Source organism: Chiloscyllium punctatum, chromosome 13, assembly GCF_047496795.1.
Source record: "Chiloscyllium punctatum isolate Juve2018m chromosome 13, sChiPun1.3, whole genome shotgun sequence".
In the NCBI taxonomy this organism is placed as follows: Eukaryota; Metazoa; Chordata; class Chondrichthyes; order Orectolobiformes; family Hemiscylliidae; genus Chiloscyllium; species Chiloscyllium punctatum.
The window spans coordinates 86402524-86459722 of record NC_092751.1 but is presented as its reverse complement, the minus strand read 5'-3'; the positions used below and the strand labels follow the sequence as shown (position 1 = coordinate 86459722).

At 44.1% G+C, this 57199-nt stretch overlaps 1 protein-coding gene across 1 annotated transcript; it reads right to left on the bottom strand.

Moving 5' to 3' along the window:
* Positions 1–19848: 19848 nt before the first annotated feature.
* Positions 19849–50786, bottom strand: LOC140484475 (uncharacterized). Its single transcript, XM_072582884.1, has 3 exons — positions 50745–50786; positions 22521–27548; positions 19849–19863 (listed from the first exon to the last, which is right to left on the bottom strand). Exons 2-3 carry the CDS (start codon positions 24468–24470, stop codon positions 19849–19851), a joined length of 1965 nt encoding a protein of 654 aa, XP_072438985.1. The 5' UTR covers positions 24471–27548; positions 50745–50786.
* Between the last annotated feature and the right edge of the window lie 6413 nt (positions 50787–57199).

Genomic DNA, 57199 nt, shown 5'->3' with positions numbered 1-57199 from the left:
AATGTCTTTTAGGAGAGGTACTTATTCCAGGCTTCAATGCACCCTCATGTGTGTGGAAGGATTCCTTGGCAGTACTTCAAAGAAGAGCAGAAGAGTTTTTTTTCCCCATCATTGAGGAATATTCACCAGGACAATCAACAGCACTAAAGCAACCTACATTTGGTCGGAGAAGAGGCCCCCAGTTTTAGGGTTCTGTTCCCATGTTACAACCACTCTTTACAGCAATTTAAACACTAAAATGTTTTGGGACAGTGTGAAAGATTTTTTTAAAAATAAACTGTTCCTTCATGCTTTAGGAAAAGGCCATATTGGTGTACTGTTATACTTTGCTGATGTTTCCATTCTTGATACAGCCTGCCTTGTCCCTCTAACAGTACTTGCTGACTTAAGGGTAGGGTTCAGTCACATCTACTATGAGTAGACTTGGACTGTGCTAATGCACAGATCAACCAGATAAAGGAAAACTTCATACATGTACATAATTTTAAAGCATATGTTTTGAAAGTCTTTGGTGGCTCAGTGGTTAGCACTGCTGCCTCAGGGGCCCAGGTTTGATTCCAGCCTTGGGTAACTGGAGTTTGCACATTCTCCCTATGTCTGCGTGGGTTTCTGCCGAGTGCTCCAGTTTCTTCTCAGCTCAAGGTTAGGTGGATTGGCCATGCTAAATTGTGTGGTGTCCAGGGATGTGCAGGCTAGGTGGGTTAGCCATGGTTAATACAAGGGTGGGGGTCTGATCTGGGTGGGATGCTATTTGGTGGCTTGGTTCAGATGTGATGGATTGATTGACCTCTATCTGCACTGTAGGGATCCTGTGATTCATAGGCTGTAGGGTGATGGTGTCCCGCTTAAGGAGGTACCTTTCATGTGCACTGGCAAAAGTGATGGAAGTAGTAATAGGAAGAAACTATTCTCTAACTTATTCCACCCTTCAATTCAATCACAGTTGACCTCCATCTTAAGTCCAGTGGTTTGCTTTTCTTCTATTTTCCCTAATATCTTGAACTTCACAGTTATATTGCTCTTTGGCTCTAAAAGAGCTATTGGACCCACAGCCTTTTGATAGCAAGAGAGATTTTGAGATTTCCTCCACTCTTTGTAAATAGTGTATAGCCCAGTCAGTAAGGAGTGACCCCCTGCTGGCAGCTCTTGACATTGTCTCTTAACTCTCATGGCATTAGGTCAAACATAACCAAATACTATGGATACAAGAACAGTTCAGAAGCAGCAAATAACTCCTCTGCTTCCTCCCCAACAACATCATCATCATCATGGCAGAAGAGTATATTGGAATACTCACTTGTCTGGATAACTAGTTCCAATGGCACTTCAGAAGCTCAATACCATCCAGGACTGGCACCACACCCACCATTTCAGTATTCATTACCTCTACCACCAACACTCAGTAGTAGCAGCAGCACGTACCATCCATTACATATGCTGCAGCAACAGAGTTCCTCTGACAGCAACTTCCAATCCCAGAGCCTCTACCACATAGAAGGTAAGGGCAATAGCTGATAGGTATTGCATCATCAGGAAGCTCCCTCCACACCATGCTGACTTGGAAGTATATCATCATTCCTTCACTGCTGTTGGGTCAAACTGCTGTTGGGTCAAACTCCCGCAACACTTTTTTTTCCCCCAACAGCACTAAGTTTATCTACACTACATGGATTGCAGTGCGTTCAAGAAGGTGACTACCATCATCATTTCAAGAGCAATTACAGATGGACATAGCCAGGCATAGCCGTAGTTCCTGAAAGATTATTTTAAAGTTTAAACATGTCAACTTTAAACTGGACATTTTTCTTCATTCAATCAGGGAGAGCCTCCAGAGGGAATTATCTGGCTACTTCTACCAGTTAAAATAAATAAAACTGTTGACCCACTTTAATCAAATTAGAAATTACCGTTCCTGAGAGGATTCCTGTTTGTGTCCCCTTAAATTCATCCATAAGTTTTAAGCCCCTCAATTAGATAACTCCTCAGACATTAAGAAATAAAAAGCAATGTATTTAAATCTAGAAAGCTCTGATTCTAAGACAAAAGGGATGAAGTAAAGCAAACTCATTACTGTACATTGAATTATTTTTCAAAAAACTTCCCACACACTAAGGCTAATAAAAGTGATGTGAAAAAAAGTGCATACAAAAAATGTATTCATTTCCCTTTTGAAATTAGTCAAAAAGCTCTGTGCTATTACTAAGAGAGGGAGGCTGAGTCATCAGTGAGCAAACTGGATATTAGGATTAATTACAGTGTATTTACACCATAGAGACAGACCATTCTGCCCAAGTGGTCTGTGCTCTTATTTATTAAAATAAGCCTCCCACTCTGTCTTCCTCTAATTTTAATCAAAGCTTCCTCAGTTCTACCTACCAGAGGCATATTGAAAGGATTTATGGATTGATAACCAACCTGTTCAGCCGTATTACAATGTTATCTCCCCTTAATTATCAAGTCCTGGGGTAGGACACAACCCAGAGCCTTTGGCTCATTAAGTAGGAACATTAATGATTACAGCACAAAACCTATTTCATTATAAGTTTAATATATGACACAAGGTAAAAAAGGTTGTGATTGCAATATTTGTGGTTATTGAACAAACTCCTGCAACTGGAAAGCTGTAAACACAGTCGTTGAGACAGTCTGATAAGCACCATTTAAACATAGACATTGACTGTCCCCTGTCAAGACTTTAGTAAAGAGATAGCTTGCATTGTATAGTGCCTTTAATCTGAGGAAAGAAACCTGAGTAAAAAGGACAGAGTAAGAAGGTGATCAAAAAAATGGTAAAAGAGGGGGTTTTAATGAGTGACGTACTGGCGGAGATGGGGAATACTGGAAAAGTTAGTAGGAGGCAAAGCCACCAATGGAAAGGAACTATCCAAGATGCCAGTGAGACATGGGAAGGTTGGCAGAAGCAGCAGAAATCTGAACTAACAAGGGCCATGGAAATGGGCCAAATCTGAGCAGAGCATATGGAATCCCAGGATTGACTATAAATATGGCAATACATGTTTTAAATCAGTGACAAGATTTTCTTTATTTCCCTGGAGCAGTTTATGAGATTAGTTATATCATTAATCCGTTATATCACAGCACTGGTCTATACCAGACATCATTTCTCTATGAGTGTCTGAATCAACCAATGCAGCTTGTAGGAACAACAACTTTACTGATGTGTCATTTCTAGTCCAGCCTACTTTATGATGTTAATTCATATCAATCCTGTAATACTATGTTATCAGTGTGAGCTGCTCTCACTTTGGGTCTGGGTTTCTGGACTTGCACCTGAATCTTGATCTGGGAATAATTAAGCTCCCTTCTGGTGTGTTGGTGAGGTTCTGGATCTGGATCTACTTCTGGATGTGAGTCGAGTTCTGATTGTGGATTCAGAACTTTGCCATATTCTGCCTCTCCTGTGAGGGTCTTGCTCATGCTGAAGAATAGGACCATGAATGTCATTGGGTCACTTAGGCGGTAATTTTTCTGATACCATCCAAGGTGCCAGCATTGCTCAGTTCTGTCCTTAGGTAATCTGCAACACAGTGAGTTATTAACAAGCATTCTGGAGCAAGAACATAGGTTGGCTGCTTCTCCTCTGGTTAAGATTAACTACCCATCTGCATCAATAATGGATCACCGTTATCACCAGGTAATGTGTACATTATCAGAAGCATTAATAGGAATGCAGTCAATTTTGACAAATGGAACATTTTGATTGTATGGTTTTGTCACAGGTTGAACAATACAATGAATCAGAAACACAGAAAATAGAAGTAGGCCATTTGGGCCCTCAAGCCTGCTCTGCCATTTATTATGATCATGGCTGTTCCTCCAACTCAACAGTCTGTTTCCACATTACCCCATTTCCTTTGATCTCATTAGCCACAAGTGCTGTATTCAATTCCATGAAATCATCAAACGTCTTGGCCTCGACTGCTTTCTGTGATAGCAAATTCCACAGGCTTACCACTCTCTGGATGAAAAAAACTTCTCATCTCAGTTTTAAATGGTTTACCCTGTGTCCTTAAACTATGACCCCTGGTTCTGGGCTCTCTCGTTATCAGGAACATCCTTCCTGTATCAACTCTGTTTAGTCCTGTTAGAAATTTATAGATTTATATCATATACCTCCTCATTCTTCTGAACTCCAGTGAATATAATCCTTGCCAATTCAACCATTCCTCATACAACAGTTCTACCATCCCAGGAATCACTCTGTAAGCAATCCTTTGCTTCACTCTATAGCAAGAACATCCTTCCTCCGATAAGGATACTAAAATTGCACACACTATTCCAGATGTGGTCTCACCAAGGCCCTGTACAATTGCAGCAAAACATCCCCGGCTCCTGTACTCAAATCCTCACACTATGAAGGGTAACATATCATTTGCCTTCTTTACTGCCTGCTACACCTGCATGGTTACCTTCAGTGACTGATGTACAAAGACACCGAGGTATCATTAAACATTCCTCTCTCAGTTTATAGCCATTCTGATAATAATCTGCCTTCCTGTTTTTGCTACTAAGATGGATAACCTCACATTTATCTATATCATACTTCATAATTAGGGGACTAATATACTGGTAGGGAGATTTACTAGAGCTGCTTGGGAGGATTTAAACTAGTAAGGTGGGGGGTGGGACCCAAGGAAATAGTTAGGAAAAAGATCAATCTGAGACTGGAACAGCTGGTAAAAGAATGGAGTCAAACAGTCAGGGCAGGCAGAACAAATCAGAGAGCAAGTTAGGACTGATAAATTAAACTGCATTTACTGCAATGCAAGAGGCCTAACAGGAAGATAGATGAACTCAGGGCATGGTTCAGAACATGGGACTGGGATATCACAGCAATTACAGAGGCGTGTCTCATGAATGGACAGGACTGGCAGGATACAAACGTTCCAGGATACAAATGCTATAGGAAGGATAGAAAGAGGGCAAGAGAGGAGGCCGAGTGGCATTTTTGATAAAGGATATTATGGTTATATTTAGGGAAGATATTCCTGGGAATACATCCAGGGAAGGTATTTGGGTGGAACTGAGAATGGGATGATCACCTTATTAGGATTGTATTATAGACCCCCTAATAGAGGGAAATTGAGAAACAAATTTGTAAGGAAGTCTCAGTTATCTGTAAAAACTAATAGGCTGGTTATGGTGGGGGATTTTAACTTTGCAAACATAGACTGGGACTACTATAGTGTTAAGGGTTTAGATGAGAGGAATTTGTGAAGTGTGTACAAGAAAATTTTCTGATTCAGTGTGCGGATATTCCCACTAGAGAAGGTGCAAAACCTGACCTACTCTTGGGAAATAAGGCAGGGCAGGCGACTGAGGTGTTAGTGGGGGAGCGCTTTGGGGCCAACAACCATAATTCTACTAATTTTAAAATAGTGTTTGAAAAGGATAGACCAGATCTGAAAGTTGAAGTTCTAAATTGAACAAAGGCCAATTTTGATGGTATTAGGCAAGAACTTTCAAAAGTTGATTGGGGGCAGATATTCATAGGTAAAGGGTCAGCTGAAAATGGGAAGCCTTCAAAAATGAGATAACAAGTGTCCAGACACAGTATGTTCCTGTTAGGGTGAAAGGTAGGGCTGGTAGGTGTAGGGAATGCTGAATGACTAGAGAAATTGAGGTTTTGGTAAAGAAAATGAAGGAAGTATTTGTCAGATATAGACAGCAGAGATCGAGTGAATCCTTTGAAGTGTACAAAGGCAGTAGGAGTATACTTAAGGAGGAAATCAGGAGGGGAAAAAGGGGACATGAGATAGCTTTAGCAAATAGGGTTAAGGATAATTCAAAGGGATTCGATAAATATATTAAGAACAAAAGGCTAACTAGGGAGAGAATAGGGCTCCTCAAAGGTCAGCAAAGCAGCCCATGTGTGGAACTGCAGGAGATGGGGAGATACTAAACAAGTATTTTGCATCAGTGTTCACTGTGGAGAAGGACATGGAAGATATAGAATGTGGGGAAATAGATGGTAACATCTTGAAAAATGTCCATATTACAGAGGAGAGGTGCTGGATGTCTTAAAAAAGCATAAAGGTGGATAAATCCCCAGGACCTGATCAGGTGTACCCTCAAACTCTGTGGGATGCTGGGGAAGTGATTGCTGGGGCCTTAGCTGAGATGTTTGTATAATTGATTGTCACAGGTGGGGTACTGGAACACTTAAGGTTTGCTAAAGTGGTGCCACTATTTCAGAAAGATGGTAAGGAAAAGCCAGGGAACGATAGACCAGTGACATTGATGGTGGGCAAGTTGTTGTAGGGAAACCTGAGAGACAGATCTTTACATGTATTTGGAAAAGCAAGGACTAGGGATACTGGATTAGTGGTGCTGGAAGAGCACAGCAGTTCAGGCAGCATCTAACGAGCAGCAAAATCGACATTTCGGGCAAAAGCCCTTCATCAGGAATAAAGGCAGTGAGCCTGAAGCGTGGAGAGTTAAGCTAGAGGAGGGTGGGGGTGGGGAGGGAGTAGCATAGAGTACAATGGGTGAGTGGGGGAGGAGATGAAGGTGATAGGTCAAGGAGGAGAGGGTGGAGTGGATAGGTGGAAAAGAAGATAGGCAGGTCGGACAAGTCCGGACAAGTCAAGGAGACAGTTACTGAGCTGGAAGTTTGAAACTAGGATGAGGTGGGGGAAGGGGAAATGAGGAAGCTGTTGAAGTCCACATTGATGCCCTGGGGTTGAAGTGTTCCGAGGCGGAAGATGAGGCGTTCTTCCTCCAGGCGTCTGGTGGTGAGGGAGCGGCGGTGAAGGAGGCCCAGGACCTCCATGTCCTCGGCAGAGTGGGAGGGGGAGTTGAAATGTTGGGCCACGGGGCGGTTTGGTTAATTGGTGCGGGTGTCTCGGAGATGTTCCGTAAAGCGTTCTGCTAGGAGGCGCCCAGTCTCCCCAATGTAGAGGAGACCACATCGGGAGCAACGGATACAATAAATGATATTGGTGGATGTGCAGGTGAAACTTTGATGAATGTGGAAGGCTCTTTTAGGGCCTTGGATAGAGGTGAGGGAGGAGGTGTGGGCACAGGTTTTACAGTTCCTGCGGTGGCAGGGGAAAGTCCCAGAATGGGAGGGTGGGTCTTAGGGGGGTGTGGACCTGACCAGGTAGTCACGGAGGGAACGGTCTTTGCGGAAGGCGGAAAGGGGTGGGGAGGGAAATATATCCCTGGTGGTGGGGTCTTTTTCGAGGTGGCGGAAATGTCGGTGGATGATTTGGTTGATGCGAAGGTTTGTAGGGTGGAAGGTGAGCACCAGGGGCGTTCTGTCCTTGTTACGGTTGGAGGGGTGGGGTCTGAGGGCGGAGGTGCGGGATGTGGACGAGATGCGTTGGAGGGCATCTTTAACCACGTGGGAAGGGAAATTGCGGTCTCTAAAGAAGGAGGCCATCTGGTGTGTCCTATGGTGGAACTGGTCCTCCTGGGAGCAGATACGGCAGAGGCGGAGAAATTGGGAATACAGGATAGCATTTTTGCAAGAGACAGGGTGGGAAGAGGTGTAATCCAGGTAGCTATGGGAGTCGGTGGGTTTGTAAAAAATGTCAGTATCAAGTCGGTCGTCACTAATGGAGATGGAGAGGTCCAGGAAGGGGAACGAGGTGTCAGAGATAGTCCAGGTAAATTTAAGGTCAGGGTGGAATGTGTTGGTGAAGTTGATGAATTGCTCAACCTCCTCGCGGGAGCACGAGGTGGCGCCAATGCAGTCATCAATGTAGCGGAGGAAGAGGTGGGGAGTGGTGCCGGTGTAATTACGGAAGATCAACTGTTCTACATAGCCAACAGAGACAGGCATAGCTGGGGCCCATACGTGTGCCCATGGCTACGCCTTTGGTCTGGAGGAAGTGGGAGGATTCAAAGGAGAATTTGTTAAGGGTGAGGACCAGTTCGGCCAAATGAATGAGAGTGTCAGTGGAAGGGTACTGTTGGGGACGTCTGGAGAGGAAAAAACGGAGGGCTTGGAAGCCCTGGTCATGGCGAATGGAAGTGTAGAGGGATTGGATATCCATGGTGAAGATAAGGCGTTGGAGGCCGGGGAAACGGAAGTCTTGGAGGAGGTGGAGGGCGTGGGTGGTGTCTCGAACGTATGTGGGGAGTTCCTGGACTAGGGGGGATAGGACAGTGTCAAGGTAGGTAGAGATGAGTTCAGTGGGGCAGGAGCATGCTGAGACAATGGGTCGGCCAGGGTGGTCAGGCTTGTGGATCTTGGGAAGGAGGTAGAACCGGGCAGTGCGGGGTTCCCGGACTATGAGGTTGGAAGCTGTGGGTGGGATATCTCCTGAGGTGATGAGGTTCTGTATGGTCTGGGAGATGATGGTTTGGTGATGGGGGGTGGGGTCATGGTCGAGGGAGCAGTAGGAAGAGGTGTCCTCGAGTGGGCGTTTGGCTTCAGCGGTGTAGAGGTCAGTACGCCAGACTACCACTGCGCCCCCTTTATCCGCTGGCTTAATGGTGAGGTTGGGATTGGAGCAGAGGGATTGGAGGGCTGCGCGTTGTGAGGGTGAGAGGTTGGAGTGGGGGAGGGGGGATAACAGGTTGAGGCGGTTAATGTCCCGGCGAAGGACTAGGGATAGACAACATGTCTTTGTGTGTGGGAAATCATGTCTCACAAACTTGATAGAGTTTTTTGAAGAAGTAACAAAGAGGATTAATGAGGGCAGAGCAATGTACGTGATCTATATAGACTTCATTACGGTGTTCGACAAGGTTCTTCATGGTAGACTGGTGAGCAAGGTTAGTTCTCATGGAATACAGGGAAATCGAGCTATTTGGATATAGAACTGGCGCAAAGGTGGAAGGCAGAGGGTGGTGGTCTGGAGACTGGAGGCCTATGACCAGTGGTGCGCCACAAGGATAGGTGCTGGGTCCACTGCTTTTCGTCATTTATATAAAAAGATTTAGATGTGAACATAGGAGGTAGAGTTAGTGTGTTTGCAGGTGACACCAAAATTGGAGATGTAGTACACAGCGAAGGTTACCTCAGACAGGATCTTGATTAGGTGGGCCAATGTGCTGAAGAGTGGCAGATGGAGTTCAATTTAGATAAATGTCAGTTGCTGCATTTTGTAAATGCAAATCAGAGCAGGCCTGATGAGTGTTGCTGAGCAAGGATACCTTGGAGTGCAGATTCTTTTTTCCTTGAAAGTGGAGTCGCAGGTAAATAGGATAGTGAAGAAGGCATTTTATATGCTTTCCTTTATTGGTCAGAGCACTGAGTATAGGAGTTGGGAGGTCATGCAGCTGTACAGGACATTAGTTAGGCTATTTTGGAATACTGTGTGCAATTCTGGTCTCCCTCCTATTGGAAGAATATTGTGAAACTTGAAAGGGTTCAGAAAAGATTCACAAGGATGTTGCCAGGGTTGGAGGATATGAGCTATAGGGAGAGGCTGAATAGGCTGGGGTTGTTTTCCCTGGAGCGTCCAAGGCTGAGGGGTGACCTTATAGAGGTTTATAAAATCATAAGGAGCATGGATAGGGTAAATAGATAAGTCTTTAGGGTGAGAGGGGAAAAATTTTAAAAGGACCTAAGGGGCAACATTTTTACGTTGAGGGTGGTGCATGCATGGAATTAGCTGCCAGAAGAAGTGGTGGACACTGGAACAATTACAACATTTAAAAGGCTTCTGGATAAGTATATGAATGGGAAATGTTTAGAGGGATACGGGCAAAGTGCTGGCAAATGGGACTAGATTAGGTTAGGATATCCAGTTGGCTTAGAGTAGTTGGACCGAAGGGTCTGTATCCCTGCTGTACATCTCTATGACTCTATCTGCCATGCATTTGTCAACTCTTACAATTTGTCCAAATCACACTGAAGTAATTCTGCATCCTCCTTTCAGTGAACCTTCCCATGATGATTTGTGTCATCTAAAAACTTGGAGGTATTACACTTACAGGCAGTCCCCTGGTCGCAAATGGGTTCAATTCTGGAGTCAGTTTGCAAATTGATATGTATGCAAGTCGGAACACAATTCTGAACAATGTAAAGTAGCCATTTGTAAATACAGGAAATGTTTGTATGTCAGGTCTTTAAAATTACACCCCTGTTTAGGATCACATTTGTAAGTACAAGCGTTCATAAGTCAGCCATTCATAAATCAGGGACTCCATGTAGTTCCCTAAACCAAATCACTAGAATTATAGAATCCCTACAGTATGAAAGAAGGCCATTCAGCCCAACAAATCCACACTGACCTCTGCAAAGCATGCCATCCAGACCCAAAACCCCTACCAATCTGTGTAACCTTGCATTTTCCATGGCTATTTCATCTAACCTACACACTCCTAAACACTATAGGCAATTTAGCATCACCAATCCACCTGATCTGCACATCTTTGTGACTGTGGGAGGAAATCAGAGCATCCAGAGGAAACCCATGCAGACATGGGGAGAATGTGCAAACTCCACAATCACCAGGAGCTGGAATCGAACCCAAGTCCCTGGCACTGTGAGGCAACAGTGCTAACCACTGAGCCAACATGAATAGCTGGTGTCCTAGCACTGATCCCTGAGGTATCCCACTAGTCACTGCCTGCCATTTAGAAAAATACTTCTTCATTCCTACACTTTTTTTTCAGTCTGCCAATCAGATTTCTATCTATTTCAATACACTACCCCCACTCCCATGTACTTTAATTTTACACGCTACGTCTTATAAGTGAGATTGTGTCAAAACCTTCCTGAAAGCATTCACTGGCTCCCCTTCTTCAGCTCAACTTGTTACATCTTCAAAGAATTCCAGTAGATTTGTCAAGCATGATTTCCCATGCTGACTTTGTCATCCTGTCATCATTTTTTAAATGATCAACTATTTATAATTTATAACTGTTACAATGGACTCTATTATTTTCCACGTCTCCATTTTTGTTGCAGAATTGCCATACAAACATATTAGCCACAAATTCTTTAATGCTTAACTGTTTGATTGTTTTCTGTTTTCACATTCAGATTCCTCATTTGTGTATTGGTTCAATTCCTATTGGGCAGTGTCTGTATTGTGATTATTTAAATGGGGCAAGACTGCAGAAAACTGCAGCAGCGAGGGATCTGGGAGGGTCCTGGAGCATGAACCACACAAAATTACAATATAAGTTGTGCAAGTGATAGGTAAATCAAACAGATGTTGGCATTTATTTCAAAGGGGATGGAGTATTAACAATAGCTAAGTCTTGCTGCCAGATTGACTTAATAGCTAAGTCTTGCCAACACTTTACCAACACTTTACAAGGAACTAGTCCGACCACACCTAGAAAACTGAATAACCTTGTCTAAAGAACAATATACTGGTTATGAAAACAGTCAGAAAAGGCTGAGAAGGATGAAGCATGTAAGATTCTTAGGGAGATTAGATGAGATTCTCTACTAGTGGAAACAGGCCCTTCGGTCTCTGAAGAGTAACCAACCCAGACCCATTTCCCTCTGACTAATGCACCTAACACTATGGGCAATTTTGCATGGTCAATTCACCTGACCACATGTTTAGACTGTGGAAGGAAACCCATGCAGACACAGGGAGAATGTACAAACTCCACACAGACAGTCGCATGAGGCTAGAATCGAACCTGGAACCCTAGTGCTGTGAGGCAGCAGTACTAATCAATGAGTCACCATGCTGCCAGATTGACAGTATAGATGCAAAAGTTTATTTCCCCTGTGAGAGAGTCTAGGACCAGAGGCCATACTATCAGAGTGAAGAGTTGTCCATTTTTGACAGAAATGAGGAGGAATGTCTTCTTTCAGATGGTAATAAATCTGTGGATTTCTTTACTACAGAGAGCAGACAGGGCTGTGGTGTTAAGTATATTGAAGGCTGAAACGGACATTTCTAAACATTTAGGGAAGCAAAGGTTATAGGGAAAAGGCAGAAAGGTGGAGTTGAGGATTATTAGATCAGCCATGACCTCACTAAATAGTAAATCAAACTCGATGGGTTGAATGGCTGAACTATGCTCTTACTTTTCATGGTCTTATGGTGCTGTGGCTGTCGAAATGGATTGGAAATGGGTTGGAGTTAGGGACAACAGATGGGAGTTTGCACCAGTCTATCTCTCCAACATATTACTACGCTACTGAGTCTTTTGGGGGTTATTGCTATGGCATTGAGTCGATAGGGGATTGTTGCTATGGTAGTGAGTCCCGAACGTAAAGTCACAGTGTGTCTGTATTTGTTGTGTTGCCAAATCCCTTGTTTGTTTGACTGTGCAGCTGAGTGCATGGAGCTAAACCTGTGCTTCTTCCAAATCAAGGGACAGACCCCTTTGGAAAAACAAAAATTTTCTTCAATAATATTTAAAGCTTTCACTCCAGTAAGGATGGGTCTGACATGTCACCTCTGCGGCACCTTGTCTGAAGATTGAGTTTTAGATATAAGCTCAGGAACACAAGTGGCTGATGAAGAGTACCCAAGTCAAAAGTGGGGGCTCTTGTAGCAGAGTGCTAGTGTTCCTGTGAACCAGGATGTCAGGGATCAACTTCCACTTGCTTCAGAGGTATGTAATTATATCAATAAACAGGTAGATTAAACATGTCAAAGTCAAACTTAAGGTTATCTTGATCCGATACAAACCAACACTTGCATAAATCCCAATTAAAGCTGATAAAACTCTCTCAATAAAATCTTTGGAGAGTGTATTTATGATTGTCCCAATCAGTTACTAGGCTGTCACACATATTTGTTCTGTTTAAACCAATCTGTTCAGAGATGTTAATGACCCATCTCTGGGGGAGATTAAACTTAAACCCGGGCCTCCTGGCTCAGAGATAAGAACACTACCACTGCACCATAAGAACCCTCCCCAAACATTACCAGAGGTTAGTTAGTTCAGTTGGCTGGATAGCTGGTTTATGCTGCGGAATGATACCCACAGAATCGGGTCAATTTCTGCACTGCCTGAAGTTACCACAACCTCGTGGACGTGTCTTCTCAACCACTGCCCTCACCTTGAGGCGTGTAAACCTCAGGGTTAAACTCACCATCAGTCATTTCTCTCCAGTGTAGACTTTGGTGACTTTACCTTTTACCTAGAATATTGAACCATCACCAAACATTAGCAACTGCACCATGTTTCAGTTGGGCCCACAAAGGTAACAGGAGAAAGGGAGGTAGGTGGAAAACACCAGCTTTTTGTTGTTGAAAATCAGATAGTGGAAACCTGAAATAATCTTCTCAAAACTCACTAACCTGAAATAAAAACAGAAAATGTTTTTTGGACATACCCAGCAACACTGGAGATGGAAATGGAATCAACATTTCAGGTGAATTTCAGAACAAGGAAAGTTATGAATGTAAATGTAGCTATGTTCTTGTATTTGAGGTGTGGACAAGATGTGAATGATAGTAATTATAGCCCATCCCTCTTTGCCTTGGGGACATTAAGCATCAGCATGGAGTTGGATTTACACGTTGGATTGGTTAAAATTGGGGGAGAAATTTGATCTCCATGGTAATTTGTAATACCTTATCAATCACAGACTACCAAATTAATTTTCTAACTTGTTCCTAGAGAGATTTGGTCACCATTTGATTAGTAGGACCATAACTGCTTGTCACCATGGTACAAAATAACAGTTACTCTAACAGGCTTATAAAAAGACCATGCAGTTACTGGTGTGACCCTGTTCAAATAACTGCTGCATTTGATGGCCTATCTGATGACTTCTGTAACTGCAAAGTGAAACTCACTGAGGTCCAGTTGAACCCCAAGATCCAGCTTGGTGTTGCATCATACAGTTGAATAGGTACCAACGCTCCAGATCCAGACCCATACATTGGAAGAGCCACATAGGTGTGACACCATCAATTGGCAGTTGACATCCATGAAACTTGAACCACCAGTGTGACCACACATTCAAACAATGCCCGAATACAGATATGACTTTAAGGTGCTTTGTAAATCCAGCTTGTTATCACTTGCTTATGGAGAGTATGCTCCTCCTGACCATGTCTCTTTTTTTCACAGTCAGTCTCTGCAAACTGAAACCAACATCACAGAGGTGTAAAAACATGCATGAGATTCATATGCTGGCAATGATTCAGGAGGTAGCATTCTGGCCTTGGGGTCAGATTGTTAAGGGATCAAGCCCTACTCCAGGGACCTAAATCTAAGTCTGGGATGGCACACTGGAATGCTGCAGTGTCAGAGACATCATCCATAAAGCAAAGCCACATCTTCCTTCTTGTATGAACTAAAGAGTCACATGACATTGTGAAGAAAACCAAAATAGACCTCCTCAGTCTCCTGACCAATATTTAGTCCTTTGAGAATGATCACAAACTGGTGTTTTCTACTTTACAACAAAGATTGTACTTCAAAAAAATCACTTTGTTAACTGTAGAGTACTTTTGGATACAGCAAGGTTGTGAAAGTGCCAATACTGAGATGCAGGGCCTAGTATAGGGCTGGGGGCTCTAGGTGACTTGCCATGTTCAGGTCAAGAATAGGGGAATAGGATCTACAGCAGCACATGGGTATATACTTTCCACCCACGTCAAAATCCAGGTTCACTGTTTCTCGCTGGCACGTCTCCCAGAGGAAGGCCTTGCCTTTAACTAATTGACAAACAGTGATGCTGTACTAATGTCTCTGCACTTATTAGAGGCTGATATATTGAGTGGTGGAAAATTAAAGCTGGTTTAAAAATAATAACTAAATGTTTAAAGCATTCTGTTTTTTTTCTTAAAAAGCCTCAGGTTCTATAGAGAAGGAAATCTGCTGTCCTTACACGGCCTGTCTTCCACGTGACTCCAGACCCGTGGCAAGGTGGTCACCACTTTAATGGCTAAGCAAACCATACAGTTCAAGGGGCAGTCAGGGATGGACAACAAATGCTGGTCTGGCCAGCAATGCCCATTGCCCCTAAACGAATGAAGAGGGAAATAAGCTGTCCATGACTTTCTTCCACGTCAAAGCTGAAACTCATCAACTTGTGGCCTGGGGATACACCGCAACTTGGATTTATATAGCACCTTATGTGGCAAATGTCCCAATTAGGTGTTTTACAAACTTTGACACCAAAGTCATATTGAAATAGGTGACCAAAAGAAAATACAATCATCCATTTTGACAGGGATGGAAAATATAGAGCTCTGTGCTGCTGCAGGTCCCATTCCCTGATCCAAACACAGCAAGTCTTGTAGAGGCTCCAGTCCCTGCATTTTGATATGTCACCTTTCACAACCTTAGGGTTCCAAATGTACTCACAATAAACAAAAGGAAGAAAGAGGCATAGTGGTTTAGGGAAGGGAGATCCAGAATTTACAGCCAGGCAACTGGAGGTTCGGCCATCAGTTGTGCAGGGAAGGGAGTTGTGGACTGACAAGTGAAATCGCTGTATGTTCTGAGGAGGTTACAAAGAAAGGGAGGGGATTTAGGCACAAGGATGAGAATACAGGTTCACACTGCACAAGACTCTGAAAGTATCTGACAACACAACGGTTAAAAGTTAGGAAAAAGTTAAAATCTTAAACACTGGCCAAAAAGGCTTGTTCAGCAGGTATTGTGTCATAGAGATATCACTATGTAGAGTTAACAGTAGTGTCAAGGAAGGAGCCAAATTTGCTTGCAGCTTTCATTAATGCAGACTTTGCTCAGGACAGATCTGCGCAGACGAGTGTTGTCATTTATCTTGGCCCTGAGTTAATCACTTCACAATCAGTGACTCCTCCCAGTGAGAGGGGCCTTCCCGCTGTGTTGCTTTCACCAAAGGTTACTCAAAGTCGTTGCACCTCGGCTCAGTACAGTAATTGCTCGGGAATGAAGAGCGGGCCCCTGTCGAGGCAGGAGTTGGGGAGGAGGACGATTGACAAACCGGCTGGATTAACCGCCTGATGTTTCAGAGAACACCACGCCCTACACTGGTGAGCTGCCTGTCCTCTCCAGTTATTCACTTAGAACACTGAAACAGGCCATTCAGCCCACTGGATCCATGTTTACTCACATGGGCACCTCATCATTTTAACTTTTTTGTTTTATTCCTTTGTCCCTCGTGAAGTTTCACCGCTTGAATGCTATTTGCTTCAATCATCAATGAATGGTCATTGACCTGAGATGCTGCTTGATCTTTTAAGATTAAAAAAAAATGATCTGCTGTGTCTCACCAGCATTCTCTGTATTTGATATTTATGACCCCATGCTCTTCCCCCAGTTCGGATCAAATGGCCAAATTGTGCTCTGTGTAACCTACCTTTTTTTTCTTTCGGGGCAGCTTTGGGCTTGTAAACGGATGGTGTATGTGTCCGCAGCCCCCAGGTGTGGAATCATGGCCTCGCTGGATGTGGTCAGACTCAGGAGAAAATGGACGTGGCTGAGTCGTGGGGGGGGGGAGGGTCCTGTGGTGGGTTCATAGCATCAGCTGCAGGTCCTAACTTGTGAATTAATCCCTCCGGGCCCACCCCAAACATAGCCAGCTCGTCCAGGGGCCAGAGATTCTCATCAAAGGGTCAAAAATAATGATCATCTTTGTCAGGAAGGTGGCGGGCAGGGGCTGACTCTCAGTGACGTTTCTCGCTGCACCTCTCATCAACAAGGCTGCCATTTTGTCAGCTTCCCCTCGCCGGTAACCATGGCGACGCCGTGGCTTCCCTTCATTACTTCACTGTTAAAATGTTCACTTCTTGTTATTTAAAAATAAAGGACCCGGCTACAGGGAGAGGCTGATTAGGCCGGGGCTGCTTTCCCTGGAGTGTTGGAGGCTGAGGGGTGACCTTATAAAATCATGAGGGGCATGGATAGTGTAAATAGACAAAGTCTTTTCCCTGGGGTGGGGGAGTCCAGAACTGGAGGGCATAGGTTTAGGGTGAGAGGGGGGAAAAAAATTTAAAGGGACCTAAGGGGCAACATTTTCACACACAGGATGGTGCGTGTATGGAATGAGAGGAAATGGTGGAGGCTGGTACAATTACAACATTTAAACCACATCTGGATGGGTATATGAATAGGAAGGGTTTAGAGGGGTTTGGGCCAAGTGCTGGCAAATGGGACTAGATTAGGTTAGGACATCTGGTCAGCATAGACGTGTCGGACCAAAGGGTTCCTTTCAGTGCTGACTCTATGACTCTAAACACGTCAGGGGACTTTCTGAGGCATCCGGGGGTGCCTCAGCCAACGCTCCAATGGTGAAATTCTCTCAAGGCCTGACTGAAAAGGTAAATGTGTTGTTTCCCTCTCACAGGGGTAAGGGGGGGGGGTTTGTTTGATCACAGGTTGTGCTTCTCGATGGAGACCAGGAGACAGGAGGACAGGAGATTCACCAGGATGTTGTTTAGGGATGGAATGTTTCAGCAAAGAGAGGCTGGATACATTTGGTTGTTCTCTTAAGAGCAAAGACAATTGAGGGAGGACCTGGTAGAGGTTTATAAGATTATGAGAGCATGGACAGGGTGGATAGAAAGCAGCTGTTCCCCTTAGTTGAAGAGTCAATAACAAACATATCATTTTAAAGTGAAAGGTTTAGAGGGGATTCACGGAAAAACTGAGGTGCACAGTTGGGGAGGAGATAGTCAAGGCAAGAAACTTCACAATCTGTAAAAAGTACTTGGAATACTTGAAGTGTTATAACAATGGGTCCAGTGCTGGAAAGTGGGACTAGAGTAGGTATTTGAGTGTCTTTGGCAGTTGAGAATTGATGGTCGAAGGTCCTCTTCAGTATGGTATGATTCTAAGATTCTATCAGCTTCAGCATCTCCAAACAAATTGTACTAAGGCAGTCACCTATTAGAACCAAAATTGCAAAGTAAAAGCAGATTTTCAACAATGTTGATGCCTAAGCACCTTGCCAGTGATGGGCAAAGTGCCAAGCAGCCCTCCCACTCAAAGACTAATTGTGCCACTTAAGTGGTTAAATGCCAATTGAGGTTCTCCTCCTTATACCATCGGTACTTTACCAGGGGTTGGTGGGCCCTCTGCCATACGAACAGACTACCAGGTAAACACTGGCAGCCTGTCAGTGGGCTTGTTTGGGGGCAGGGTCTTCTTTCAGGATTCTCCTTGGCCAATGGAAGTGGCTGAATGTCTATTACTGCACCAGGCTGTAAACTCTAAACTTCCATCCTCCTTTCACTTGCTGACAACTTTTGTCTCACAACATTCGTATGGAACCCCTGAGGTCCTTTTCTCAACCTAAAACAGATGATATAAATGCAAGGTGCTGTCAAAGATCAGCACAATTAATGATATGACACATCACTCATCAAGAAATGTCGGAAGCTAAACCAATCCATTTAGAAAAATGATTCATAGGTTTGCTTTTCAAATAGAATTGGGTGGAGGACAACACTGTGACTTATTTAACAGGTAGTCAGTATAGCATGGAGATCGATCACTGCTACACAACATTCATCTTCGACACATCCATACAATTATCTCATATCCAAATGCATGTTCCACCTTGTACCCCACACAGATACATACCACTCTCACACCCATACACAGACTCATATGTGCAGAAATACTGATTCACATCATAAACACATATCAAGTCACACCCCACATACACATGCCAACTCACACCCATATGCACCAGTTCTCATTCACATGCATGTGTTTGTATATGTGTGCATGTGTTTGTGTGTATATATGTATGTATATGTGTACGGGTGTATGTTGTGTATTGGTGTGTTTTGATATATGTGTGTAGCTGTATGTCAGGAATAAGTGGGGATAGACACCAACATAAATATGAAAACATGCACATATACACTCATCCCCACACACATATAGAATCTCACTCACAAACAGACTGGCATGCTCACAAAAATGTACTAGACACATGTGCAAATAAGCTGACACACAAATACAAACATATTTGGCTTCTATTGTTCAGTATCATTATTGACTGCTTTTCTGTGTCTAAGCCAGGAATGATGATGAGTGTTAAACTTATCACTGTTCTGCCCCAGAAGGCAGAGGAGGCCAAGTCTCTGGATATTTTCAAGAAAGAGATGGATAGAGATCTTAGAAATAGTGGAATCAAGGATTATGGGGATAAGGCAGGAACAGGAGACTGATTGTGGATGATCAACCATGATCATAATGAATGATGGTGCTGGCTCGAAGGGCTGAATGGCCTCCTCCTGCACCTATTGTCTATCACCACTACATGTGGAAGCTGGAAACTCCCACCAAGTATAAAAACAAAACCTTTCATTTTCATTTCCCCTTCATGCACACCCACTTTGAATGAGTTTGGGGTTTTTAAATGAATAATTCGCAGCTGTGGCTTCACGCTCCCAGGTTCTGACTATAAATTCACCAAATCTTGTAAATATGCTTAATCAACCTGTTCAGAGATTTTATGACACACTAAAATGAAAAAGAATGCAGATGATGGAAATCTGAAGTTAAAAACATAAGTTGCTAGATAAACTCAGGTTTGGCAGCAACTGTGGAGAGAGAGAGAGAGAGAGAACGGAGTTAACATTTTGAATCCAATGACCTTTCTTCAGAATAGCTGGATAAAAGGGAGTAGGTGGGCGGGGAGTGAGCAGATCAGTGGAGTTAGAGGCCAGAGAGAGAGAGAGAGAACAACAGTCAGGAAGCTTAAGGAATGGATGATAGTGTGCATGGGAGAAAGAAAAGCTGATAATGGGGACCCATTAGTAGGTGAAAATGGGTTGGCTGTGCTGAAAGCAGCCCATGTTATGATGGGGCATAGAGTGAGGAGGTGGGAACTCCTAGGTTCAAAACAGTAGGCTAGCCCCAGCAGGACAGAAGAAGCACTTCAGTGATACCTTCAAGGTTTCACTGGTGAACTGCAGCATTCCTGCAGTACCTGGGAATCACTGGTCTGAGACAATCCAATGTGGAGGAGAAGCATCCAGACAGGCTTCGAGTGCTTCAAGACTTTGCCATCTATAAAAAATGGAAACCAGGCAAAAACAGTAAAAGAAGTGCGCCACTACACCAACACCCCACTACCCCTTCCCCTGACCTCCATCTGTACCAGGTGTAACAGAGCCTGAGGTAGCCCCATCGGTCTGTACAGCCACCTATGGTCTCACCCTGAGAGTGGAAGAGTCTTCCTCGACTGTGAGGGACATGAAAGGATACAGAGGAATGTGTTCAGGTTCTAAAATTATTAAACTCATTGTCTCTTTAGGCTCCATCTCTGTCTGCTCACTTTCCCATGTCCCCACCCAGTCTTCAGCACATATACCTTTTTTTTTCTAATTACTATCCGTTCTGAACAAGGGTCACTGGACTTACTCTCCACAATTCCAGTAATTTATCTTCACATTATATTACCTCTGGAGCAGGACCAGAGGAAGGGTCACTGGATCCAAAAATATTAACTTCACAGATGCTGCCAGACCTGCTGAGCTTTTCCAGCAACTTCTGTTTTTGTTTCTGATTTACAGTATCCACAGTTCTTTTGATTTTTCTTCTAGCCAAGAGGCTACACTCTGTCACAAGAGCCCTCTTCTGTGGGAGTACAAAGTTAAAAACCAGGTAGCTGATGAAGAAGCAGCGCTCCGAAAGCTAATGCTTCCAGATAAATCTGTTGGACCATAACCTGGTGTTGTGTGATTTTTAACTTTGTCCATCTGAGTCCTACACCGGCTCCTCAACTTCTACGGGAGTGGGATAGGTAGGTTGTGTGGAAAACGCCTTGCATGAAGAGCTGTGACAGGCTAAGTCGGCTTCTGTTTCTCTCACGGTTTTGGGTGGGACAGATTTGAGTTGAAGTGCAGCAGGGGTTGCAGAGTCTGTGCCCCCTCTCCTTGGTTTGCCAGATTGCCCTGGCGCTTTCGGTGGAAGTGTTGCATCAGCCAGTGAGGTTACTCGAGGTCACTGACATTCACCACTCTGACAGAAAGCATGAGAGCTCCTGATGGAACTATATCCAATAAGATAGAGACAGGGCTTGTCTGATTCAGAGTGAACCAATTGGAAGGAGCTGGCACACACCGACAGGAACTTATTCATTTCACTCGCTGATGGTAATATGGTCGGGTGTTACTGGGGTGATAAAGGGTCGGCCTGATTTGGTCGAGAGCAACAGCCGACGTCTGGCCAGAGGTGACTGTTTCACGAGAAACGATCAATCTCGCACGTAGAGGGTGAACTAAACGTTAACTAATGCTTTCGGAGGGAGCTGCTGTCAGCTTACATTTCACAAGAATCAGCGTCCTTGCAGATCTTTCCGCGTGGATATGCAAAACTATTTTAAAACACGGTGGTGTTGGTTATTTTCAGGACTGCATACTTTTTTTTCAATAAACACCCACGCTCTGTGAGCCTTACAACAGCAACCACATTTATTTCTTTAACGTTTTACATAAGACTGAAATTGCATTTCGCGATTTTTTTGTTTAAGCCTCACCCCCACCTTTTCACTGCTGTGTCTGTCAATGACTCGCCTCATGCAATATTGACAAATCGAGCTTCTTACCGCTGGACTCTCAGCGTATGTGAGCACACCCTGTGGGTCCACCCAGTGTGTATAGGCAATCGCTGTGGACCTGCTCTGTATACAGACACAGACACTAGAACCCCAGAGACAGACTCTGGACCCCTATATTTGCACAGACACAGACCTAGGAACCCCAGTGTATACTAACATGGTTTCTAGACCCCCAGTGTATGCTAACATAAATTCTCGACCCCTGGTATATGCAGAGACAGACCCCCACGATACGTAGATTAGACTAGATTCCCTACAGTATGGAAACAGGTCCTTCGGCCCAACAAGTCCATAAGGTAAAAACAATGACTGCAGATGCTGAAAATCAAATACTGGATTAGTGGTGCTGGAAGAGCACAGCAGTTCAGGCAGCATCCAACGAGCAGCGAAATCAACGTTTCGGGCAAAAGCCCTTCATCAGGAATAAAGGCAGTGAGCCTGAAGCATGGAGAGATAAGCTAGAGGAGGGTGGGGGTGGGGAGAGAGTAGCATAGAGTATAATGGGTGAGTGGGGGAGGGGATGAAGGTGATAGGCCAAGGAGGAGAGGGTGGAGTGGATAGGTGGAAAAGAAGATAGGCAGGTCGGACAAGTCAAGGAGACAGTAACTGAGCTGGAAGTTTGAAACTAGGATGAGGTGGGGGAAGGGGAAATGAGGAAGCTGTTGAAGTCCACATTGATGCCCTGGGGTTGAAGTGTTCCGAGGCGGAAGATGAGGCGTTCTTCCTCCAGGCATCTGGTGGTGAGGGAGCGGCGGTGAAGGAGGCCCAGGACCTCCATGTCCTCGGCAGAGTGGGAGGGGGAGTTGAAATGTTGGGCCACAGGGCGGTTTGGTTGATTGGTGCGGGTGTCTCGGAGATATTCCCTAAAGCGCTCTGCTAGGAGGCGCCCAGTCTCCCCAATGTAGAGGAGACCACATCGGGAGCAACGGATACAATAAATGATATTGGTGGATGTGCAGGTGAAACTTTGATGGATGTGGAAGGCTCCTTTAGGGCCTTGGATAGAGGTGAGGGAGGAGGTGTGGGCACAGGTTTTACAGTTCCTGCGGTGGCAGGGGAAAGTGCCAGAATGGGAGGGTGGGTCGTAGGGGGGTGTGGACCTGACCAGGTAGTCACAGAGGGAACGGTCTTTGCGGAAGGCGGAAAGGGGTGGGGAGGGAAATATATCCCTGGTGGTGGGGTCTTTTTGGAGGTGGCGGAAATGTCGGTGGATGATTTGGTTGATGCAAAGGTTTGTAGGGTGGAAGGTGAGCACCAGGGGCGTTCTGTCCTTGTTACGGTTGGAGGGGTGGGGTCTGAGGGTGGAGGTGCGGGATGTGGACGAGATGCGTTGGAGGGCATCTTTAACCACGTGGGAAGGGAAATTGCGGTCTCTAAAGAAGGAGGCCAGCTGGTGTGTCCTATGGTGGAACTGGTCCTCCTGGGAGCAGATACGGCGGAGGCGGAGAAATTGGGAATACGGGATGGCATTTTTGCAAGAGATAGGGTGGGAAGAGGTGTAATCCAGGTAGCTATGGGAGTCAGTGGGTTTGTAAAAAATGTCAGTGTTAAGTCGGTCGTCACTAATGGAGATGGAGAGGTCCAGGAAGGGGAGCGAGGTGTCAGAGATAGTCCAGGTAAATTTAAGGTCAGGGTGGAATATGTTGGTGAAGTTGATGAATTGCTCAACCTCCTCGCGGGAGCACGAGGTGGCGCCAATGCAGTCATCAATGTAGCGGAGGAAGAGGTGGGGAGTGGTGCCAGTGTAATTACGGAAGATCAACTGTTCTACGTAGCCAACAAAGAGACAGGCATAGCTGGGGCCCATACGTGTGCCCATGGCTACGCCTTTGGTCTGGAGGAAGTGGGAGGATTCAAAGGAGAAATTGTTAAGGGTGAGGACCAGTTCGGCCAAACGAATGAGAGTGTCAGTGGAAGGGTACTGTTGGGGACGTCTAGAGAGGAAAAAACGGAGGGCTTGGAGGCCCTGGTCATGGCGAATGGAGGTGTAGAGGGATTGGATATCCATGGTGAAGATAAGGCGTTGGGGGCCGGGGAAACGGAAGTCTTGGAGGAGGTGGAGGGCGTGGGTGGTGTCTCTAACATATGTGGGGAGTTCCTGGACTAGGGGGGATAGGACAGTGTCAAGGTAGGTAGAGATGAGTTCAGTGGGGCAGGAGCATGCTGAGACAATGGGTCGGCCAGGGTGGTCAGGCTTGTGGATCTTGGGAAGGAGGTAGAACCGGGCAGTGCGGGGTTCCCGGACTATGAGGTTGGAAGCTGTGGGTGGGAGATCTCCTGAGGTGATGAGGTTCTGTATGGTCTGGGAGATGATGGTTTGGTGATGGGGGGTGGGGTCATGGTCGAGGGAGCAGTAGGAAGAGGTGTCTTCGAGTTGGCGTTTGGCTTCAGCGGTGTAGAGGTCAGTGCGCCAGACTACCACTGCGCCCCCTTTATCCGCTGGCTTGATGGTGAGGTTGGGATTGGAGCAGAGGGATTGGAGGGCTGCGCGTTGTGAGGGTGAGAGGTTGGAGTGGGGGAGGGGGGACGACAGGTTGAGGCGGTTAATGTCCCGGCGGCAGTTGTAAATGAAGAGGTCGAGGGCAGGTAATAGGCCAGCGCGGGGTGTCCAGGTGGATGCAGTGTGTTGGAGGTGGGCGAAGGGGTCCTCGGAAGGTGGGCGGGAGTCCTGATTGTGAAAGTAAGCTCGGAGGCGGAGGCGACGGAAGAATTGTTCGATGTCACGTCGTGTATTAAATTCATTGATGCGTGGACGGAGGGGGATGAAGGTGAGTCCTTTGCTGAGGACTGATCGTTCATCCTCAGTGAGTGGGAGGTCTGGAGGGATGGTGAAAACTCGGCAGGGCCGGGAGCTGGGATCTGGTGTGGGTGTTGAGCTGGAAGTGGGGTCGGAGCCAGTACCTGGAGTGGGTGTGATGGTGGGGGGAATGGGGGTGGAGGCATGAGCAGGGGTAATGTTGCCCTCGGGGTTCTGGGGTGTGGGTATAGTGACAGTGGGGTCTGTGGGGGAACAAGTCCATACCGATCCTCCAAAGAGCAACTCACCCAGACCCATTCTCCTACCGTATATTTACCCCTTACTAATGCACCTAACACAAGGGCAATTTAGCATGGCCGGTTCACCTGACCTGCACATCTTTGGATTGTGGAAGGAAACCAGAGCACCCAGAGGAAATCCTGAGGCTGGAATCAAATCCGGACCCCTGGCGCTGTGAGGCAGCAGTGCTAACCACTGAGCCACCGTGCTGCCCCAGATGCACACCCAGGACCCCCATTGTATACTAACAGATTCTAGATCCCCAGCGTGCACAGAGATAGATCCATGACACCCACTACATACAAATGCACACCCTGGATTCACAGTGTATACTGACACAGACCCAAGACACAATGTATATAGAGACAGACCCAGGACCCCCAGTGATAACATAAACTTCTTTAACATAGGCTGGGACTGCCATACAGTTCAGGGCTTTGTTAAGTGTGCACAAGAAAATTTTCTTATTCAGTATGTGGATGTACCCACTAGACAAGGAGCAAAACCTGACCTTCTCTTAGGAAATAAAGCAGGGCAAATGACTGAGATGTCAGAGGGGGAACACTTTGGGGCCAGTGATCATAATTCTATTAGTTTTAAAATAGTTATGGAAAGGGATAGACCTGATCTAAAAGTTGAAATTCTGAATTGGAGTTAGGCCAATTTTGACAATATTAGGCAAGAACTTTCAAAAGCTGATTGGGGAGGCTATTCACAATAAAGGGATGGCTGGAATGTGGGAGGTTTTTAAAAATTAGATAACAAGAGTCTAGAGACAATATGTTCCTGTTAGTGTGAAAGGCAAAGTTGGTTGGTATAGGGAATGCTGGGTGACTACAGAAACTGAGTCTCTGGTCAAGAAAAAGAAGGGATCAATAATTCCCTAGAAGAGTATAAGGGCAATAGGAGTATACTCAAGAGGGAAATCAGGAGGGCAAAAAGAGGACATAAGATAGCTTTGACAAATAGAATTATGGATTCTACAAATTAAGGACGAAAAAGTAACTAGGGAGAGAATAGGGCCTGTTAAAGATCAACAAGGCCATCTATGTGTAGAACCACAGGAGATGGTGAGATACTAAATGAGTATTTCGCGATAGTTTTTACTATGGAGAAAGATATGGAAGCTAGAGAACTTGGAGAAATGAAAAGTGATATCTTGAAAAGTGTCCATATTGCAGAGAAGGGGGTGCTGGACATCTTAAAACTCTATGACTCTAAAACACATAAAGGTGGATAAATCCCCAGGATCTGATCAGATATATCCCAGAACTTTGTGGGAAGCTAGGGAAGTGGTTACTGGACTCCTTGCTGAGATATCCATATCATCAACAGCCATGGGTTAGGAGCCAGAAGACTAGAGGTTGGCTAATGTGGTGCCATTATTTAGGAAAGGTAGTAAGGAAAAGCCAGGGAGCTATAGACCATTGAGCCTGATGTCAGTGGAGCGTAAGTTGTTGGAGGGAATTTACATGTATTTGGAAAGGCAAGGACTGATTAGGGATAGTTAACATGGCTTTGTGCATGAGAAATTGTGTCTCCCTAACTTGACTGAGGTATTGAAGAAGTGACAAAGAAGATTGACGAAGGCAGAGAAGTGGATATTGGCTGAATGGACTTCAGCAAGCTGTTTGACAAGATTGCACATGGTCGGCTGGTTAGCTAGGTTAAATCCCATGGAATACAGTGTGAGACATATAATAAAAGTTATTTACATTGAGTTCACATTTAACGATAAGTCCTCCCCTTTTGGTGTAGGGGATTAGCAAGTCACTAATAAACAAACACTCAAAATACACGTAGTTAGTAATACAATCAACTTCCCCATCTTGGGCTATTGTAACAATTCTTATCAAGCATCAAGTTCAGTCACTGGTTGCTTGTTAGCAACATACATGGACTCAAGATTCCACAGTTCTCTTCATTTGTATCCATCTTGAGGATACTTCTTTAATACTTTTCCTTCTTTGTCAATTTTATGAATGATTGTGTCATTGAATCACCTCCATGTGAAAGTGCCTCCTCAGGTCTGCAATGTACATGTTATCAAACAATTCAGCTCTAACAAATTGCAGTGTGCTCATCAGGCTTTAGCTTCAGCTTATGCTTCCCCTCTTTTTTCAAGGTATCTGTTTGTCATTATTTTTGGGCCCTTTCACTTCAGCTCACTGTCACTGTTTTAAAGTCAGTTTTTCTGTGGATTATGTGACAGTGTCTTATAGTTTAAACTTTGCTTTTATGCTCTTCTGAGCTACACTAATCCATTTGTCAAGTAGGTATACATGTCTAAGGGCCCGTGCTTCAGTCCAGTTTTTTTTACCATGCATTCCCTCATGTTTGTTACTTCCAAGGTAACAATTACTTTTGCATACTTACATCACTATCTCAAGACCATGTCTTGACTCCCGTATGATCTTATCAAAAGATCTATGAGATTTTACTTATCTCTCCACTTACAGTCCCGATGCCTCGGGAATTCTCTTAAAAGGAAAGACAAGAGCACAAACATCCCCATGCAAAGGCTATCAGTTTAGTACACTCACCAAAATTTCCTTTTCACTAAAATTCATGTTAACTTCAATTACCATTCCAACTGATTATTCTGATTTGTTTCCTTCTACCACTACTCTCCAATCCTAATTAATTCATCTCATCCAATTTTACAATTTAACTATTTCCACCAACTAATTCCAGAGGTCTAGAGTGATTCGTAGTCTGTGGTAAATCATCATATAATATTTTAAAACAGAAGTCCAACATTTCTGTTTGATTCAGGCAAAACATACTTTGTTGATTCCTTTTCAAAGATGACCCACGTTTTTTAAAGTTACTTTCTAACTCGTTATTGATAATTGATATATCTCTGCAAATTTGTCCAAATTCAAAATGCTGTCAACTCCCTCAGAGGGAATAAATTCCTGATGCCCAAAACATTTAATGTTTTTACAGTGGTTCTCCAATGCTGAGATGTGTTGTTAACGAATGGCTTGATGGTTGGAGGATGCCTCATCCATCACTGTGTTGCGACAGTGAAAGTCTGCGTTCCTGTTCAGAAGTCCGTAACTATCGGTAAAAGCCTTCAGTATCTTCAATTTTCTGAAAAACAAAACAGCATTTATCCATTCCACTTCAAGCAGAATGAGTTGACTAGTAGTGATTTAAGGGGTGGGATGAAAGCTTCTGGACTAAATGATACCAACGATCTCTCTTCATCGCGTACAAAAATAACTGTGTTATAATTGACAAAGGAAAAGCCCACCTCCCTTTTCAGATTGTAGTCTTTTTTTTAAAAAAAAGACTCCTTGATATAAGTTTCATCAGAATTTTATTTAAAGAGAATTGCATTTCTAAAATTCCAATTTTCTTACTACTTGGACACTTTCACACCAAAGTACATTCACAATGAGAAAATGTTATCATCCGGAATTAAAGATTCACTCATGTTAAAACATTTTTTGAATATTCACTCTGGCCAGAAAATGAAATTTCAAATGTGACAATTTCCAATTCCAAGAGATAAATTTTTACCAAGCTTTATGACTCAAGTCATGATGGTGGTATAGTAGTGAGCATAGCTGCCTTCCAAGCAGTCCACCTAGGTTCAAATTCCCAGCCATTGCAAGCTGTGACTTTATTTTACAGAATGAGCTTCCAGAGGAAGTGGTGAAGGTTGGTACAATTGCAACATTTAAAAGGCATTTGGATGGGTATATGAATAGGAAAGGTTTGGAGGGATATGGGCCGGGTGCTGGCAGGTGGGACTAGATTGGGTTGGGATATCTGGTCGGCATGGACGGGTTGGACCGAAGGGTCTGTTTCCATGCTGTGCATCTCTATGGCTCTAATTTTTAAAGCAACATTTCATCACAGATGTTTGCTTTACACAACCACTGATAGTTCCTTAAAAGGGCATTACATTAACCAACAATGTTCCACACTGACACAGACACACATTACCCTTTCAAATCACCATACATAGTTTGAATTTTGAAAAAGTTCAAATCATTCCCAGATCTCTAGCTCCAGGGAATGAAAATACAAATGTTACACAACATTTAGCAATGAACGAACAAAGGTTTTTTCAAACCAAACCACAAAGAGTTAACGCTTAGTTCAGGAATGCAGCACCGAAAACTCTCCCTGACCCCCTCTGTTTCTTTTTCGTTCGCAGCTGCTGCAGTTGCTCCCTGGTCTTTTTTAAGCCTTTTGGACAATTTGTCTATCATTTTTGGCAGCGCGTGGTCATGTCGTGCCAGTTGGTCCATTCATATTTATGATCAATCCTCCCCCATTTTTCAGGTTTTTTTTGCTTGGACTGGGTTTTGTGTTGCTTGGTCTGTAAGGGGGCTAAACGGGGCTCCTTGGCATCGCTGGACTCAGGGGAGGTCTGACTCTCTTTCATATTTTGCTTTCCAATTGACCTAGTGAGGGGTAGAGTGGCCTTCTACCAGTCAATGGAATAATAGACTTAGGAGGGACTGGTTGGGGGTTTGGATTCTTTGTCAGGTAGTTTCATTCCATTCTTCTTGGCTCTTTTTGATGCATTTCAATTTCTCACAGACTGCCTTTAATTGGCTTTTCAGTTCTGTTTTTTATCCCCTGTCATGAATTGACTTCTGTATTATCTCATTCCGTTGTCAGGTCAGTCCCATTAGGACTGGGGACTACCTTACTCATTCTAATTGCTTAATAACAGGCAAGATACCAGCAATAAAGCCTGGTTTAATGGGATATTGTTCAGCACATGGTGGGGCAACTCCAGTAAAAGTGACCAGTGTCATTTGCAACAGGCCAGTCATTTTGTCCTGTGCTCAAAGTGGATGGTCTTGCCATTTCTCCTGTGTCAGATGTCGTATTGACCATGTAACATGACTGTCTCAAAGTGCCAGTTTATTGAGGTTAAGACAGCCACCTGCAATAAAGGTTTTTGAATGGGTCCAATAGATACCAGAATTTCATGTGGTCCTAATGGTATTGGCAATAGTTTTGTTTTCTTAAGGATTAAGTTCTTTCCCCCTACTCAGATTGCAGTCGTCCGCTCATCATCAAAGGGCAGATTATGTCCATCAATCAAAGATAAGCATGTCAAATCAGCACTAGTGTCCAAAAGACAATATATCCAGGAACGCCTTCTGATGTTCAGGGAACTTGCCCTTGATGTGTTCCAGTAACAGCGATTCAGACACAGAGTCCCCAGACAGGTAAAATTTCCTGTCTCAGAGCAGGCTCAGGACCACCTGCAGCTTTCTTCTTAACCCTACAGGTCTTTGCCCTATGTCCCTCTCTCTCCCACAGTTGTGACATTTACCTTACAAGACTCCTGGTGTTGATTCTATGGTTGCATGGTTCCAAGTTTAGATTCTATATTCTGCTCGAAGCGGTTAGCCTCTTCTATGATTTCACTATACGTTTTGCAACTGGTCTCCCAATCGGGGACCATAACCTTCAACATTTTTGCTAGTTCAGGTTTTAATCCTGCGACAAAGGCAGATTTCATGGGCGCTAGATTACTGTTGTCAATTTCTTTGGTGTCTGTGCCCCCTGCCAGACTGGAATGTTCCATCCCATTGACCACAAACCTTTCTGCGTGGTCCCATAATTCCTCATTGCCTTTTTACTGAAATGCTGTAATCTTAATATAGCCTGTTTCAGCAGAGCCATAGTCCTTCAGCCAATTTCTGACTGCAGCCCAACCTGGTTCAATAAGAGCGACACGATGGCTCAATGGTTAACACTGCTGCCTCACAGCACCAGGGACCCAGGTTTGATACCAGCCTCGGGAAACTGTCTGTCTGGAGTTTGCACATTCTCCCCATGTCTGTGAAAGTTTCCTCTGAGTGCTCTGGTTTCCTCCCACAGTCCAAAGATTAACAGGTTAGGTGAATTGGCCATGCGAAATTGCCCATAGTGTTCAGTGATGTGTAGGTTAGGTACATTGGTCAGGAGTAAATATAGGATAATACTTAGGGGAATGGGTAAGGGTGAGTTACTCTTCGGAGGGTTGGTGTGGAAGATCAATATATTGGCCATCACCTAACTCTGCTTTAACTTTCCTAGTCCGTTTCCTTCTTACCATGACATTCCTGATGAAGAGCCAGTGCCCGAAACGTCAACTCTCCTGCTGTGCTGCCTGACCTGCTGTGCTTTTCCAGAGCCACACTTTCCGACTCCTATCATGACAGACAACACCTGAACTCCATCCATAGGGTGCAGACTGTATACATTTTGAAACTTTTCTAGCTCATCCCGTGTTTTCATGCCTCCCTTTATTAGGTGAGGCAGTTCTTTGGACCATGTTCCCACCAGTTTGGGACTGACAAGCTTCTAAGCTGCCTATTATGTATATTTGCATTTAACTGCTTGCCTCTCATGCTTTGCTTTTTGCCTCCTTATGGCTCCTTGTCTGTACTGGCAGTAACCTAAATGGCTGGTCCTTTTCTTCAGACTCACTAGAGCTGGGACTATATTGTCCCTTCTCAGAATCCGCACTTTACTCAGGTCTTGGGAGGTCCCTTGGCTGATTGTGTGTATGTATAGGCAGCACTTAGATATAGTTGGGATGGAAAATTTTTCATTACTGGAACTTTTTTCTTCTCAGCCAATTCTTGTTTTGTTGTTTTAAGTTCTTCACAAAGAGCTTTCAATTGTTCTTTTAGATTATTACGTTCCCGGTTATGGTTAGTTCTTTTGTCATTGTTTAATTTGTGGCATTATACATAGACACCAGCAAATTCATTCTTTACCTTTTAATCGGGTGATTTTACCCCAAACACATTTAATATCCAAGGACCATTGTCCCGTGGAGGTTCCATATTTCTGATGGATTTCTGTCAAAGTTTTCGAGGGGTCAAATTGTTGCTCAGTGTATTCCTTTAATTTTTGGAGAATTTCACCTTCATAGGTATCAGGTGGGACCTGTCCTCCATTCATCGTTGTAGCTAATTCTTGTTTCTTTTTTCCTGTCATTATTTCTTAAGACTACCAGTTTCAATAGGTCTCTCAAGTCATAGGCTAGTAGTATAGCAAAGTGCCAGAGGTATTATTTCTTCTGCCGAATTAGGCGTCTATTAGGGAACCTTGAGATGTATACCACTCGGAGAATTTCAAAATCACATGGAGAATTGTTTCTGGATATTTATTTGAACTCAGAATCGGTGGGACTCAATGAGCCATAGGCCAGAAATCCCACTCTCTCTCTGTCGAGTACTGACATCTGTAAATAATATGAGCTCAAGTTGGAGATCACAGATAGGTTACAGATCACGTTAGACAATGTGGGTCTGATTTTCCACTATCACCCGAAGACGTTTAGAATCAAGGAGTCCTTACTTCACTGATAGAGTGAAAGGAGTCTTCAGTGTTCCAACATTCGTGTTGGAAGGACATATTGGCACTGGAGCGTGTCCAGCAGAGATTCACATGGATGAGCGGCTAAGGATCCTGGGATTATATTCATTAGCATTTAGAAGGTTGTGTGGAGATCTAATAGAAACTTACAAAATAATGCATGGTTTGGAAAGGGTGGACACTGAGTAGTTGTTTCCATTGGGTGGGGAGACTAGGACCTGCGGGCACAATCTTAGAATTAGAGGGGGTCAATTTAGAACGGAAATGAGGAGACACTTCTGTGGAATTCATTGCCATGGCGCGCAGTGGAGGCTGGGACATTAAATGTCTTCAAGGCAGAGATTGATAAATTCTTGATCTCGCAAGGAATTAAGGGCTATGGGGAGAGTGTGGGTAAGTGAAGTTGAAATGCCCATCAGCCATGATTAAATGGCGGAGTGACTCGATGGGCCGAATGGCCTTACTTCTACTCCTATGGCTTATGGTCTTCGCGATCCTGCCGACTACACCAAGTTGTTGGGTTCCAAAGAAATAAGGAACAAATCCGCGGTCTTTTCAAATATCCAGCTTTATTTCTTCTTATATGTTGATTACATGGTTGCAAGTTGAGAACTTTGCAGTAACAGCTTTTTTTCATGCTTCTCATGCATTTTTCTCTATCCTCCCAGAAAGTGCACACAACTGTCAGTACCTTCTGTTAATATATTCCACTATATCTTCCCAATACATACTCCAATAAGTTCATGCAAACTATTCCACACATTCTAACCACAAGGCCAAGGCAACAATTTATTGATCATTACTCTCATAACGGCTTCAAACCGATCTCCTAAGTCTCGATCACACCCACAAGTCAGCTCTTTGCAATAGCATTTGTAAACCTGACACTTGTTATGCATCACCCAATTTTCAATATACTCCACACCTAATGTGCATAGAAATACAAACAACACCCACCGTGAGTATAGTCATACACCCTGGACCCCTAGTGCATATTGGCATACTCCCTGGACTCCAGTGCATACAGAGATACACCCAGTACCCACAATCTATTGTGAAACACAGGCAATACCCCAGTGAATACAGACAGTGTTACAACATCAAGACAGACAACCAAACCAAATTAGCTTTTCTACCTCTGTATTTGCAACACGGTAAAATGAAACAATCGAAGACCCTAGTATTTATTCCAATGGTTCCCAACTAGACTTTTGAATAACCAGTCTCAGACTTGTGAATAATTAATTCCTGATACTGTTTTGTATCTCACCCAAAAGGCTTATATGTTTATTAAGTACATAATTGCTATAGCAGTGGAAAATTTAAACAAGGTAGGCTGATTAAAGTCTGTGCTTTAAACCCGAAATGTTTGTTTTCAGCTCCCCCCCCATCACACAAAAGACAAACAAATATAGTATGGATAAATAAAAGAAAATAACAGAATTGGACAGGTGAAATGTCCAATGGGTTTCACAATGCAATGCTTCACAAGTGTAGATGTTGGCTCCTTGGTTGCTTTTGTGAAATATTAATCATGGTCACCATCTCAGTTCATTCAGAGAAAAACTGCAATATGTCTAACTCGGCTTTCCTCTCTTTGTTAAAAATCACACAACATCAGGTTATAGTCCATCAGGTTTATTTGAAAGCACTAGCTTTCGGAGTATAAGATTGTAAGACACAGAATTTATAGCAAAAGTTTACAGTGTGATGCAACTGAAATCACATACTGAAATAGATCTGGATTGTTTATAAAATCTGTCATCTGTTAGAATGACCATGTTGGTTTCAGTTCCTTCATCTCTAACTCAGAACTTTTTTTTTTAAAAGTTACATTCTCAAGTGAACTTTAACAATAGATGTCATGGTGGCCCAGATAATGCACTGAAGGTGTGAGGTGCCCTGTGTGAGGCTGTTTGTGCCCCAATGTTCAGACTGATTCTAATCTAAAAAAGGGATTTACAAAATCTTAAATGGACTCATGCAGTTTTTGAGCAAAATAATATGTAATTCTGCAAGTAAGATTAATGACTAAAATGAGGTAAGTGAATGGACTGCAGCCAAGCTTGCAGATGACATGAAAATAGGTGGGAAGGTAAGTGGATGATGCAAAGCTTCTACAGCGAAATATAGGCAGGTTAAATGAGTGGGCAAAAACTCGGCAGATGGAATATAATGTGGGAAAATACAAGGTTATGCACATTGGCAGGAAGAATAGCAGGGCTGAATATTATTTAAATGGAAAAAGACTTTAGAAAGCTACAGAACAGAGGATTTGTGAGACCTCATCTTTGAATAACAACAAGCAAGCAATACAAATATGGAGAGCAAATGGAGTGTTGGCCTTCATTTTAAATGGAATGTGGTATAAAAGTAGGGAGATTTTGCTAAAACTGTACAAAGCGCTAGTCAGACTACAGCTGGGATACCGTGAATAGTTTGGACTCCTTATCTAAGGAAAGGTAAACTGATATTGGAGGCAATCCAGAGAAGGTTCACTCGGTTGATATCAGGTATGGATGGAAGGTCTAAGGAGGACAGGTTGAGTAGGGCCTGTACAGACTGGAATTTAAAAGAATGAGTAGCAACCTCATTGGATAATACAAGATTCTTAGGGAACTTGACATGGTAGATGCAAAAAAGGTCATTTCCTCTTGTGGGAGAGTCTAGGACCAGAGGGCATAAATTCAGAATAAGAGGCCAACCACTTAAGACAGAGATGAGGAGGAATGTCTTCTCTCAGAGGGTACTGAGTCTGTAGAATTTTTTGCCACAGAGGATGGTCAAAGTTAGGTCATTAAGAATATTCATGGCTGAAATAGAGATTTTCAATCAGTAAAGAAACCAAGGGTTATGGCAGGAAAGTGAAGTTGGGGGTTATCAGATTAGCCATAATCACTTTGAATAGCACAGTAGACTCAAAGGGCTGAATAGCCTGCTTCTACTCCTGTTGCCAGATCTCATCCCAGGGCCCCCATTGCATAGAAACTGGAGCATTGGTTGTGCGTCTGAATACACTGGACTCCAGGGTATATAGACACACTTCCAGATCCCCCTTGTTAACGCACAGAGCAGGACCGCAGTGTATTTTGTGATAAATGTGTATAGTATTTTCTTACTTTTTCTGTAATTTAAATTTAAAATAGACATAGATGGATTTGGTTATTCTGCGGAGATTTTTTTAAAAAAGTGGTCTTAAAGTCATTTTGACAGTGACATATCATTTCTAAGAAGGCCTATAACTAATGTTAAGTGCCTGGGAGACCCCTTAGTATAATGGATAAGATTGCTATTAAGTTTATGACAGAGGTTTGTTTTGATTTTATTTTAGTACAGAAGGTTCAAGGCTTGAGTTCCAAAGAACACAGAGTTCAGTGCAGAAGAGAACATTTATTTTCTCACAGGAAAAAAAGCCAAGCTTTTATAGTTCAGTTCAGAGGGACCTGTCACCTCAACAGGAGTGGTTTCTAGTCTCTGGTGCATTTGAGCCTGAAGAGTTTGTGGAGGAGTTTTCAAGTTATCAGAACTGAAAAAGTTTAGACCATCAGAATTACGAGAGGGTCATGCTAGCTGAGCCAGAAAGGAGTTTTAAAATAAAGGTTTATGCAGTCCTGGGAAACTGGAAAGTTTCAGTTAAATAAAGAGTTAAAAAACTGAGACAGGAGTGATATTTCTCTGGGATTAACAGAAAGTGTTGGGAAATAGCTTGAAACTTTCTTTTAATGTTTGTATTAAGATCTTTCTGTCTTCTATAAATATAGCTTTGTTCTCACTTCTTTTCTTCTATGCTTAAGAAACTTATGTCCTGCTGTTAAAGAATAGCCACAGCCTCTTTTCAGTGACTAACTACCATGGCAACCAACTACAATAATTGAACATATGATCTAGCAAGTCAAGTTTCAATCTGGGATCTGACTTGACCAGTATTACCATCAACAGTTGTCATAACAAAGTGAGGCTCCTGGCTGGGATTTGAATTAATTCAAGACAAGAGGAATCTGTGTCTCTTTTAAAGAAATAAGTACGTGAAGGTATTGGGCACAAAACAATGTGTTGTAGTGAAGTTTATTGCATGGATTTGATTTGCAAGATAGCTTTGCAAGTTGCTAAGAGTTTTCTGGGAGTGGACTGTGTAACTATGGATTATTTGCAATCTTTGACTAAACTGTGAAAGTTAGCAGTTACATTGAAGGTAGAAATAAAAGTAGGCACTTAGAAGAATGTGACACTTAAAACAAACATTTAGAAACATAGTTGTCACAGCCAGAATTAGGCCAAGGTATGGTTAGAAAGGAAAGAAAACAGACGGGAAGAAAAATGGAAAGGGAAATAGAATTAAGAAAGCTTGATCATCAAAGAGAGAAAGAAATCAGACATGACTAGAGAGAGAAAAGTTTAGAATAAAGGAAGAAAAGGAGGTAGGCACTCAGGATGATTCTGGTTCCAGTGAAGGATTTGCAAATTCTGTGCTTAACTGCCACAATTTGCCAAGGATGGAGTCAAAAGACATTTGATCTCATTTGAAAAGGTGAAGTGGCCAAAATATGTGTATACATTAATGTGTTTTGACATGTCCAGCTATGAATGTGTATGTCAACTTGTCAGAAGAACAATCTTCAAATGATGAAACCATTAAAAAAAACTCAATAGATTAGATTACTCACAGTGTGGAAACAGGCCCTTCGACCCTCTGAAAAGCAACCCACCCAGACCCATTCCCCTACACCTAACACTACGGGCAATTTAGCATGGCCAATTCACCTAACCTGCACATTTTCTGGACTGTGGGAGGAAACCGGAGCACCCGGAGGAAACCCACGCAGACATGGAGAGAATGAGCAAACTCCACACAGAGGCGGGAATTGAACATGGGTCTCTGGTGCTGTGAGGCAGCAGTGCTAACCACTGTGCCACCATGCCACCCAATATTTCTGAACTTGTTCCTGAAGCATATGAATTAAAACTTAGAACTTCAAGGAAGAAACTAAAGCATACATTTTTAGAATTTGCACTAGAAAAAAAAAGGATGTTACAGGATTAGTGGTTTCAACCACTGAAGTCATAGAAAAACTCACAGCAAGTGTTCAATGCCAAGAGATGCTCATTTTGGAATCAACAAGAAAATCAGAGGGATAGGAAACCTGGGGTCGTAAAATACCTTTGTTTTAGGGAACAAACAAAAGGCTGCCAAAATAGCAAAGGAGAAAGGTTAGAATGTAAAAATGATATAACCAAGATAATATTATTTTAATTATAATAAGATTGGGAATATGAAAGCCAAGTACTGTAAGTTAAATGGGACACCAATTACAGTGGTAGGAACACTTAGGTATCCTCAGAAAAGGACACATTATGGAAACAAAGTGCACATTATGAAAGAACGTGTTTCCTTAGCAATTACTAACAAGGGAAGGATGACACACAACAGCCTAGAGAGTTCTTCCTCATCTATTGATAAATTGAAACAGACCAGTGAAGGTTTTGAGCATTTTATTTTGAAAGTAGAAAAATTCCTATACGTCAAATCAAAGAGATAAACCACTAAAGACATCTTTGAAAAGGGGTTAATGAAAGAAAAAAATATGAATTGGAGATATACATGGAGGTTACATCATATAGAGTTGAATTAGAGCATGACTTAGCAAATGGAGAAATTGTGGTTGGATTATTGCAACTAGTCCCCATAGAAGGAATTAATTTTATCTTTTTGGGAATTATCTAACCTCACAGTAATTGGTCTCACCAAAGATGGTGGAATGACCAATAGAAGGAAAGAAACTGGGATGTTATAGGAAGAATATCCTGGGTTGTTTCCTGCCTGTGTTATGACTAGACCTCAGGCTGGAATTAGACAGGTAAAGGAGTCCACAAAGAACATGGATGACTTGAAAATTCAGACATCAAACATAATTTTTCAAAAGAACAATGAAAAAGAATGAAAGAAATGAGAATGATACTTAACATTTTGGCCAATTTTCTTTTAGAGAAGTACAATAAACATCCTTAATTGAGACAGTTTATCAAATAGCCTTCTCAGAAACCGAATCTGAACCAATTCCAGGATATTATTATGTAAACAACAAAGATGGAGTGGAGACTACCTCAAATGGCAACTGATGAGGAATAGGCAGTAGTTCATCAAGTGCTAATTTCATCTGAGCATTATCATTTTATGACTGTCTTGCAAAATTCCAATGGCAGATTACTTAGATATTAGGATAACACATTTACATAAACACCAACAAATATATTCTAGATGTAGGTTTGCTCACTGAGCTGAAAGGTTCATTTTCAGACATTTCATTACCATACTAGGTAACATCATCAGTGAGCCTCTGGATGAAGCACTGGTGGCATGGCCCACTTTCTATTTATGTGTTTAGGAAACCTAAACAACTGAGTCCTGGAGCAGGGTATGTGCACTGATTCCAAGAAACCTAAACACATAAATAGAAAGCGGGCCATGCCACCAGTGCTTCATCCAGAGGCTCACTGATGATGTTACCTAGTATGGTGACAAAACGGCTGAAAACAAACCTTCCAGCTCAGCAAGCAAACCTACATCCAGAACTTCATGCTGAGCTACAAATCTTCTCAAAACTTGCTAACAACATCTATAGTCAGGAGTGTGATGGAATACTCCCCACTTTGTGAGAAAAGCAATGGCCTAGTGATTTTATCGCTAAACTATTAATCCAGAGACCCAGGTAATGTTCTGTGGATTTGAATTCAATCCCACCATGGCAGACAGTAGAATTTGAATTCAGTAATAGTCTGGAAATAAAACTAATGATGACCATTAAACCATTGTCAAATGTCAGCAAAAACCCATCTGGTTCACTGTTGCCCTCCAGGGAAGGAAACTGCTATCCTTACCTAATCTGGCCAACATGTGACTCCAGACCCACAGCAATGTGGTTGACTCTTAACTTCCCTCTGGACAATTAGGGATGGGCAATAAATGCTGGCCTAACCAGCAATACCAATTCCCAGGGATGAATAAAACAAACTTTGTCTGGAAAAGTGCAGCTCTGATAACACTCAAGAAGCTTGACACCATCCAGGACAAAGCAGCCCACTCAATCAGCATCCTATCCACAAATATCCACTCCCACCATCAACGCTCAGTTTCAGCAACATCTATTAGACGCATTGGAGCAATTCACCAAGGCTCCTTAGACAGCACCATTCAAACCCATAACCACTTCCACATAAAAGGACAAGGGCAACAGATAATTGGTAACACTGTTACTTGCACGTTCCCTGCTAAACCATTCACAATGTTAACTTGCAAATATATCACCATTCCTTCAAAGTCTGGGTCAAAGTTCTGGCCCTTCCTCCAATAAAGAATTGAGTGCCTACATATACCAATAGACTTAAACAGTTCAAGAGGACAGCCCACCATCTTCTCAAAAGCATCAAGGGAAGGGCAATTAACACTTCCCCACACAGCAATGCCCACATCCTATAAGTTAGCAAACAAAAATCACAAGGTGTGTTGGAAATATAGCAACCAACTTCCTTAAGCATGATTAGAGCTTATGTTTAGAGCTTATTGCCAGGAATGTCCAAAATATTGGAATGAAAGTTTTCCTTTGTTACTGTTAGCCATTAGAGATGTCCCTAATTTTTTTTTAAAATATATTTTTATTTAAGAAAAGGAAACTTTTTTTATTTTGAATATTACAACCAATACAAAACCAAACAATTCAAACCAATATTAAAAACAAACCTAATTACATAAACAAATAATAACTAATAACTAAGCTAATAGTGATAATAACCATAACACAGCTCAGTAAAACAAAGCAATAGCCCTCGATCATCAAGCGCATAAGTTTCTACATATTCATATATTCGTAGTTCCTTCCCGCTAGATACCAGATCATTACATGGAGTTGTCATGGCTATATAAAGGCTCTCATGTGTATGGCGGACAAATCTGTTTCCAGGTAGTCCAAAAAGGGCTGCCATGTCTTATAGAAATTCTCAGTTTTATGGTGCAGCATACTCAAACAAAAGTCCAAGGGGATGTGCTCCATGACTAGCTTACACCAGCCAGCCAGCCCTGGGGATTTTCCGACACCCACCCTAATAGAATGTTCTTTCTGGCACAAAAAAAATGAGGATACTGAAAAGCCTTTCTTTTATGGGCATTTAATGAAAGTGAATTAACAAAGCCAAGAAGAAGAGATACCGGGTTCTGCTCCACCTCTGTCCCCAAGGCCTTCTCTATTTCGCCTACCACAGCGCTCCAGTATGCTCATAGTCTGTAGCAGGACCAAAGGCAATGAGTAAGTGTGCCCATGCTCACTTTACATTTAGGACATATTGAAGATGCTCCCGCTTTAAATTTAGCGAGGCGGTCTGGGGCTAGATGGACCCTGTGGAGAATCTTCAATTGCAAGGTGTGAGGCCTGTTGCAAATTGAGATCTTTCTTGCATTTTCCCAGATATCCTCCCATATTTCAGAAGAGATCTTAACTTCCAGCTCCCTCTCCCATACCTTACAGAGCTATTCGGTATTGTCTGAGGAACCCCTCTCCCAGCAGATGATAAGCGTTGCTAACAGATAATGTATCCTCAGCACTCAGCACCCTCTTCTCCATGTCGGACCTATAAGGATGAGTTAGAAGTGTGGTCTCTTTTCGTATGAAGTTTCTAATTTGAAAGAAATGAAAGAGGTCCCTACTGGACAATTCATATTTCCGAACCAACTGGTCAAAGGACATCAATATGTCCCATTAGAATAAATCACCCAGGCAAGACACACCCCTAGCTGCCCATAGTTTAAACAGAGAGTCCATCATCCCTAGCTAAAAGCCTGGCATACCAACTATGGGTGTCAAAATGATGTTTTGGCAATATTGTCCTCACCCTGATGTATTGCTGTCCACGCCTTGACAGTATTGATGACTATTGGGCTATGGCAATATTCCTTACCTGTTATCATTTAGTCTAAGAACAGCAGGCTCATTTCAGCTTGCCCGAGATGCTTCGATGTCCAACCAAAGTGAGTGAGGGTTCCCCTGGGCCCAGTCATACATGTAAGACAGCAATGAGCTTATCTGATAGTTTTTGATATCTGGGAGGCCCACTCCTCCCAGTCTGTGAGGTAACTCCAATTTAGTCAATTTAATTAGGGGCCACTTGCGATACCAGCCATTCAGTCTTCTAAATATTCACACAGGATACAACAGGCAAGGCAGAATGCTCATTTTAATGAGTGCTATCCCACCTAACCAAGAGATCGGAAGCAGCTCCCATCTACGAAGGTCCTGTTTGATTCTGTCAAATAAATGGGCAAAATTGGCTTTTAAATAGCCAATCAAAAATGGGAGTAATACATACACCTAAGTAGAGAAAGCCCTCCTGCGACCATCTAAAAGGGAACCGAGATCCGCCCTCAGGATCAGGCACTCTCGGGAGACCACCCATGGGCATGGCCTCTGACTTCGCAAAATTGATCTCATAACCCGAGAAGCCCCCAAACAGATGGATGCATTGTATCAGATGTGGCATTGAGACTGCTGGGTTTGATAAGAAGACAAGAACGTCATCCGCATACAATGCGATCTTATGTGACTTCGTCCATACTTCTGGAGCATTTTGTATTAGGATTCCTGCGTATTGCCTCCACCAGCGGTTCAATCACCAATGTGAAAAGCAATGGTGACAAGGGACAGCCCTGTTGACTGCCTCTACAAATATTAAAACTGCTTGACCATACACCTTTGGTGAGGACCACGCCAAGAGGATCGCTTTATAAAACCTCCATCCATCTGATGAAGGTCTCTCCCAGGCCAAACCACTTCTAAGTATGAAAAAGATATGGCTACTCGACCCTGTCAAATGCCTTTCCGCATCTAAGGAGATCACCAATCCCTGTACCGATTGCTGTTGACATACTTGGATCATGTTAGATAATCTCCTGACATTATCCGTCAATCTACGACCTTTTATTAATCCCGTCTGGTCCTCCTTAACAATGGAGGGCAGTACAGTTTCTAGACTTAATGCCAGAGTCTTGGGTGGATTTTGAAGTTGATATTCAGGAGTGAAATGGGTCTAGAGGAAGTATAGTCCCTGCGACCTTCCCTTTTTTAAGAATGAGAGAGCAGTTCGGCTCTCTTAGAGATGGTGGGAGGAGGCCACAACTGTCATTAAACATACTAAGCATTGACCCTGATAATATAAATTCCTTATAGAACTCACTGAGGAGCCCATGGCACCTTCCCATTCTGGAGCGGCCTCACAGCCTCCTGCACCTCCTGCTCTGACAGTGGAGCGTTGAGGAGAGATTCCTGATGAACGGCTTTTGCCTGAAATGTCGATTCTCCTGCTCCTTGGATGCTGCCTGACCTGCTGTGCTTTTCCAATCTTGACTCTGATCTCCAGCACCTGCACCCATTTCTGCCTCATTGAGGAGAGACTCTTGTTCAGGGGTTGCTCCCAGAAGGTCCAAATTCTTAAACAAAAGACTCCATCCTAACCCGCCCACTCTCACAGCTTTCAGATCGATATAATACAGAGTCAAATTTCTGGAATGCTGCATTAATCCGTTTAGAAATGTCGGTCAAATATCCAGTGTCCTCTCTGATTGAGGTAATGGCCTTGAGGGCACTCCTTTTCCTAGCAAGGTATGCTAGGAACTTGCCCGGTTTATTCCCATGCTCAAACAGCCTTTGACTTGCAAATATAAGCTCCCTCTTGCCTGTCCGCGTGAGCATGGAGTTCAGCGTAGACCGAAGCACCGTGATCCTCTGCAGTTTAACCAGCGAGGGCCTGGCAAAGTTAGCCTTTTCAGCTACTTTCAAATGCACCTCAAGCAAGTGTTGCTGCTCACCCGTCCATTGCTTCTTACTGGCTGAATGGGAAATAACCAACCCCCTAGCCTAGGCTTTAGCTGTTTCTGAGAGGATGGATGGGCTACTGGCTGAGTCTGAACTAATATCTAAAAAATCCCTGAACTCAATAGAAAAGAATTCAATAAACATACTATCCTTGCGGATGAAGTGGTCCAGTCGCCAGTGCCTCGAGCCTACCATCATATCCTTGCTCTTTACCATTAAATACACTGGGGCGTGATTGGAAATAGTGATATTGCCAATTATACATGACGCCACCAAGATGTGCTGCGGGCGTCAGAGAAAGATCAATCCTGGTATGGCATTTATGTAGGTTTGAAAAGAATGTTAAGTCTCTGCCAGTAGGGTGAAGGCGCCTCCAAACATCTACCAATCCCAATTCAACACACAGATCCCTTAATTGTTTAGATTGTAAAGAAGATATCAGAAGGACTTTGGGAAATCTGTCAACTGTAGGGTCTATTAGACAATTGAAATCCCCTTCTACAATGATATGTTCAGATGCAAGGTTAACCAGTCCAGAAAGGGCATCTGTCAAGAATTTAAGGGGGTGGACTGGAGGACAGTAAACATTTAAGATCCCATATTCTTCCTCATGCATGAAAGCTTTAAGGATTACAGATCTTCCCTGTGTGTCTTTAGTGCACTCTAATAACTTAAATGGAAGATTCTTTCTGACTAAAGTGGCCACCCCTCTACTCTTTGTATCGAAAGAAGAAAAATAAACCTGATCATACCTATTCTGTTGCAGCTTCAAATGCTCTGCATCATCCAACTGTGTTTCTTGTAATAATGCAACATCCACTCTCTCCCTTTTAAGGTTTCTTCCTCTTGACAGGCAAATGATTTCCCATAATATTCCACTTTAACACATCCTTATCCATAACTTTCCATTGCACCATCTAGACTCCAAAGAGGAAGAACCCAAATTACAGATCCTGAGCTTTAATGCACAAGAATCCACGAACCCAAAAACTACACAGACTAAAATAACTATAGCCAACAAATCTCCAAAACTTAAAAAACCACGTACAGCAAAAACAGAAAAACAAAAAAATTGCCAAAGGCACTGATTGGAGGGATTTACTCCCCATTCAAAGGGGACACCTACACATCCTCTAACCCTCCTAACCATCCCAACCACCCTCTCAACTCTTACCAGCTGGGTCATGCCACATACACCAGTAGAGAACAAAAAACACCCAAGAGCAAGGTACTATAGACAAGTAAACTAAAAATAAATATGTCACCCATCCCTTAACATAACTTAGAAATTAAAGATAAATACTCTATCCATCCCGGGACATCATTTCACACAACATATTACCAGAAAGGACACTCCACCAAATCCTTTTTAAAGGAAAGCAAACCTGAATAGCTCAGTCCTCTCCGCCTATTCAGCCTTTCGATTTAAATCAACATGTTCACAAAGCTCTTCACTTTCTCCGGCGAGTCGAACAAATGTATGGATTCAATATGATTGATCAGAAGCACCACTGATATCTTAAAGAATACTGGATCCCAAGGGGTCTCAATCTCCTCTTGATGCCACTGTAGGACTTCCTTATCTGGACAACTGCCACCAAGAAGTCTTGAAAAAACATGACCCTGGAGTTGCCACATACCAATGCCCTCGAATCCCTCCCTGGGGTCTAAAGGCTTCCATGGCCCTCTGCTTGTTTTTATAATAATGGAACCTCACCAGGGCTGGGCGTGGGCGCTGATCTGAACCTGGCTTTTGTGCCACAATCCAGTGGGCTCTTTCAATTGTTATCCTTCCCTTCTGAGCCTCCAAACCAAGGAACTCTGGGAACTACTTCTCGAAGAACTCCACCGGCCGCTCATCTTCCGTCCCCTCCGATATGCCAACAATGCGCAGGTTCTTTTTTCTGTTCCTGTTTTTTGAGATCATCTACCAGTTCCAGCAGACCACGGACTTGTGTTTTCAGGGCTGCGAGCCGGCTCTTGGAGGAGTCAGCCTCTGCCTCTACCCCTGCAGCCCAGCACTCGAGCTCATCACTCCTTTTTCCCAGGTCTTGCAGCATAGCAGATACAGGAGCCAGCTTCTCTTTGATTTTTTTAACTGGATCTGCCTTCCCGGGACCTCACGAGATTTGGCCAGCTCCTCAACCAGGGTCTGGTGAGTGAGCAAGCCTGCTGCTTCAGAGTGCTGGGCCGTGGCCCAGGCCCTAGGCAAGCTTCCTCCTTTCTTCGGCATTCCCCAGCTGCAAGGACAAAGGTAAGTAGATTTTTTTCAGGTTTCTAGCTCCCTTACTGTGTTTTTACTCACAGTAAAGTGTTTGGGATGGGTTTTGGCTTTGTCAGATTGGTGTTGTAGCATGGACGCTGCCATCTTGGATCCCCCATCTAATCCTTTTTAACATGATATGTGGACATGAGGTGAGGACCTTTTTAATTGATTTTAAAACATTACAAACCAAAGCTATACTTCCAACTGATGTTTTGAATTTTGGAGAGATTTTCACCAAAATGTATGAGTTAACCTAAAAGTATTTGAAAGTGCTTAACAAGCAGTATATTCTAGGGCAGCTATGAAAAGGCCAAAGCTTGGAATTTTGAAGCTGTAGAAAAGGTGTTAGTATCATTACCTGTCTCTGGGGAATATTAAAAGCAAGGCTCACTGGAACTTACCAAATCAAAAAAGAAAATCACTTATTTAAATGAAATAGTGCGAGGGGAAGTATCAATGACTATGTCACATCAATATTATGCCAGGGAGGATAGTCAGAATAGAAGTGTATTTGCATTGAAATAGGGAAGTGAAATTTTTTAAAAATCCAGACAATTAGTCAGCCAATCAGAAATTGAAAATTCAAAAATTGATTCTCAATTAATGGTTTCCATAACGCAGAAGTGCTTAAAACTTTCAATGGAATATAATGTTATTTTCCAGAAATCCATTGAAATGAAGTATTACAGATGAATCAATTTGTGTAAATGGATTGTGGAAAATGTCTTTGGCTCGATGTAGTGTTAACCTAGAGGATGCATTATGCATAAAATAACATCCTTACGGACTCAATCCAGAGAAGTTATGTAAAGTTAAGGAAGACCATGCTGGACAATAGAATTATTGAGCCAAGTCATAGTAGCTGGAGCTCCGCTGTCACGATGATACTGAAACTGGGTTAGTCACCAAGATATTATATTGATTATCAGAAAGTCATTGCAGATTTGTTACTAATTCCACAAATAAACAACTACATTGCAAGAATCAGACAAGCACAGTTTGCCACTCAGATTGATTTGTTAAAAGGACATTAACAATTTCAATTGACTTATAGAGACAAAGAAAAATTTCTAACACCAAATGTACTTAATCAATGCAAAACCCTGCTGTTTTGAATGAAAAGTGCACTGGCAACTTTTCAACAAAGTTGAAGGATTATGCAAAAGCATTGCCCACATCAAGAACTTAATGGTGTTCAATCAAATCTAGGAAGAATATTTGCATCTCTTGAACTGTTTGATCAGCTTCATAGAGCCAATACTGTACCTCTTACAAACTATGAATTTGACCCCAATGGACACAGACCAGGGCACCAAGGCTTCAGTATATATTGACATCCATGGATGAAAGCAATTGTACATCAAAATAAACCCAGAACTCCAGTGTATACAAACCCACACCTACAATTTTTGTATATAGGCATACACAGTCAGAATCCCATTGAATAGCGTCACACCCTAAAGACCTCATCACATACAGAAACAGACTCAAGAATGTTTCCTCAAGCAGCGTATAAAGGATCCCACTCGGGAAGTGGCAAAACTCAACCTCCTCTTGGGAAATAGGGCAGAACAGGTGACTGAGGTGACAGTGGGGGAGCACTTTGGGGCCAGTGACCATAATTCTATTAATTTTTAAATAGTTATGGAGAAGGACAAAACTGGTCCACAGGTTCAAGTTCTAATTTGGGGCAAGGTCAACTTTGATGGAATTAGACAGGAGTAGTTTGTTTACAAGCAAAGGGGCTTCTGGCAAGTGGGAGGCCTTTAAAATTGAGATAGCTAGAGTTCAACATCTATATGCTCCTTTGAGGGTGAATGGCAAGGTTAGCAGGAATAGGGGGCGTTGGATAACAAGAGATATTGAGGCTTTGACCTGAAAGAAAGGAGGTATGGTTCAGGTACAGGCAGCTGGGATCAAGAGAATCCCTAGAGGTATCCAGGGAATACAGGAGTTAACTAAAGAAGGAAATCAGGAGAGCCAAAGGAGGACACGCAATGATAGCATTGGCTGAGAAGATTAGGGTGAATCCAAAGAGGTTCTTTCAGCATATTAAAGGAAAAAGAATAACTAGAGAGAGAATAGGACCCTTCAAGGACAATAGTGGATGTGTATGTGTGAAACTGCAGGAGATAAGAACAAAGAAAGAACAAAGAAAATTTACAGCCCAGGAACAGGCCCTTCGGCCCTCCAAGCCTGAGCCCTCCAAATCCACTGTCTAAACCTGTCGCCCAATTCCTAAGCATATGTATCCCTCTGCTCCCCATCGACTCATGTATCTGTCCAGACGCACCTTAAATGAATCTACTGTGCCTGCCTCTACTAGCTCTGCTGGCAACGCGTTCCAAATGCCCACCACCCTCTGTGTAAAGTACTTGCCACGTGTATCTCCCTTAAACTTTTCACCTCTCACCTTGAAAGCGTGACCTCTCGTTATCGAGTCCCTCACCCTGGGAAAAAGCTTATCTCTATCTACCCTGTCTATAACCTTCATGATTTTGGACACCTCAATCAGGTCCCCTCTCAATCTCCTTTTTTCTAATGAAAACAATCCTAACCTACTCAACCTCTCTTCATAGCTAGCATACCAGGCAACATCCTCATAAACCTTCTCTGCACCCTCTCCAAAGCTTCCACATCCTTTTGGTAATGTGGTGACCAGAACTGTACACAATATTCTAAATGTGGCCAAACCAAAGTCTTGTACAATTTTAACATGACCTGCCAGCTTTTATACTCAATACGCAAGCATACTATATGCCTCCTTGACCACTCTATCCATCTGTACAGCCACCTTCAGGGTATAACAGACCTGAACTCCCAGACCTCTCCGCTCATCAACTTTTCCGAGGTTCTCACTGAATATTTCTGCTCTGTGTTTACTGTGGAGAAAGACATGAAGACTTGGGAACTTGGGGAGGTTAGTGGTCATATCTTGGGGACAGTCCGTATCACAGTAGAGGAGGTGTTGGATATATTAGAATGTATAAAGATGGATATATTAGATTCCCTACAGTGTGAAAACAGGCCCTTCGGCCCAACAAGTCCACACCGACCCTCCGAAGAGCAACCCACCCATTCCCCTACGTTTACCCATACCTAATCCACCTATCACTATGGACAATTTAGCATGGCCAATTCACCTGACCTGCATATCTTTGAAGTGTAGGAGGAAACCAGAGCACCTGGAGGAAACCCACGGGGAGAATGTGTAAACTCCACACAGTTGCCCGAGCCGGGAATCGAAACCGGGTTCCTGGCGCTGTGAGGCAGCAGTGATAACCACTGAGTCACCGTGCCGCCCCTATTTCTCCCAGTCCTGACCAGATATATTCAACAACACTACAAGAGGCTAGAGAAGGAATTGCAGGAGCCCTGGCTGATATTTTTGCATCATCGTTAGCCAAGGGTGAGGTCCCAAAAGACTGGAGGGTAGTGAATATTGTGTCATTATTAGATATGATTCCCTACAGTATGGAAACCGGCCATTTGGTCCAACAAGTCCACGCTGACCCTCCGAAGAGTAACCCACCCAGTAACCCATTTCCCTCTGACTAATGCACCTGGGCAATTTAGCATGGTCAGTTCACTTGACCTGCACATCTTTGGATTGTGGGAGGAAACCGGAGCACCTATGATAAACCCCTGCAGACACGGGGAGAATGTGCAAACTCCACACAGGCTGGAATCAAACCCGGGTCCCTGGCGCTGTGAGGCAGGGTATCATGGGCTGTGAGGAAAGTTGTCAGAAATTGAACTAGGGAAGAGGGCCAAGAAATGGCAAATTGAGTTTAATATAAATAAATGTGAGGTCTTACATTTTGGGAAGTCAAATCAAAGTAAGAATTTCATGGTGAATGGCAGGGCCTTAAGGAGTGTAGTGGAACAGAGAGAGCTTGGAGTTCAAGTGCACGGGGTCTGAAAATGGGGTCACAGATAGACAGGGCAGTGAAGAAGGCTTTTGGCCTTCATCAGTCAGGGCACTGAGCATAGAAGTTGGGTAGTTGTGTTGCAGTTGTACAGGACATTGATGAGGCCACACTTAGAGTATTGTTTTCAGTTTTGGTCACCTATAGGAATGATATTATTAAACTGGAAAGAGTGCAGAAGAAATTCACAAGGATGTTACAAAGACTCAATGGTCTGAGTTATAGCTTCCTAGGTTGGATAAGCTAGGGTTTATTTTTTCTTTATAGCATAGGAGACTGAGGGGTATCTTATTGAGGTGTATAAATCATGAGAGGCATGGATAGGGTGGATGCACTCAGTCTTTTTCCCAGGGTTGGGGAATCAAGGACTAGAGGGAATCAGTTTAAGGTTAGAGTTAAAGAATAAAAGGGAACCTGAGGGGCTACTTTCTTACAGAGAGTGGAACGCATATGGAATGAGCTGCCAGCGGAAGTGGTTGGGAGGAATCAGACCAGACATGACCTTGTGAATAGCAGAGTAGATTGAAGGGGTTGAGAGACCTGTGCTTGATTTGTATGTTCAAAAGGATCTTCTCAAAAGTGGCGACACTGGAACTTTTACTGTCTGTCTGAGCCCTGTCATCTCCATACATTGTGCAATGCTGCCATCAAGTGGCTATTGATGTGATTACACAACATTTTGATCTGAGCCTGCACAAATGGTGTCTGAGGAATGCACCATTCTTGCATTAGATCAGAAGTCGTGGGAGGTGGGGTGATTGGTGGTTCAGAACTCAATAAAGATTCTTCAAGCTGAATGGCAATGAAGCATAGGTGTTTGGGGCCTATAGCTGACGATGGTTAGAAACCAGTTTGATTCAGCCTGAGACAGCAATGAGGGATGAGGCAGAAACAAGGCAATTGTTTGTGAAGGAACTTGAAGACAACGGGGTCAATGTTCAATCAGAGGTAATTGCAACGTGTCCACAGTGACAGTGAAGAGTCCAAAGAGGTGCTTGGTGAGGTTGACCTGGGTGTCATTAAGTAGGAGAAAGTGAGGACTGCAGATGTTGGAGATCAGAGTCGAGAGTCTGCAGATGTAAAACAGCAAAGGTTCTTCGCAGCCCTTTTCCAACACCACGCTCTCAATTGGGTGTCATTAAGGTACATTTAGAAACATGAAGGAGCTATGTTCTCAGATTATGTCAATCCCATGGCTGCAAATTAGGCAGCAATCCTTGAGGAATACCAAAGGTAAGAGGGTAGGAGATACAAAGGGAAGTTGGTCTCTGGCTATGATCAAACATTAGAGAAAGTCAGTGTGGTCTTTATATTCATGTCAAAGGCAGCAAACAGGTAGAAGAGGAATGTGGAGAATTGGTCCACCACATCAACTACAGAGGAAGTCAGTTGTAGTTTACCTTCGGGCTAGTGAGGTAAAGCAGGTTAGAAAGGTTCAAACATCAGGGTTTTGAAACAAGTGGTGGCAGTAGTTTTGAAAGGAAGGGGTGAACACCTGAGGAGAGTAAAGTTCTTGCAGTCTCACAACTATGTAAGAGGAACCTAAAGAGCAACGTTTTCACAAAAGGGTAGTGCATGCATGGAATGAGCTGTTTGAGGAGATGGAGGCTGGTACGATTATAACATTTAAACGGCATCTGGATGGGTACTGGTAGTTCTCCTGTCGTTGAGTTCCAGCAAAACCTCGCCCAATAGAAAATCACTTAATAGAAACAATGGCGGAAAGTAGCGTTGAAGCAGATTAGCAAAAAAACATCACTCACGATCCCTCAAATATCACCCAAAAGTCTAGCACAGCCTGAATAAAGGTTGTAATCATATGTACGAACAAACAAAAGTAAATTTAACCACAGGACATTTAAAATACTTAAGAAAGCTGCTCTCTGTTCAGTACCTCAGTCGGCAGCTGATATCGGTGCATGCGCAGAGCGGCACAAAGATCGCCATGGCGCATGCGCGGTCAACAGCGCATGCGCCGAGCGGCAAGAACGCCAGTGCATGCGCAGAGGGGACACGGGGATTTTGGTGCGCGCATTGGCGCATGTGCAGAACAAAGCACGTGAACCCAGTGGAGTCGCGCTGTTGCCAACACAGGTAAGCGTTGTCCAAAACACCGTTCCCGCATTCTTCACCGACCTTATAGCCAAACCGCGCCATCAAGACACACGTTATCTCAGAACTACCTGTACGTGAATAAGAAGAGTTTGGAGGGATTGAAAACAAAAAAAAAACTACCTGAAATCACTGCGGGTCAGGCAGCATCTGTGGAGAGAGCACAAACCAACAAATCCTGATGAAGACTGGAAACGATAACTTGCTCTCTCTTTTCATGGATGCTGCTTGGCCCTCTGTGATTTCCAACATTTCCTTGTTTTCAGTACTGCACCTGCAGTAATTCGCTACCACGAAAGGATTAGAGGGATCTGGGGCAAATGTGACTGAATTAATTTAAGATATCTGGTCAACCCAAGCAAGGTGGACTGAAGGGTCTGTTTCCACGCTGTACAACTTTATGAGCTACAATTACTCTGAATACCAGGAGCACTAGGAAGCTCCAAGGAACAGAGAGATCTTGGGGTGCTTGTGCATAGACCCCTGAAGGTGGCAGGACAGGTTGATCGGGCAGTTCTGGAATAACTGGAACACTTACCTTTATCAGTCGAGGCATAGATTATAGAACAAAGAACAAAGAAAATTTACAGCCCGGGAACAGGCCCATCGGCCCTCCAAGCCTGAGCCGATCCAAATGTACTGTCTAAGCCTGTCGGTCAATTCCTAAGCATTTGTATCCCTCTGCTCCCTGCCTATTCGTGCATCTGTCCAGACGCATCTTAACTTAATCGACCGTGCCTGCCTCTACCACCTCTGCTGGCAACGCATTCCAAATGCCCACCATCCTCTGTGGAGTACTTGCCACGTGTATCCCCCTTAAAGTTTTCACCTCTCACCTTGAAAACGTGACCTCTTGTTATTGAATCCCTCACCCTGGGAATAAGCTGATCTCTATCTACCCTGTCTATACCCTTCATGATTTTGTAGATTTCAATCAGGTCCCCTCTCAATCTCCTTTTTTCTAATGAAAACAAACCTAACCTCTCTTCATAGCTAGAACCTTCCATACCAGGCAACATCCTCATAAATCTTCTCTGCACCCTCTCCAAAGAGTCCACATCCTTTTGGTAATGTGGCGACCTGAACTGTATACGTTTATTCTAAATGTGGCTGTACAGGGAGTTAATGTTGGAGCTATAATAGAACTTTGGATAGACCACAGCTGCATACAACATGTAGATCTGGTCAGCACACTATAGAAAGGATGTGATTGCACTGGTGGGGGTGCCAGTATGACTTTGATCATCAGAGAGTTTGCCCCCTGATACTCATTGATTCCTGTTTTGTTTGGGCTCCTTAATGCCACACTCGATCAAATGCAACATTGGCATCAAGCGTTATCACTCTCATCACCCCTCTGGAATCCAGCTCTTTTCTCCATGATTGAACCAAGGCTATAATAAGATCAGGAGCTGAGTAACCTTGGCGGAACCCAAACTGGGCGTCACGAAGCAGATTATTGCTGAGCAGGTGCTGCTTGAGAGCCCACTGTTGACAACGTCTTCCATCACTTTACTGATGATCAGTTGTAGATTGATTAGATGATCTACAGATTAGATTATCTATAGTGTGGAAACAGCCATTTGACCTAACAAGTCCACACCAACCCTCTGAAGAGAAACCCACCCAGATCTTTTGTGTAGAGGACATACCAGGGCAATTTTCCACATTGTCGGATAAATGTCAGTGTAGTAGCTGTACTGGGATCCCCTGGCTTGATGGTAAAGGTAGTGTGTGGGAAATACCAGGCTATAAGCTTGAAGATTGTGCTGGAATATAATTCTCCTGTTACTGATAGCCCACAATACTCTCATGGCTGCCCAGTCTTGAGTTGTTAGATCTATTCACAATCTATTGTGCAGCTAGTTTATGTCACACAATATGCAAATTCACAGTACGTTTGAGAGGATGTGGGTGAGAGGGAAAGATTTTGGATTTTTCAGTCTGGAATAATAAAACAAAAACAGTGGTCCAGCAGGCATGTTCGGAGGCTTGTCCAGGTTCATGATTTTTTTCTAGAACGTAGAACATTCCAGCACAGTTCAAGTCCTTCAGCCCTCAATGTTGCGCAACATCCCACACTATTCCATTTTCTTTATTCATTCACGTGACGAGGGTGTCACTGGCCAGGCAGCATTTATTGCCCATTCCTAAATACCCAGAGGGCAGTTAAGAGTCAACACATTGCTGTAGGTCTGGAATCAGGTGTAGGCCAGACTGGCAGATGCCTTCCCTAAAGGGCATTATTGAATCAGATGGATTTTTCCCAACGTTTGACATCAGATATTTAATGAATTCTAATTCCACCATCTGCTATGGCAGGATTTGAACCCTGGTCTCCTGAACATTATCTGGGTCACCGATTTAACAATCCAGCAATTATACCATTAGGCCATTGTCTCCCCATGATTTATGCTGATATAATCATCTTGTGGAAAGCTAGCCATTGGGTTTCAAAGTATGTAATGGGGTTAGAATCTGCTCCCCTGTCTTTGCTGTTTTTTTGCAGCCAGGAGCCTTAAATCCTTATTATCTCCAAATTCAAAACACAGTTCGATACAAGGATATCCTTAACATTGTGTGAAATGCTCATGAGACAATGCATGGTAATCTCTTCTACAGTGACATCAATTAATCAATGATGTAGCATTGCAGTATGCAAATCTTGCTTTGTTGCTCAACAGTTACTGATCATTGATTTGATAATATGCATGTTAAGTGCTGCTCACCTGTTTGAGCAGTGGTAGTGAGGTGACAGTGTAATATGAGTCAGTAGGTAAAAGCAATGACTGCAGATGCTGGAAACCAGATTCTGGATTAGTGGTGCTGGAAGAGCACAGCAGTTCAGGCAGCATCCGAGGAGCAGTAAAATCGACGTTTTGGGCAAAAGCCCTGAAGGGGCTTTTACTGCTCCTCGGATGCTGCCTGAACTCCTGTGCTGTTCCAGCACCACTAATCCATAATATGAGTCACTCCCCACTCAGTGAATTAGCATCTGTTGTCAGACACTATCTGATCCAGAACACCAAATAAACTGACAATAGTGCTCCTCACTTCAGCAATGGTTGCACTCATTTCATTGCTAAGTCGTCGAACAATGGGAAAGTTCAAGAAATAATCTGTCACAAGGATTTCATCACCCTCCCATCACCGTGAATGGGTCTGTTGCTATTTTCGTCCACGGAGTAGATGGAGCATCATCTTGCTGGAGAAGCTCCCCCTCTCTGCTGGGGTTGATGTATTTGACGTTGCTGCACATGATCGAGTCAATTGGATTTTCGGATAGTTTAAGTTATTCTAAATTCAGTTTGCAGTAGTCTGTAAATTAATTCTGTTTTGTTTAAAACTGAGTGGTTGGGCTAGCTGGTCACTCCTGGAATATCCACCTAACACCTTCTTAAAACAACTAGAAAAGTTAGGATCTGGGCTACCTTCTTGAAATGTTTTGAGGAGGTCTGGCCTGGTTCATAACAGGTCTCACACTCATGCCCTTTACTGCTGCATCTTCCAACAAACTGTTCAGTAGATTCTTGGGACTGCTATCTGTAAACACGAGTTGGAATCTATTCATCCTGAAGTTAATTCTTAACTCCCTCTGGTCTTTGAGAACCTTCCAGATTTTTACTGGATGTTTCCGATCATCCGTGGGCATATTAATTTTGTGAGGCCCCTCTTTGTTGATGGTAAGCAAGACTTGCTGGACTACTTTTTGCAGTTCTGGAATAATAGACGAGATGTGATTGCACTAGAGAAATTATAGAGGCGCTTTACCATCATGTTGCCTGGGCTGGAGAGTTTCAGTTATCATGTTATGGATGGACTGGGATTGTTTTCCTGAGAGTAGAAGTTGAGAGGAGACATAATTGCAATGTATAAAATTCTGAGTGGCATAGATAGAGTAGACTGGAAGAAATGTTTCCCTTGATGGAGGGCTCGGGGCGGAGAGTTACAGTAAGGGGCAGAAGGTGAAGAGGAGATGTGAGGAAAAGTGTTTTCACGCAGAGGCTGGTGGGAAATCTGGACCGCACTGCCTATGTGGGTGGTAGACACAGAAACCCACCTAATGTTGAAGAAGTATGATACAGTGGAGTAGGCAGAGGCCAGACTGGGAGCACGGTATTCGCCTGCTTCGACCATTTTTAATACTTCTTCTCACGTCTTTTTTCTCTTTTTTATCCTTCTTCAGTTTGGGTGTTTTTCTGGAGACAGCTTGGTCACATTGGTCTGGAGCACGGAGCATTCACTGATGGGCTGTCTGGTGAGCCGGGCAGAACCATAGTGAGAACTGCACAGAGGGCAAGCCCAAGAGGTGGGCAGAGGACAAGCCCAGCGCAAGAGAGAGAAGGAGCCCAGCACGAGAGAGAAGGAGCCCCAACGCGGGAGAGAGAAGGAGCCCCAACGCGGGAGAGAGAAGGAGCCCCAGCGCGGGAGAGAGAAGGAGCCCAGCATGGGAGAGAGAAGGAGCCCAGCGGGGTAGAGAGAAGGAGCCCAGCGCGGGGGAGAGAAGGAGCCCCAACGCGGGAGAGAGAAGGAGCCCCAGCGCGGGAGAGAGAAGGAGCCCAGCGCGGGAGAGAGAAGGAGCCCAGCGCGGGAGAGAGAAGGAGCCCAGCGTGAGAGACAGAAGGAGCCCCAGCGGGGTAGAGAGAAGGAGCCCAGCGTGAGAGACAGAAGGAGCCCCAGCGGGGTAGAGAGAAGGAGCCCAGCATGAGAGACAGAAGGAGCCCCAGCGGGGGAGAGAGAAGGAGCCCAGCGCGGGAGAGAGAAGGAGCCCAGCGCGGGAGAGAGAAGGAGCCCAGCGCCGGAGAGAGAACGAGCCCAGTGTGTGAGAGAGAAGGAGCCCAGTGTGTGAGAGAGAAGGAGCCCAGTGTGAGAGAGAGAAGGAGCCCAGTGTGTGAGAGAGAAGGAGCCCAGTGTGAGAGACAGAAGGAGCCCCAGCGGGGTAGAGAGAAGGAGCCCCAGCGGGGGAGACAGAAGGAGCCCCAGCGGGGGAGAGAGAAGGAGCCCCAGCGCGGGAGAGAGAAGGAGCCCAGTGTGAGAGAGAAGGAGCCGAGCGCGAGAGAGAGAAGGAGCCCAGTGTGAGAGAGAGAAGGAGCCCCAGCGCGGGAGAGAGAAGGAGCCCAGCGCGGGAGAGAGAAGGAGCCCAGCGCGGGAGAGAGAAGGAGCCCAGCGCTGGAGAGAGAAGGAGCCCAGCGCGGGAGAGAGAAGGAGCCCAGCGCGGGAGAGAGAAGGAGCCCAGCGCTGGAGAGAGAAGGAGCCCAGCGCAGGAGAGAGAAGGAGCCCAGCGCGGGAGAGAGAAGGAGCCCAGCGCGGGAGAGAGAAGGAGCCCAGCGCGGGAGAGAGAAGGAGCCCAGCGCGGGAGAGAGAAGGAGCCCAGCGCGGGAGAGAGAAGGAGCCCAGCGCGGGAGAGAGAAGGAGCCCAGTGTGAGAGACAGAAGGAGCCCCAGCGCGGGAGAGAGAAGGAGCCCAGCGCGGGAGAGAGAAGGAGCCCAGCGCGGGAGAGAGAAGGAGCCCAGCGCGGGAGAGAGAAGGAGCCCAGCGCGGGAGAGAGAAGGAGCCCCAGCGCGGGAGAGAGAAGGAGCCCAGCGTGAGAGACAGAAGGAGCCCCAGCGCGGGAGAGAGAAGGAGCCCAGCGTGAGAGACAGAAGGAGCCCAGCGCGGGAGAGAGAAGGAGCCCAGCGCGGGAGAGAGAAGGAGCCCAGCGCGGGAGAGAGAAGGAGCCCAGCGCGGGAGAGAGAAGGAGCCCAGCGCGGGAGAGAGAAGGAGCCCAGCGCGGGGGAGAGAAGGAGCCCAGCGCGGGAGAGAGAAGGAGCCCAGCGTGAGAGACAGTAGGAGCCCCAGCGCGGGAGAGAGAAGGAGCCCAGCGTGAGAGACAGAAGGAGCCCCAGCGCGGGAGAGAGAAGGAGCCAAGCGCGGGGGAGAGAAGGAGCCCAGCGCGAGAGAGAGAAAGAGCCCTGCTTGAAAGAGAGAGAAAGAGCCCTGCGCGCGAGAGACAGAAGGAGCCCAGCGCGAGAGAGAGAGAAGGAGCTCAGTGTGGGAGAGAGAAGGAGCCTGGTTTGTGAGAGAGAAGGAGCCCAGTGTGTGAGAGACAGAAGGAGCCCAACATGAGAGAGAGAGACAGAAGGAGCCCAGCACGGGAGACAGAAGGAGCCCAGCGCGGGTGAGAGAAGGAGCCCAGCGCGGGTGAGAGAAGGAGCCCAGCGCGAGAGAGAGAAGGAGCCCAGCGCGAGAGAGAGAGAA

Coding starts and splice junctions, on each gene's coding strand:
- LOC140484475 (XM_072582884.1), bottom strand. CDS start 24,470: ATGGGTCTGGGTGAGTTGCTCTTTGGAGGATCGGTATGGACTTGTTCC.